This window comes from Lampetra planeri, chromosome 2 (assembly GCF_965212315.1).
Source record: "Lampetra planeri chromosome 2, kcLamPlan1.2.h2, whole genome shotgun sequence".
Classification (NCBI taxonomy): Eukaryota; Metazoa; Chordata; class Hyperoartia; order Petromyzontiformes; family Petromyzontidae; genus Lampetra; species Lampetra planeri.
Genome location: NC_136108.1, coordinates 5,336,171 through 5,407,174, shown reverse-complemented (window position 1 = coordinate 5,407,174; position 71,004 = coordinate 5,336,171). Strand labels below are relative to the sequence as shown.

The 71,004-nt window shown below is 46.4% G+C and overlaps 4 protein-coding genes across 11 annotated transcripts in view; 2 read left to right on the top strand and 2 right to left on the bottom strand.

Moving 5' to 3' along the window:
- LOC144725356 (chromobox protein homolog 1-like) overlaps positions 1 to 1,923 on the bottom strand; it is a 9,407-nt gene extending 7,484 nt beyond the window's left edge. The window contains exons 1-2 of one of the 3 annotated variants that reach the window (XM_078604630.1): positions 1,534 to 1,888; positions 706 to 917 (exon numbers count right to left, since the gene is read on the bottom strand). The gene's annotated coding sequence lies outside the window, so the exon portion shown is untranslated. Of the gene's footprint in view, positions 1 to 410; positions 526 to 705; positions 918 to 1,533 lie in introns of all 3 variants that reach the window. The other 2 variants (XM_078604629.1, XM_078604628.1) reach the window with 2 other exon arrangements.
- Positions 1,924 to 2,070: 147 nt separating this feature from the next.
- Positions 2,071 to 9,356, top strand: LOC144725300 (uncharacterized). Of its 5 annotated transcripts, none has more exons than XM_078604623.1 (12): positions 2,076 to 2,138; positions 3,969 to 4,091; positions 4,337 to 4,450; positions 4,572 to 4,718; positions 5,141 to 5,351; positions 5,455 to 5,538; positions 5,628 to 5,678; positions 5,838 to 5,885; positions 6,197 to 6,823; positions 6,987 to 7,202; positions 7,620 to 7,705; positions 8,948 to 9,356. In XM_078604623.1, exons 1-11 carry the CDS (start codon positions 2,133 to 2,135, stop codon positions 7,679 to 7,681), a joined length of 1,689 nt encoding a protein of 562 aa, XP_078460749.1. In that variant the 5' UTR covers positions 2,076 to 2,132; the 3' UTR covers positions 7,682 to 7,705; positions 8,948 to 9,356. The 5 variants fall into 5 exon arrangements, with proteins under 5 accessions (XP_078460752.1, XP_078460749.1, XP_078460751.1 ...); XM_078604625.1 differs by lacking the exon at positions 8,948 to 9,356 and adding an exon at positions 7,947 to 8,390 and having other exon boundaries at positions 3,969 to 4,076; XM_078604622.1 differs by lacking the exon at positions 8,948 to 9,356 and adding an exon at positions 7,947 to 8,390.
- A 9,555-nt stretch (positions 9,357 to 18,911) lies between these two features.
- On the bottom strand, positions 18,912 to 39,872 carry LOC144725284 (nuclear factor erythroid 2-related factor 2-like). The gene is made up of 5 exons (XM_078604621.1): positions 39,490 to 39,872; positions 25,317 to 25,589; positions 23,498 to 23,593; positions 22,382 to 22,543; positions 18,912 to 22,152 (listed from the first exon to the last, which is right to left on the bottom strand). The coding sequence occupies exons 1-5, from the start codon at positions 39,529 to 39,531 to the stop codon at positions 20,710 to 20,712; spliced, it is 2,016 nt and encodes a 671-aa protein (XP_078460747.1). The 5' UTR covers positions 39,532 to 39,872; the 3' UTR covers positions 18,912 to 20,709.
- Positions 39,873 to 45,938: 6,066 nt separating this feature from the next.
- On the top strand, positions 45,939 to 63,667 carry LOC144725258 (coatomer subunit zeta-1-like). 2 transcript variants are annotated; one of them, XM_078604619.1, is made up of 9 exons: positions 45,939 to 46,045; positions 53,046 to 53,114; positions 53,343 to 53,424; positions 54,998 to 55,089; positions 56,031 to 56,086; positions 56,950 to 57,024; positions 60,175 to 60,226; positions 61,146 to 61,184; positions 62,576 to 63,667. In XM_078604619.1, exons 1-9 carry the CDS (start codon positions 46,028 to 46,030, stop codon positions 62,621 to 62,623), a joined length of 531 nt encoding a protein of 176 aa, XP_078460745.1. In that variant the 5' UTR covers positions 45,939 to 46,027; the 3' UTR covers positions 62,624 to 63,667. The 2 variants fall into 2 exon arrangements, with proteins under 2 accessions (XP_078460745.1, XP_078460746.1); XM_078604620.1 differs by lacking the exons at positions 45,939 to 46,045; positions 53,046 to 53,114 and having other exon boundaries at positions 53,128 to 53,424.
- The last annotated feature ends 7,337 nt before the right edge of the window (positions 63,668 to 71,004 follow it).

Here is a 71,004-nt window from a genome sequence, read left to right as displayed (position 1 = left end):
GCTGGAGCTTGGACCAGCAATGTTTTACACGGCATTCTCCTCGGCCTCTGTTCTCATCCTGGCGTAGAGCAAATACTGTTCCCTTTCGGGAGCTAAGTGCCAATGTCCGAGGTCTGATATCCACAACGAGAAAGGCTACGTGAGATCATATCGTCTTGCCATTCCCTCCTCCGTTGAAGGAGCGCATAACTATTGCGGTTAAGTTGTACGGTACTCTGTATGGTCCCAGTTTCGGTTGCCCCGTTGATTGAGGAAGTCCATGGGTGGAAAAACCCCGATTTTTCCAGCGGCAGGCATCGGGTTTTTTCATTAATTCAATTAAACCCGATTTCGGGGAATTAAAACCTGGTTTAATGAATACGAAACTCTGATCCAAGGCTTAGGCTGCTTCCTCGTCGGTGTTATCGTACTCGGGGCCGTCGGGCACGGAGTAGTCGTAGAATGCGGGCAGGTTGGTCTTGATGAACACGAGCTTCTCCACAATCGTGGGCGCCAGTGAGTTCCTTAGCTTGGAATGGATGAAGCCTATACAGTTCACGTTCATTTATTAGGTAAAGCCATGTGAGCCATTCGGCTCTTGAATCGGGTGCAACCGCAACAAACAAAAGCATGAACAAGAAAACATCTTAAAAGTTACTATATGACTGTGCAAGCTGAAAATCTAGGGGGGAAAAACAGCAAAAATTCCAGAAAAAAGCACCGTACACCAACGCTGAGAAGTTCCGCTCGGATGCCGCAATTAGAACCAATTAAACCGAATTTCTCCCAATCTCAGATGATCGGGTTTAATATAAAAAAAGACAATTAAACCCGACTGTGCCACCCTTGGTCCAAGCAAGAGGCGCCTCAAGCGGATAAGCAGCAGACTCCAGGCAGAGGGCACCCGCGTGGTGGGGCTGCAATCCCGCTAGTCGGTTCTGTAAAACAAAAACCAGGTGCAATTTACCCTGAACTCGTGCAGTGTAGGGTTGTGCACTCATCTATTAAGAGTAGCAGACAACGTGGGTTGTTGAGACGAGATGTTTAAAGCAAATTGTCCACCTTTCGTTGAGCAGCGAAACCAAACGAGGCCTCAAATTCCCCTTCATCACCTACCCCCCAAATCGACACACGAGCCTGCCGAACTGGACGCCAACTCAAGGGTTAATTTGTGGTGTTTTTCCCCTCTGCAATCGTCCCATGTCCTCGTGTTGGATCTCGCCAGCAGCGCCGAGACTCGCCTGGATCCCCCCCAGGGCCCCGCCGGACCACGAAGTGGGGCCCCCCCTCTCTCTCTCCCTACCATCGAGACCCCGGGCACGGGCCGCCCCAATACGCCTCGATTCGTCGTCGTGAGCGGCAAAAGCTTCGAGCGGCCACGTCCCCTCACACCCCTCAACCTAACCACCCACACACCGCGCGTACACAACACAAAACGTGGCCACGGCAGCAACAATAACAACAACGACGACGCCGCGCCATTCCAGCAAACGAGGCCGCGCGGGGCTTCCCTCCCACGGGGACGAACGTAGCAAGGGGCGCGCTGTGGCTTACATTGGGGGCGGTCCAGCCGCTTTGCTGCTCGCTCCGGGAATGAATGAGACGGACGGGCGGGCGTGGGTGGGTGGGAGTCTGCCGCCTTCCCGCTACGCGCCAAAAAAAACCACGACGACGGCGACGGCGGCAAAGCCTCGAACGTCAAAAGCTCACGGGGAGGAGGACGGGAACACTATATTTTTTTTATTCGCTCGCGGCGGCGGACCTCCTCCCGGGCACTCGCTACCACCACCACCCGCGGCGATTGCAACTTGGCGAGCGACTCAGGAGTTTAAAAAAAAAAATGTAATTTAATTTGTTACGAAAAATGTTTTTATTCTCTCACGCGGGGCGACGGCGGAAGTGGTCGTCCGTTTCCGCTTCCGGTGCGCGGCGCCGCCAAATGGCGCCAAAAAAATGGAGGGGAGGGGGGTGAAATCCGCGCCCGCCATTGGTCGACGCGGGGGTCACGTGGCGGCTGTCCTTGCCCAATCGCGCACTCGCGGGGCGTGGCGTGCCGTGCTTATATAAGGCGGAGAGGCGGGAGTTCACGCCCCCCCAGAGCCCGTCCGTTACCACCACCACCATTGCCCACCACCTGGCCGACATTTTGTACCATGGAGGTGAGAGTGTGGCAGACGTCACGGTCAGAGCTGGGCACCGGAGCTTAGTCCACCCTCGCGGGGTTGAACCCACGAGGGTGGTGGACTAAGGGAAATGCGCATGGGGGGACGGGGATGTGTGCGCAGGCACTGGTCGTGGGATGGATGGATGGGGGAGGACCGCGTGCTGTTCTCGATTGAAACTCCCTCTGTGGCTTGGCGTGCTGTTCGCGGGCTTCGTGCGAGAGACAGAGATCGATATATAATCTGACCCGTGCTTCGAGGGGAGCTTTACTGAACGCGAGGCGTGCAGGGAGACGCGATGGTGGGACATCGAGGTTGGAGATGAGAGAGATGTGAGCGTGGCCCCGGGTTGTCGGCTGGAAGGAGGAGAGGGCCTCAGGCCGACATGGCGGTCCGTGGTGGTGGTGGTCAGCGGAGCGGATCTCGCAATGGATATCAATGGCCTTAGATGCCGAGGCGGGATGGAGCGGCGTTTTAATGAGCGCACGTGGATCTCGGACTCGGCGTTTGCCAGGAGCCGGCGTTGTTGGTTGTGGCACTTCCCGCCTGTAAAGTGCTCGGGTTGCGTGTTGTGCCGAGAGCGTCCATTTGCCGCGCTGCCCCCCCTGTTTAACGATGTGGTTGTCTATGCACCCCCGTCGGTCAGCCCATTCGTTATCTATAATACCCTCGTTGAGTGACTGCAATTACACGGCGCCTTGCCACTGTTTACCAACCACAACAACCCCTGGGTGCGTTCATTCATTCGATTTAGTCCGCGTTTTGTGGGCAAGTCTTTGGGTTCTGGCTCGCATTCATCACCAATTTGCCGTCTGGTGCCAGATAACGGATGCGATTATGTAAATTGTGTGTTATATGTTGTGTAATATCGGGTCGTAATTGCGCAATTGGCTTCTGTTTGTAAGGTTGAAGACTCCCAGTGGGTGGGGGGGGCATCACCATGGACCACACTTCGTGATGGACATTGGTTTTTCCCCGATTATCTTACAATCATCAATGTCGTCAATTCCTATTCTCAGGTTTTTTCGGTAAAGTCACGTAGGTAAAAACATTAAAATTAATGAAAGTAAAATAAAACAAAATAAAATTCACGACGTTTCGGAGGCAACACAAGTCTCCGTCATCAGGTGGGACCGTCACAGCCGAATTAGCTGCACCTTGATGCAGCTAATTCGGCTGTGACGGTCCCACCTGATGACGGAGACTTGTGTTGCCTCCGAAACGTCGTGAATTTTATTTTGTTTTGTTTTATTTTACTTTCATTAATTTTAATGTTTTTACCTACGTGACTTTACCGAAAAAACCTGAGAATATGAATCATTGCAGTCACGAAAGCTTCAAATCTAGAATTAGTCGTCAATTCCGTGTTAATTATTCACAACCGTGATTCACCGTGAACACCCAAGTATTGGATATTGGTGTTACCCTTACACGTGGAAATCCGTACATGTTGATAATCGGTCCAGCGCTGTGAGCCGCCTCTGACCAAATTACACCCCAATTGCCCGATCTCAAAGATAGTCTTTGGATGAACAAACACCGTGTATAAGATGTATAGGTTCCGTGCCGGTCAGCAAAGAAAAATCGATGTTAGTACCTTGTAGAAAGGCGCTTTGATGACAGAATGGACTGCACGTTTGCAAGCCAAAGGGGGGGGGGGGGTGGAGTGTTCGATTATCAAACTTGAAATGCATTTCACATCGTAACAATGGCGCATTAAAACGCATAGTTTTAAGCACATTAGGAACAAAGATCAACTAATTATGGTGAGGGATACACGTTGGACAGTTAACCTAAATGTACGTTTTGGTTTTTTTTGGCCACTAGTTTCATGAGGAGTCCTGGGATATCGATGAGGGTGCTGAAAGTTCAGAGCACACGTTCCGGGGCGAAATGCTTTCAAGACCTCCGTCCCACTTAAAAACGGAGAAAAAAGCTGAGCGTTTTTACGTACTTATAGCACTGATTACACTTCGCTTTTAACGTACGTCTTTATTTGACAATGCACTAAATGATCTCGAGATTAATCACGAAAGCGCACTGCCTTAAATGCATAAGGTCTTTAAATGGCATGTTCTGCTTTCATATTGCTTAAACGTCATGACTTTTCAACACTGGCATTGTCTTGCAGTTTCTGTATAAAGCATATGTCGAACGTGTCTTTCTAATGGTTCGAGTTTATTCTTTCCACCCAGGACCGTGAGCCAGAGCAGTTCCGCAAACTGTTCGTTGGAGGGCTTAGCTTTGAGACGACAGAAGAGGGCCTCCGGCAGTACTTTGAGCAATGGGGAATCCTAACCGACTGTGTGGTACGTACATTCGTTCTACTGCCCTTAGGGGCCGTGCATGCTATTCGTAAGCATTTGCCTGTTATTTGACGAAATAACGGTGCGCTTTTTAACCATTTAGTTTTGTTGGTGTTTGTTTCAGGTCATGAAGGACACACAATCCAAGCGGTCGAGGGGCTTTGGCTTCGTGACCTTTTCGAGCATGTCAGAGGTTGACGCAGCAATGTCTGGCCGGCCTCACAAGATCGATGGGCGAATGGTGGAGCCGAAGCGGGCAGTGTCACGAGAGGTAAGGAGTGGTGGTGAGGTTGGGTGGGTCCACTTGTTTGCTTCATCCAGAACGCTCTTCTGACATTAGGAAGCCACTGGAGCTAATGAACTTTTAAAAAATCTAGATTTAGAACTCATTTCTTTAGAACTGCCTTTTGTGTTTAGTGTTGGTATGCATGTTGAACTTCTTTCACACGACATAGCCCAACAATGCTACATGTAGTTCGAAAGAAGTTCTACATACAATCCCGGACTTGTTGGTGCTTGCCAAATTTGTTTTTCTCTGCAGCTTTCCATGAAAAAATGCAGATTGATACTCCATCACAAATACATCCTCAAATTATGCTTTAGTGTTTGTCCATCTTGATAATGCAATTCTAGAAATGTTTGCTTTTGAGATTTTTTTTTTTACAAGGACCTCAAAACTCATTTTTATTGCAGGACTCGATGCGACCTGGAGCTCACTTGTCTGTTAAGAAGATCTTTGTTGGTGGAATCAAAGATGATACCGATGAAGAACATTTGCGAGATTACTTTGAAAAGTATGGGAGGATTGAGATTGTTGAAGTTATGACGGAGAGGGAATCTGGAAAAAAGAGAGGCTTTGCCTTTGTTACCTTCAATGACCATGACCCCGTGGATAAAATTGTTGGTAAGTCTCTTTATGCGTTTTCCTCATTTAAATTCTTTATACTGGTTGCATGTGTAGAAATGCAATGTTCATCATTAATTGTGCTTTTTCATTTCATCTCCAGTTCAAAAATATCACACCATCAACGGACACAACTGTGAAATCAGAAAAGCCCTTCCCAAGCAAGAGTTGCAAAATTACGGCAGAGGTAAGTCTTATTTTTTGTGTGAAGATACATATGTTACATCGTGCTTAATATTCAATGCTTATTCGTTTTTGCGATTTTTTTTTTGTCAGGCCGAGGAGGATTTAACAGAGATTTTGGTCCTTCTGGTGGAAGGGGCGGTGGTAAGTCATTTGCAGAGTTTGTGCTCGTTTGTTCCTCGGTCAATATTTTATACAAGTGTTTGTCCTCTTGAATGATAGCGTTAGTGTCTTGTATCCCCGTTTTAATGTAAAACAGTTTTCCAAGTTGACACAAATAAATGGCTTTTGTCCATTGGGCAGGTTTTGGTCGGGGAAATTACGGAGGCGGAGATTTCAACGGTTGTGATAGTGAGTAAAGCATCTGAACAATCGCGTGCACACAGCGTTATTTTTTTGTCACTTCGAATTTCCTGCAGTCGAAGTAAATAGTGGATTTGTAAACGGAGCTAGGGCATTGCACTTGTTGCGAACAATTCAAGTGAGTGATATCTTGACTGGTCCTGGTATCTCTCCCCCTAACCAGCCTGCAATGACCAGCATGGTCAAACAACTCCCATAGCCGACTTGTAGTGAGAATACCCTGACAACAAGTCGTGTTATTATGTACATATTTACATATTATGTAATTTCTTGAATAGTATTTTTTTTCTTTGTCGCAGGTGGAAACTTTGGCGGCGGAGGAGGTGGTGGATATGGTGGGGGCGGTAGAGGCGGTTTTGGCGGCGGTGGCGGCTATGGCAACCAGGGAGGTGGTGGCTATGGAGGAGGGGGCTTTGGTGGTGGTGGCGGCGGCGGCTTTGGGAACCAAGGAGGAGGAGGTGGCTATGGGGGAAACATGGGTGGTGGAGGCTATGGCAACCATGGAGGAGGAGGAGGCGGAAGCTATGGTGGTGGTGGTGGTGGTGGAGGAAACTACCAAGGAGGTGGTGGTGGTTATGGTGGACATGGTGGACATGGGGGTGGTGGTGGTGGTTATGGAGGGAGTGGACATGGGGGTGGTGGTTATGGGGGTGGAGGACATGGAGGTGGGGGTGGTGGACATGGGGGTGGGGGAGGTGGGTACGGGGGTGGACATGGTGGTGGACATGGTGGGGGTGGACATGGTGGGGGTGGTGGTGGACAAGGCGGCGGGGGTGGGCATGGGGGTGGCAATTATGGTGGTGGCGGTGGAGGCAGCGGATATGGAGGCGGAGGCAGCGGATATGGAGGCGGCGGGAGCTACAGCGGTGGAGGAGGTGGCTATAACCAGCACGGCGGCGGCGGCGGCGGCAACTACGGTGGTGGTGGTAAGTGTGACGTCTTAAATAAGGGCTCCGTTATCATCAGGCAGATGTAACCCAGGGGATTTGCAAATTCGGTCTGGATAAAAAAAAAGAAAAAAACCTGGTGTCTGATAGTCCAATGTGTATTAGCCATAGCCTAAAACCACTGTTTCTTTTTGTCATTAAGGCGATGTAGCAAGTCAGACCAGTACAGGAACAGTCGCTCTTGCAGGTAACTTTGGAGGCGGCGGTGGCGGCGGCAGCAATTTCAACGACTTTGGCAACTACAGCAGCCAGGGACATTCGCATTACGGCCCTTTGAAGGGAGGCCACGGTGGTGATGGTGGTGGTGGGAGCAGTGGCAGTTACAGTGGCCCCAGGAGCGGTGGCGGTCCCTACGGAGGTGAGATATGTTTGTTCAGTAATGCATTAGTGTTAATCGGTCTCCAGTGCCATTTATAGGAAGATTTCATTTACATCAACATTGTCAAGTGCCATATTACAATGGTTTTCGAAATTGTTCAAATTGCGCCGACCGCCACACGCAGTTATTCCTCCTTTGTTAACCTATTATTTTGGCAAATTCAGTTTTATTGAGCATTGGCTTTTGCCATATAATCACTATCAGACTCAAACCATTGTATTGTCTTAGCAATATTCAGAGTGCCTTGACGTCTTTTGAAATTGAAGTATTATTACCATGTGTGAAGTGATTGAGTTCTCACACCATGTAGAAGCAGTTTTTCACGTCATTTTAATGCATTTCCCTCTGAGTTGGAGTTGGGTGTTGAAGTAAATTATTTGTTGCTCATTTTTTCAGGTGGCTATGGTTCCTCGGGGAGCGATGGCGGAGGATATAGAAGCGGACGCAACCGATATTAGAGCTGCTTCATTTCCCCCCGAAAGGTACGATTTGTTTTTTTCCAGACTGTATAATGTGAATGCACATCTATCAATTCACCCCTCTTCACAGGATACATTCTAAATTTTCCAAATTTTTCTTTTTTTACACAATCTTACGTGTGTTGTCTTTCATTGCCACTTAAGTGCGTTTACAACCTTGTCTGTTAATTTCCGTGTGTAGCCCATTTTTTCCCCCATCTTGCATGCATATTGATTTGTGTAACCATATTTCTCTATCCTGCAGGCATCCAATGTACCATAAATAAGGGAGGCTGAGCTGACTTGGAAGGACAGCGTCAGGGTTCTGACTCAGTCCAGGGAGTGGCAGACAGCGCATAGAGGCAGGAAATAATCCTGCAGTAAGCAAAGTGAGTCAAGACGCAGGACAGGTAGCAAGACTAAAATCATGTGTCATGGCTACATTTGTGTCTGAAATTCTCAGATTTTTCTTTTTTAAAGTCAGGGTTTTGCCACGATTTGTCTTTTTATCGAACAAGTTTATGATCATGTAATTCAGATGTTAGTGGTGCATGTTAATGTAGGCCATATACACATGCAATAGACAACAGGTTTGAGTGCAGTATCTGTTTTTTTTCCATGGATGTATTGCAAGATGAGTAAGTTGGCAATGCATTTGCTGTGAAGAATTATGTTTTGTACAAAAGTGAAATAAAGCTGTAGACAACAACTTCTGAAGTACGTTTAAGTTTTTGGTTTGATTGAGTAGTCGGTGAAGCTAAGAGAATTGAGAGAGGCGGCGCTCACAGTTCGTCCCCCTGGCTGCGAGAGTGGTTGGAATGTCGTCGTTCCCCCCCCCCCCCGTTTTCAACGTGGCGCGCGCCCGAAGGCAAATGAGGAATCTCTACAGCAAGGAAAACCGTGCTGAGGAAGCCGGCAGCCCCCACACAGTGCAGAAGCGGCAGACACGGGACCCGACCCCACAACGGCAGCACGAGGGAGGAAAGCAGCAGGCAGCTTGGCCCGGAAGGAAGAAATGCGCAAGCAGTCTCTTTGTTGAGGGAAGGAGTGCAATGAGAGGAAGAAGAACAATCCCAGGTGTTGGCCTCAGGCATTTTTGTTTAAGAGTGCAGGAAGCTATTGATATTTATATCCGCAAAAGCCAGTAACAGGCTTGAGTTGGTAAGTTTACAGGGATGCTTTCCTCTTTTGTTTTTTGTCCACCAGGACGTGCATGTCCTCTCATTTCTACTTTTAATACCTGAGTGGAAATGACATTTTTCTTAGGTTTGGAGTGAAGCTGTCGGCACTGGACTTGAGAAACTGGTCAACTCCATAACAGGGTAAGCCATTAGGTCTGATGTGGTTGTGTTTGTCGTGAATTGTGTTTTTTAAGTGTTACAAGTTGAGTAATGCATGGATTGGTAATGTAAAAAAAAGTTAAATTATTGTCTCAGCAACTGCAATACACAAGTAAAAAACGCAACTTTGGCATGTTAGAAGTGGCATGACTGCACAAAAAACAACAACCCCACTCCATGTGAAAATGTAAACGTAAGACAGCTGATTGAAGGGATCTTAGATTGTTTCATTTGTTAAAGTGGGGATTTCAATTCGTATGCTTTAAATGCAATTGAATACTTTTGTTTGCATATATTTTTAATAAATTTTTTATTTTTATAATGTGATTGCTTAATCCCAAGCGTGTGGTCTCAATTTGTCATTGTGTCGAGCATCAAAGCATTTCATCACAGGTCATTGTGTTGGCGAGGCATGTGATGTCTAGGAAGTTTGTCTTTTAAGGACATGACAATAATTTTGACCTGTAACACGTGCACAGGTTTTGCTCTCTCGAGGAGAGAACATGCTTATAAATATGTATTAAGATGCATGTTTTAAGCAAATATGTTTTCTTTCGAGAGATCAACGTGGGCGCAAGGAGACAGTCAAGCTGAAAAGCAGCCAGCCGTTGAACCAGTCTCAACAAGTACCCACGCTCAATATTTATATGAAGACATGTTTGGCCAATTTTAATCAGTTCCGAGACGTCTGCAAGCGTGGGTTCTGTTCCCCGCTGAATCTTGGAACGCGCAAGCGGGGTTGGTATTTTATTGTGGCATAGCGCCGTTTTTTAACGACCTTGTACTCTCCACAGTGAAACAAGCCAAACTGCTGCCCGCCATTCCACATGGCCTTGTGAGAGCCTCGGTACAGTACTGATAGTTGTTTTAGTTTTTAAATCCTTTATATTAAGTTTGCTTGCGCGCTTACGACCGTGCAAATCTTTCGGGCGTTTTTTAACCCACTTCCCGTGATCCAATCGAGCTGACATTTTGCACAGACTCGTGCGTGACAATTTCTTTTCGTGAAATTTTTTTTCAAAAATTTTACACTTTTTAGGTAAAAAATATATATATTTAATTACCAATTGCTTAATGGTGGCCGGCAATCATCTGACCCATAGGTGGCAGCCATCTCAAGCCAGAGGACGAGAGGACTCTAGCCGCCCGTTTCAAAGACCAATGTGGGCTGGGTTGTCACCCATTGAACACGCATATAAAGGATTTATAGTGAAAAACTTTGTTTTTACGGGTTAATTTTTTTCCCCTACGGTTCTGTTCCAATTACGTGTGCGTACGTAACCAGGAAGTGGGAAAGGGTTAATTAGTTTGTAATTCGGAGGCAATCCGAACGCCTGGCAGAAACCCCCACACGTGCAAGGTGGGAAGATGTCCCACCCAGTCCAGATGGAAACCCATAGAGATTCCCTTGCTATACTGCCAGGGTATGGTGACAACACAGGAAAGCTGTTTTGCAATATTGTGTTTCACCAGCCCCTCGCATCAGTGCTAGATTACAACGGCGTGTGCCATTGCCTGGCATGAAGTAAAATCATTTAAGATAAATTGCAAGCCAGGCAAGATGTCTTCTGAAACATTGAGTGGTGCACAAACTTGCTGACAAGGTGCAAAAATGTAATTTCCCCAGTGAAAGCTTTTCCAAAGTTCTTCGGTGAATTGCAAAAACAAATAGGTGATACATTTTTAAGTGAGACTTGTTGGAAGTACTTGGTGCATTTCGAAAATCGGATGTGATAACAGCACTCGGTACATCACTGAATCGGCCATATTCTATGAACCTGCTTTTAAGAAATACAGGACCCTTCTAAAAATCCACATCGCAATACAATTTGCTTTAAAATCCGCAAGATGGACAGATGAAGGGCCATTGTCTTTGTGCTTGCACACATCTGCCAACAGAGGGTCACAGAATATATCTTATTTTATTGCAATATAATTTAATGAACACGTGTTCCAATGAATTTCTCGTCGTGGATCGCTTCCGAGTTCGCTACCTGTGACATTGGTTGCGTTGGGAGCGGTAGTGTAGCCGGGTTAACGCTCTGCACTGCAAACACGGCGACCTGAGTTCGATTCCCGCTCACGGCCAACACCAATGATGATTATCTGAACCGGTCATGGGCCTCCCCGTGGTCGATTCGGCCTCAAATGAGTACCTGGTGCAGTGTGTGTGTTAACATCGCCACTGTTGGCCACTCAACTCTTCGTGTGCCATGCCAGCCTTCATAGGTGCTCGCTAACAGCACTTGTCCAAGTCTGTTCAGGCTATACGGGGTGACCTTTGTTACCGTGGTTGTGTTATCACCATGTACGTCCATGTGGTGGCAGCCGAACAGCCCTTTTCGATGGCCCTGGAGGACAAGCAATGCTCCACCCTCAAGGGGGGGGGGGGGTGTAAACAAGTCCCTTCCACGGTTAACAGGTTTTACGCACTCAACTCAAAAGGAAGACATTGAAAACAAAAGGAATCTCGTAATACTTCATTGGGACTGATACGCAAGCACAAATTACTGTACATCATTCACGCTGCCTTCGAAGTAAAATGTGTAATGGGCAATGGTTGGCATTTGCTAGGGGAAGGGCCCAGAACAACCCTTCATTGCACGTGTTATCAAGAATGGCCATTGAAATATTTTCGATTCCCCCCCTCTTTAAGGCAAAAACGATTTACCAATGTGTTATTGTAAAACTGAGCTCGCTTGCAATGGTGTGTTTGGTTTTTGTGCCACTACTGAAAAGGCTCACTTTAACGGCATTCTAAGTGACGTCGCAATCCGTCTCCCACGCATGAGGCTGTACAAACGTATGGGTTGTGGTTTATAGGTGCCAAAAATCTAAAATTCAGTGCTTTGTGATTCTTCTGGTTCAAACCACGGACGATTTGTGGAAATTGTCAACTTTCCAGCCCATCTAGGACCTAAGAACTCGCATCACTCTCATGATCACGTAGGCCAAAGATTCTTAACCTGGGCTGCTACGCACGCACCCCCTGGGGGCTTGAGTTGCCCTTTGTGGGAGTGTGAGACATGCCCAGATTTTTAAAAAAGGTAAAGCCTCGAAAACAAATTAAGTACGTAAGTACAACTGCTTTGTTTAAACAAACCCTACCTGTTGATTAACATTTTTTTTTCCTTTACCAGTGGCAAAATATAGTAATAGGTTTTTACCCTTTCAACTGGTACAAAAAACTGACACCTTTATACAAGGCATCATGTTTGCAATAACCACAACACAAGCAGTCAAAATGCAAAAAAAAGAAACAACTCTGATAATGATAATTATCATTATAATGATAATTATCAGAGTTGCCTTGTATAAAGGTGTCAGTTTTTGTACCAGTTGAAAGGGTAAAAACCTACTACTATATTTTGCCACTGGTAAAGGAGATGTCTCATCGTGTAAATGCTTACCCCGAGCTCTCAATACTCTGATAGTGCACTGTTTTTGAGTTGTACGCCTTTTGGCGTCATCTGGTCCAACACCAATGGAGACTAGGCTCTAAGAAAAGCTGTCTCGGGTGTGGACCAATCAACTTCAAGGACGGTGCATATCATTAGCAGAGTTTCTGTTTGGTTGCATTTTGACTGCTTGTGTTGTAGTTATTGCAAACACGATGCCTTGTATAAAGGTGTCCGTTTTTTGTACCAGTTGAAAGGGTAAAAACATATTACTACTATTTTTTTTTACCTAGACTACAGCAAAAGTTACGAACCACTGCATTGCACTAATACATAAGTAAAATTACCCAAATACTAACGGTGCCTCCATTCTGACGCTGGTTATTTTTCCCAAACCGATGGTGGACTCAGAATTTATTTTGTAAGGAGCAGGTTTTTTTTTTTACACACAGGATGAACGTTGCTGAATTCCCACGAGGTAGAAATCGTGAACTAGAAGAGCTTGAGTGAATCGATCCCTAATCGTTAGGTTTTTTGTAATCAAAAGGGTGCTTTGTCACAGCGCAACCCAACTTCATATTCTACTTTCATGGTGGATTATATCAATTTATATAGATTTTACTTAAAATACACTCCTTGAGTGCTTAAGCACAATAAACTACAAACAACCAGGTGATGGGCTGGCGTACCCCCCCACCCCCCCAGTTCTGCAGTCCCTCTATTAATGTGGCCACATTTGCTGTGCCCCCCTTTGGCGGCAGCTGTGTTTGCCCACGGGAGGGGAGTTTAACAACCTTCGTGGGATCCACCAAGCTTTGCCTCCACAGTGCGCGTATCCCTCCACCAGCCACGCCGGTGCTTTCGGATGATCGCGCACAACCAAATATGTTGTGCATTTAACGCGCGGCTTCAATAATCGTCCCATAAGTATGCTAAATTCCTCTTGATATGCATATTATTTTGTCAAGGCGCCCTTTTCACCCCTTCCAACCCAGCTTATATATATGCTCCAAGCACGTGTGCTGTTTCATTCAGACGCTGTCGCCTCGACAGACCTGGTTTTCACCTGAGGACGGCTGCTTGCGTTGTGGCCGAAACGTCGTGAGAATTGTTTTATTATGTTTTATTTTTATTATTTTATTACTTCCCTTCTACGTGACTTTACCGAAAGAACCAAGAAGATAAATCCCTGCAGTCACGAAAGCTTTAAATCGAAATTTAAAATCGTCGTCCCACTTCGTTAAATAAAGAACAAATTCAAACGGCAATGGCCTCTCGCATCTCATTACAGAATTGGAGCTCTCTGCTTGAAGGGGGGGGGGGGGAGTTGTGTTTCGGCTGCTGGGACTGTATTTGTGTTGCGAAGACCATGCGGTTCACTTTGTTCGCGATGCGTGTGGGGTCAGTGAGCTAGACTTTGTTGAGTGTCGCTTCAGTGAAGCTGAATGAGCATTCCATTCTCTCGTGGCGCTGCCGTGTTCAACAACGCAACTCGAGCACATCCGTGGCATGGGAAAATTACACCGGAATGGACTATATTGGGGATTTGGTGTCGACCACTGTTTAAGTGTATTGCCTCTTCCAACGTCTCCCACAAAAACACCGTACATACCAATTTAAATATCCATGGACTCCCTCCTGCCCACCTCTCCATTCTAGCCCCTTCCACACGCCCTGCTCCATAGACCAATATTTCTATCGAAGGCCCCCCGGTCAGCCTTCACTCTATTTGAACTATGGCCCACTGAGCCATATATCTCTTTCAGACGCGACCTAACCACAAATGATAGCTCTACAAAGTGGCGTATTGTTTCGAAATGCATAGCAGCCAAATGCTCTAAACGCATGCTTCTAAATGTGGAGGGAAGACCAGGAGAAAAATCCCCTCGACCACAGGGATCAAGACACGCAAAACTCAAAATAAACATGCGATCAGGGTCGGGATCGAATCCACAACTTCCTGCATACCAGGTGAGGTCGTGAACATCTCGCCACACCATGACGTCTCGGTAGGAGGTTGCTTCTTCTTCTTTGCTGCACTATAGTCTGGAAACCCCTTGTCCCACCTTTACAAGCTGTTGACGACCTGCCCCTGTTCAAGTCCAGGCTTAAGAGCTTCCTTTATTTTCCTTTGCCCATGATCGACACTTTATATAAATACATATATATCCACTGTTTCTGTGGTATATTTTATTATGAAATAATAAAGTAATTGCTGATGAGTTGGACTCTTGTCAATGGGAAAAACGAGTTTTAGGATTCGCAAATGATGTTATTGAACGTTATTTTTTATATTCGACTTGAGCAAGAGGTAGCATGTACATTTGAGTATGGTAGATCAAATAAAGGCATGTATCTTTCAGAAATCCAGTTCGTGTGTCTATGCGCGAGCATTGTGCATCGTCATTTTATCCTGTGCCAGTGAAAACTCCACATTTCTATGACAGGGTCCAGTCTTTCTGTAAAATAACCATTTGTGGAAACTACACATTGTATGGGGTGGTGGGGGGGGACCGGCACTACCCATAGGATAACCACTGGTGGCTTCGCATGTGGATAATCTCAAAGCAAGTGTTCAGCCTGTGCTTAATCGTGTATATTCAGCGGTAGTTAAGTCTCGCCTCAGTGGATGTTAGTTTGATGAGACACTGGCGCCCAAGCTCGTCTCGGCAAAGCCGCGCACAACCGGCTACCGTCGCCACGTGTGACGCCAAAGGTGGTGACTGCAGACCCGTCGTGCCACGTGGTGCCACGTGGTTACGCACGCAAACACGTGCAAAAACATTGGTTTGTGACTCTCGCACCCGGCTGGTTTTGGTTGTGCACGAGCAATTGCCGAGGTGAAGTCACGGGCCAAACGTCTAACCTTGAGTCGCATTATCTAACGGTCATCTGACCAGAAAAATCCGAGTTCAATATCTATTCGACATCGTCCAACATCCGGTCGGTGGTGCCAGGATGGGCGATGTGGCCTCATTGTGTGCACAGATCAAACGAGCGCTGGGAAAGAAAAGAAAAAGCGCGTGTCCGTTTCACGAAGTGTGTGTGTGTGTGTTGACACGGAATTGCGTGTACACACAGGTTTGTTGATGTGTTCAAATTGCCAATAATTTACATTTTGAACTGACATTTACTCAGCCAATTATTTATTTCTCGCTGAATATTATCCGAGCCGCTGGTTGACGGGAGCAGGCATGTGCCTCGTAGCCACAGCTAAAATCGATGTATTTTAATTCTCGGCAGCACAAAAAAAGCTAACTAATTGGCATATTTGCCCAAGTGACAACGTGATTCAGATGCCTGAGAGTATAATTGAACATTGGCACACCTACACGATCTAACCAAAATAAACTAAACACAGTATGCATCTTTTCGATTTAAAGCTTGGTTCTTTCGGTAAAGTCACGTAGAAGGGAAATAGTAAAATAATAAAAATAAAACATAATAAAATATGATTTCCCTTCTACGTGACTTTACCGAAAGAACCAAGAAGACAGTATGAATCCGCACAAATTAAATACAGAAAAAAATGTCGAATCATGTTGGGCTTGCACGCATTAAGGTAACACCCTACCTATCCATCCCATATATGTAACACCCATGACTAACGAGTGATGAAATACAGTAACTCAATATACCTGTCGAGGCAGCGCAAACATAACCTTTGTGGCACACCTCTGATTAGCAACGGTTGGCTACGTGAAGAAAGGAGTTCAACATACAAACACACGCATCAAATTTCAAGATTCGTACACTAAAATGGTTCCGATGGTGAAGCGTCCATTTCAGCAACGTCATAAATAAGACGACCTCCATCGTAAAGTTACCACGGCCATGATCAGACGGCAACTTGCTGTGGGAGTGCACATTGAAACCTCCGCTGTATTTATTTTCTAAAGTCTGATTTATTGCACGTGAAAATACATTGGCAACCACGCAGTTCACACTCGGGTGTTTGCATATTTACAATGCTGCAGCTAACACAAATAAGTGAGAACGTCAATGTTAGGGAGTATTTGATATTGGGCAGGCTACAAGTATGCATTATATCATTATTGTCATTATGCAGGAGGCCATGGGTTCGATCCCGACACCTGTATATGTTTAAGTTTGTATGTTCTCCCCGTGGTCGCGTGGATTTTTCTCCGGGTCCTCCGGTTTTTTCCTCTATATTTAGAATTGGCTGCTATACATTCCACACGATACGTCACTTCGTTGAACTATCCTTTGTGGCGAGGTAGCGTCTGAAAAAAAGAGCTATGAAGCTCAGTGGGCCTTACCTGGTAAGATATATAAAAAAATAGTTTTTATTCAAAGTTCACACGAGGTAACGTGTAAATCTGTTGCGTGTCCTCTGAGCCATCGGTCACGCCACGGCTCCTGCCTGGTATGCAGGGCTTTGTTAGCGAGGGCTCATGGGCACATATACAGCCTGTTCTTCCGTAACGCGGTAGTTGCGTTCTTAAAGAACACCACGTTATGGGAAAAAGTCGCGTTATAATTAAATTATATATATATGGGACAAGTATGTGTGGTTAATGCAAACTTTTGATGCATTTTCAAGAGGTGTATCCATTTGGTTATTTTTTGTTGCCAGAAAGGCTAAACGCCTTTTTTTCTGTTTGGTTTTGTCCTGGGCTCGTTGTTCCTGGGGTTCGTCCGTGCTGTTAGTGCCATGCCCCAGATGCCCAGTCCCAGGGTGTGTCGCTCCTCTCTCGCTCCCCCGTGAGTTCCTGCCCCTGACCACCACAAAACCCTCCTTCGACTCTCACGTCGTTCATTTTTCATATTCGTAAAGTGTCTTTGAGATGCGATCTCTTGTCACAATGCTCTGTACATTGAAATTGTTTCGATTTAAAGCTTTCGTGACTGCAGGGATTCATCTTCTTGGTTCTTTCAGTAAAGTCACGTAGAATGGAAATAATAAAATAATAAAAATAAAACATAATAAAATAATTCTCACGACGAGAACAGGTCTGTCGAGAAGGCCGAAACGTCGTGATAATTATTTTATTGGTTTATTTTTATTATTTTATTATTTCCATTCTACGTGACTTTACCGAAATAACCAAGAAAATTGAAATTGTTGTTGTTGTGGCGTATCTATGCGCTGCAGGGATTGTGTATTTTTCAGACTTTTTTTTGCAAGTATCACAACAATGAAAAATTATAATAGGCTTAACCATTGCTGGCAATAAAACATATGTGAAACTGTTCAAACACCAAATCGATAGCAATTGCAAGGCATCAATTCTGCATTTACCACACGTACTTGTGGCAAAACATGCACAGAAACACGCTTTAATATGTCGTCGTTGAAACTGATTGACCTACACCGGATAACAGCCTTCTTTATGGCCTTGCCTCGCCAGTGAAAGACCAGAGAACACCAACAGGCAAACACAGTATAAAGGCAATGCTGGTATAAAATAAAGCATTTTTAATAGCTCGGGTTGAGCAGTTAAATCTAGTGGGACCTTCTCTGGGCACATTAACACCATCTTAACGCCCGTTTTATTGCCAGAGAGGCTAAATAAAGCCCACCCTTATTGTTTTCATTGCACAAGTTACAGAGGCAATGTTAAGCAGCATCAGCAGCCCAGGGATCTGTGTGCTATTTCCCGAAGAACGCCGCATTCGCTCCAAGAACACGAGCGCGTGTGTGGTGCGTGTGTGGTGCGTGCGACGCGAATGGGGCTCGTGCTCGATTGAGTGGCATCTGCCCCGGTTCAAACCTGTACGTTTCTTTTGCAAACATTGACGTATTCAGCAGGTGCCTGTAAAAGGTACGTTCAAGTGTCGCCTTTTGTGATTCTCATTCCGGTTTGGCTGGTTTCTGTGCCGTTAAAACCAAGTCGAGAAATTCCGAACTCATAAAATGAAAATGGCCATTTTTTAGACGCGACCCACGATGCACACACACTGCAATCGTCGGTGCCCTGCTACTCAGAAAATATCAGCGGCGACCTTACTCCGTGCCTCTCGCAGGGCTGCAAGTGACGAGGTTAATGCTGCTTATCCACGATAAACTAGCGTATCGACTTGTCCAAGTATTTGTGCTGCTGTTCTACACTTTTGAGAACGCAACACGGAACACGCAAACCGCCTCGTGCAGTGGCTATTATTTGCATGCGGGCTCGCTTGCGCACCTGGTGCGGTGTGTAAACATCGCCACTGGGGAGACAAAGGCGGTCGGGCGTGGTGCTGGCCACCCACCCGTACCGTTCCGGCCTTCATAGGTGCTCGCAAACAGCACTTGCCCCTACAGTCTGTTAAGGCTATACGGGGGATCTTTGGGGTTGTTTTGCAGAGGTGCCCGGTTGTTTTTGCACAGCAAGTTGTTTGTCGCTAGGAAATACAATTATTATCTGTCTGCACCAGGTTAGTCCTGCCCAGACTGCCATGCTGCTGGCCCGTCCCTGCCGCTCGTTTCCAAAATATCGGCGTTATATTGTGCAGTGTGCAGCCCAAAACCAGACGCAAGACAATACGTCGAGAGATAGACAGATTTAATAAAGAAATACATACCACACCAGGGAATAATGTACTCCTTAAACCTGGGTAAATGCTTTGACTGTATGCAATTTTGTGTAAAAAATAAAGCAAATCAATCTGCCACTTTAGTACAAAATATATGAGCAACAATACCTGTTAAAAAAAAACTATCGAAATCGAATGTTGGTAACACACGTTTTATAACTGTAAGTGTGACTTTATTGTAATGCATGGAATGACCGTACAAGAAGAAGCCTTAACCAAACATTAACATGTCTACGGCAAACTTAACACCACCGCATAGAAAAAAAGATTAACAATGAGAATTAAACGCAACACAAAAACGAATTAAGAGCTTTCTACATGTAGGAGGGCACAGCCAGCCAGCAAAAACCCATGTGCATTTGACCACACTGTGTTCTGTGAGCCCTCTGGAGGTTGCTGCAAGGAGCATAAACCATCATCACGCGAACTCCGATCATCCTCACAGCAGCGGCTTTTGGCTAGCCATCGAACATCACGCGCTTTCAGACACCCTCCTGCGGCCGTCTGGAACGCTCTTCTTCCGATATAAGGAAGCCACCGGAGCTAACCACTTTTAAATCTAAATTGAAAACTCATTTAATGATAGAAGTGCATTTTTTGTGTTTAGTATGTGGTCCTTCCCCCGCAGCTCAGATTATCACGGTTGGCTACGTACGGTGAAAAAGAAGTTGAACAGACATTATGTGCACATCTTGGCATTTTGCACCAAAAGCCTCGAGTGTGTAGATTGACACTTCCCTTTCTTGCTCATCCTTGACAGACCCTCCTGGCCATGCCCCCAATAAAAGAAAAGCATGCTTTAGACTCCAGAGGAATACAACTACTGGCACTTAAGTAGAGTTAAAAATTCACAGACCCAGTTGGTCCACCACAGATGCTGATTTGTGATCAATACTAACATAAATAAAACAAAAAACGTTAAAACTTAATTGTGAACACAAATCTGTTAATCTTAGACCTTAAGTTCCAAAACATGATCCGATTGAAAGGATGAGCAAGCCAAACAAGTTTAATTTCGTTTACACTAAAGGCACAGACATTTCTTATAGAAGGCAGTTAAAAATTTTAAGGACGTATACTTTGATGCTATTTATATCCACAGTGCTCTTCAGCAAAAGTCCACACGTTGCCATTTTAGCAAATAAGCAGTGGACAAACGCTTGTGTTGACTCTCGTAACTGTGAGTGGGGCACGTTTAGCCAGAAGAACTTGATTACGAACCCTTTGCAGCCTCGACTACAAGTTGCGCAAGGATGGCAACCTGGGAGTCGCCAGCATGAACTCTTGCAACTATTGCCATCATAACACGATCATCTGTGCAACGTGGTGTTTGTATATTGGCTTCATCCTCCTTATGGAAGATCAGTACACGCTAACCCTGTTGACCCAATCTGTACAGTGACTCGTGCAGTTGCACAGAACACCACAGGACAGGGGGGTCAAACTTGTTTTTGGTGATGTCTGAACTTGGACCTTTTTTTCATGTTCACACGTGATGCGATGTGCTATTCTAAAGTTGACCTACACAATCTCTTCACCCGGACCGGGTTCTTATCGACACATCAGCTCGTACGAAACACACTTAACAATCACTTATCATTAAGCACTGCAGTAAAAGGAAAAACTGAACATTGTCGGTATATAGACGACGTCGGTTTGTGTGACGGACAAGCAGCTACGCTTTAAGCACTCTCTTCAGCAGTATAGTTTTTGTTTTATATATATAACGGCGAGCGAGCAACTAAGAACTCTACTTCTGCACTCGGAGCGCTTCCACAGGCCGGACGACGTGGCTTGGGTGCCTGGGCACGAGGAAGATGGTGCCGTTGCTGGCGTACTCAAGGAAGTACTTGGACGGCGAGTACGGCTGCCCGGCATCGTCGCGCAGCGACTCGAACACCTGCCGCTGCATCTGCTCCAGGCCCTGGCGCACCGAGGCGAGGCCCGAGCTCAGCTGGTCCCGCTCGCGCTTGAGCCGCTCGCGCTCGCCCAGCAGGCCGTCCAGCTCGCCCTCGAGCGACGAGAGGCCCTCCATCTTGCGCTTGCGGCAGTTCTGCGCCGCCACCTTGTTCTTGCCCCGCCGGCGGATGTCGCGCACCAGGGCCAGCTGCGAGTCGTTGAGCTGGTGCCGCGACAGCAGGCCGACGAAGTCGTCCACGGGGAGGTTGACTATGTCGGCCACCGAGAAGGGGATCTTCAGGGAATGGGCCTTGCGCTCGTCGCGCGACATGCGGCCGCCGCCCTTCGAGGTTGGGTAGCAGCCGCTTTTGTCCCGTGCCACCGGGCGCTTCACGGAGCCGTCCATGGCTGCGGGGTCGGAGCGGCTCAGCTTTGACCTCTTGCCGCTCGGATTACGCCGCTGCTTCTCGTCGTTCCCTGGCGACGAGGAGTTGTAATGTGCCTCGTCTAGAAAAGCCGACCCGTCTCCCTCCTGGCTGTACGTGTGCCGCTCTCCGTTGAGACTTTCCATTTCATCGAGATCATCTTCATCACTGAACTCGTCATCCTCGTCCCTGAATAGGGCTTGGTGGTAGTGTGAGTCGTGAGAGCCGTGAGGGCTCGAGCCCGTGGACATCCCAGAGTCTGAGTCGTGCTCATCGAGAGCGGCCGTCGACTCAAACGCTAGGAAGCTGCTGCTGGGTCTGAAAATCTCTATTTTACCCACGTCGCTACATCCAGGGATGCTTTCCCGTGGAGGGAGATTCAGCGGAAGTCTGCTGTTCCCTGCCGTTACCTTCACGATTCCATATTTACTTTCTGGCAGATCCATACCGCAATAATTAGCTTCTGAATCGATGGGGACTTCCACTGAACCAAGGCTGGTAAGGACTGTGGACCCTAGTAATTCATTTAACTCACTGTCTGCTAAATTGTTGCTGGCTTGGGCTGCGGCATTGCTGACGGGGGCATAAGTTGACGGAATGGATGGTAGGAGCATGCCAGAGTCAAACGGTGGGTAAATATGTGATGTGCTAACCTGCTCGATACTGTAAAATGCAGGGCAGGAATTTTCTGCGTTGGGCAAGTTACTGCCCATTGCGTCGTACGTGGAGTTAAAGTCCTGTGCAGGAACTGCAGTGGCAGTGCTATCACAGCAGAGTGCCGGGCAGCTCTCCAGAACATCCAAGGCTGGCTGGCTTTCTATGCCAGCGTAGAGCGAAGGTTCGAGATCAACCACGTGCATGTCCAGAACCTTAAATGAACAACACAAATACAGAAATTAAGACAGCCCTGCAAGTAATGCACTTTTCTGGGTTTCGGTATTTCTTTTAGCCACTTGCAAATGCTTTAGGTCAAACGCACGTTTGGAAAAGGGTGCAATGTGAGGGTGATCATTTCCCTATCCACAAAAATAGGCAAACGCACCTGTGAAAACGTCCTCGCTGTGGGCGGATAGAGTAAGCACGCATCACCAAACTCACCTGGAAGTCTGGGAGCGAGAGGATCTCCTGCCACCGCTGCTCCAGGTCGAGCGGTTGGCATTGGGCAGGCGGAACGGCCACTTTGTCCGGGGCCAGCACTGGCACGCATGGCACAGGTTCGCCCATCGCGATGGGGCCCGTGACATCAGGGAGGGCAGGAACCTGTGTGTGTGTGGACATGGGGGGGGGGGGGGAGGTCACCCAGGACCGGTCAGTTACAGCGTCAACTGTAGAGACCTGACTTTAAAATCGGCACGGTTGGCTACGTCCTAATGCTGAACTTCTTTCGCAACCATAGGTAGCTAACCGTGCCACTCGGAGATGCGGGGGAAGGACAACAAACTAAGCACAAAAATCAGTTCCAAAGAAGTGTGAGTTTACGTGTGTAAAATGAGTTTGTGTATATAAACACATACATGCAAAAGACAGTCCACTATCACCATCAGCTATGCTGGACCTCCCCAAACTATCATCGTCTCTCACGGTCTTGTAATCTAAGAATCCACCGAGCACTTTCCCACGAGGTGATTCCGCTGTTCCATCTCCGTAATGGATGGCCCGTCTCTGGGCGCTTGTCATTCTTGACAATTGTGACGTTTGGATGGTCAGCGTCTCATTAGTTGTTGGAATGCGTGAGCGCCTGCGTAAATTGCGCGCTGGGTGTTGTGGAGGAGGACTTACATCTGTACAGTGTGTGACCCATTCGTGGTTTCAGACATGTCCATGTCAAGTAATGGTGCACTGGAGGACACTGGCTTGATTACTCGTGAGAGGTTCTTTGTCCAAGTAAATTAGCATGACAGGAAGGAAATTACAGTCCTGATATTGCTGCCAAACCCCTATTTGTCTTTCTGCAGGACTCAGCTTCTGTGTAAATATTGGCACAAGAGATGTGCTTCTTGCTTCATATGGCAGGGTTATTAGCATTGTTCAGTGCCGATGGCGGCGAGGTCGGCGAGCCCGTTTGAGGGATGCGGGCAGAGGATGTTGTGAACGTGTGAGCTGATGCTACACTGGTGGAAGATGAACACCAGACTCCACAGGGCGACTGTGACTATCAAAAGCCAAACCATGGAACACACCACAATCCAACAATTGCCCACTCCGCTCCCTCACCTCAGGAGTGGTGTCAAAGTTGAAGTTTTCTTCCAGAATCTTCAAGCACTCGTCAAAGCTGAGTGGTGCCTGTTCTCCTCCTGGTATTGCAGACTCCTGCACAGAGGAACACGGGGCAGAACGTATTAACTTTGATAATGTTCACTGTTAAAACAACCATCCTCAACTATTTCCTAATCTCTTTATGCGCCCTATATGAAGAAGGGCCATTACCATGAACGTCGCCTATTTTATACGGTGGTCACATTTTAAAACATGCATTTAGAGTATTTGACTGTTGCTACACATGTACACATGACAACAGTTTAGTTTTTCTTTTTAAGACAGTCCCATTGAAACATGTGCGGGAGTCCTTTATAATCACGCAAAGAGTTTACAAAATTGGTATGCTGACAGCTGATTACTCATGGCTTTGTGCAAACATCTTCAATGTGGAAACTTTGGTCCCACCTCAGTGCATTTGAGTGCTTTGGTTTGCACTTCTGACTCACAATGTAAATCATTCTACACTGGGTTAGCATGATAACGTTGCTGCTGCTGCTGCTGGGAGATAATTAAGATGGACCAAAACTTTTTTTTTGGTGCAGAGATAGACACACAGCAGACACAGAGACGTAATTTGCAGGGAGTGTTGTTATTCAAAGGACGAAAATGCAAATGCACACGTTTGCATCTTCGTCGAAACATGTTTTTTCAAAGCACCTTGACAGGTTTATGTTTATATATCATTGTAAAACTGAAGCTAAGAAAATAAGGTATTTTCTAAAGAGTCAAACTCTTTTTTTATTATTATGCACCAACGTGTAAATCCTTAAAATAATTTTAGTTACACAATTTTCCTGCATGTGTGTATGCCCCTGACATGGTAGAATGCAAAGCCCATGGGATGTGGCATGAAGCACATGTGCTTACCTCCAATTAAGCATTAATTGAATCGTGCCATCATGCTCATAAATCACACACCACGCTTATCTTAAGTGAGCGGTGTGGGGGGTAACGTATGGCCTTGAGGACCAGATACAGCCCAGCAGCAACTTCACTTCACACAGTCTGTAGTAGTCACATGAGGCCTACCACTTTGAAACGGCCTGCAAACAATATTTATCCCTGACAGAAAACATTTGGTTTGTTTGGAACGGCTACTAGAACGGGAATATCTTTGACCTGGCAACAGTGTGTTTATAATGTTAGAGTGCTCACTCACTTCTGTCAATGCCAGGGTGTCTTGCAGTGATATGAAGTGGCCAAGGATAATGTTAATGTGTGGCGCCGCCAAAAGTATGTATTTGAAAGCCCTATTCCGCCCACGCTTGTTCCAAGTGGCAGAGTCGAAAACACACCCTGTCCCGCACCTCCCATTAGCACGGTTGGCTTTGTACGGTGGGAAAGAAGCTCAACATGCATTTATTTCTTATTTTACCAGGTAAGGCCCACTGAGCTATGTAGCTCGTTTTAAAAAGCGACCTGGCCACAAATGATAGCTCGACGAGGTGGCTTATTACGCGGAAATTTATAGCAGCCAAATACTCTAAACGTTTACGCATGATTCTCAACCTGGAGGGAAAAACTGGAGGACCCGGAGAAAAAATCCACATGACCATGGGGGAGAGTGAACACGCAGTCTCCCAAATATACAGCAGCAGGCGTCGGGGTCGGGATCGAACCCACGACCTCCTGCATACCAGGCGAGCTATTTAACATCTCGCCACCGTGGGCGCCCCATACATCAAACGTACGTCGGGACGAAGGGGGCCAACACATTGAGTGAGCGTCTGCAGCGTGCAGCACGCACGGACGCACGCACACACACGGGCCTCACCTTGACCCCTCGCGTCAAGGCAGACTCCTCTTCGAGCTTGGGCAGCGGATTCCCCCCGCGCTGCACGGGCACGTACTCGCCCGTCTCCCCGTCCACCTCGAAGCAGGCGAGCCGCGCCTTCTCCTCCTCGAAGGCCACCTGCTCGAGGCGCTCGTTCTCGCGCTTCTTGAACAGCTCGTGCTCCAGCTCCTTCCGGCGGAGCGCCACGTCAAAGACCTCCCGCCCAGCGCCCAGGTCCACATCCTGCTTCCACAGGATTTCTATTTGGTCCATCTAGAGTGGGGGTGGGCGGGCGGGGGGACGACGACAGGGAAAGCGAAAATGAACAAGGAGAGCAGTTGGTTTTAATTCAGTAAACTAAAAAATCTTAATATTTCAAGAGCCGCATGGCATGCTACATACGAGACGGTGGCCCTTGATAAATGACGTCACAAAGCAGTCCTTAAAGAGCCGCGCGCGGCTCCGGAGCCGCAGGTTGTTGACCTCCTGGTCTCGAACCGGGGACACGGGTAGGTTAGCTCAGCACAGCAGGGTCTATGCTCAGAATTTGTTTGTTTTTGTATTCCGACAAAACGCGAAACCGGTACAATCGGCCGATCGACATTGGAGGGGAACAGAAACTCCGTGAAAGTTCGAATTTCGAACGCTCTTCCTTACAATTGTAGGAAGCCACTAGACGATGCACTTTTCGTATCTAAATTGAAAACGCATTTCTTTATAAATGCTATGTTTAGTTATTATGTTTAGTTTGTCGTCCTTCCCCCACACCTCCACTTAGCAAAGTTGGATATGTGCTGTGCGAAAGAAGTAAAACATACATAGGTACTATTATATATGGCCATTACAGGATACAGAGCAGCAGTTACATCAGTTATGATGCTGGATGCAGAGCTATGAATATCCTTAACGCTTTCCAATGTTAGTTTAATGCTGACCAATTTGGTTGTCACTAACCGTTGAAATAGGCTTTGGCTCTGGGCAAAATTATGTAGATACTAATATTCCCAATAAAATTCTAAGCATGCACCTCTCCATGCTTATTTGTGCACCCTTTCAACGATTGAATTATGCACTTTGAACTTCTTTCGCACCGAACGTGGCCAACCGTGCTAATCGGAGGTGTGTGGAAGGACAGGAAATTAAACACGAAACAAAGTGCCATTGTCCATCGATTAGAGAACACACACCAAGCTAGAGACGTATTGACGGTTAAGAAAGGTAAATTTGGGCTTGGACATGGCACACCACTGGAAGAGATGGCCAAGATGAATGATGGGAGTGGCAGCCAAACGAAAAAGAACACGCCTTGAAGGGCTTCCTACGCAGAGAGAGCCATAGCGTGATGAAATCAGCGCACCTTCAAGGTGCGCGATGGAATGTCGCATTGCAAGCCTGTGAGAGTTAGCAATGGCTGAGGGAGACTACTCTTGCAGTCGAATGAACACGGCTGATGGTAGATTTATTATTTAAATGCAACATTTGCTGAACCACAGCACACAAACACAATCAACGTTCGGCTGTGTTGAAAGATTCCGATTTGAAAGCACGACCAAGCTATGGTATGATTTAGTACCATCTTAAAGAAATAACTTCTCATACAATTGATGTAGTAACAGGAATCGTCCTAAACCTATGTTTCTCGGGGTTTTTTTTATCCAAGTACGGCACGTGCAATGTAACGACCGTTATGCCGTTTGTATCACGATGTAGTTTTATCTCATGGACGACACGTTTCTGCTTAAAAACAGACACGTTTGTTATTATACACTTAGTTTTTTCGGTAAAGTCAAGTAGGTAAAAAATGAAATTAATGAAATGAAAATTAATTGTTATTCTTGACGTAGAGCTTTTGTGACTGCAGGAACTCATATTCTTTGGCTGAAAGAAAACAACAAAACACTACTTTTGTTATTTTCTTTCAACCTAACTACGTGACTTTACCGAAAGACCCAAAGAATACGTTCATTAGTCTGTTCAATGTACAAATAAAGACGACGCCCATAGAAGAAAAAAAAGAGTGCGTTGCGTGTCGATTGCCGGCGGGGGGAACTCACGTTGACACGAGGAGGCAAGGCGAGCTTCAATCGCAGGGAAGTCACGAAACGAGCGGCCGCAAAAAAGAAAAAATACCCCACGCAGCTCAAAAGGCACGGGCAGAGTTTAAAGCGCTCCCAGCCTCTTCTTGGTTCTTTCGGTAAAGTCATGTAGGAGGGAAATAATAAAATAATAAAAATAAAACATAATAAAATATATATTATATTATGACGGTTTATATTTTATTATTCAATAAATAAATCATATTATTTTATTACTTATTTTTATTATTTTATTATTTCCCTCCTACGTAACTTTACCGAAAGAACCAATAAGATGAATCCCTGCAGTCACGAAAGCTTTAAATCGAAATGTAATTACGTATAATTTTTATCATTTTATTATGTTATATTTTTATTATTTGATTATTTTTAATGAAAAACATAATATTATTTTATTATATTTTATTTGTATTATTGTATTACTTCCCTTCTACGTGACTTTACCGAAAGAACCAAGAAGATGAATCCCTGCAGTCACGAAAGATTTAAATCGAAATGTAATTACGTTTTATTTTTAGCATTTTATTATGTTATATTTGTATTATTTTATTATTTTAAATGAAAAACATAATATTATTTTATTATATTTTATTTTTATTATTTTATTATTTCCCTCCTACGTAACTTTACCGAAAGAACCAAGAAGATGAATCCCTGCAGTCACGAAAGCTTTAAATCGCTCCCAGCCTCTCGTTCACGAGAGCGGGCGGTCACACAATAACGCGTGGACGTTCACTGCGACCGGCAAACACCACCACCACCACCCACTCCACCTACCCTCACTATCCAGAACTCTGCCTCCTCTGTGCCGATTAGTGCAAATAGACGACGGGCGCTTTACAGCTTTGCCGCAGAGCCATTTCGTAAATGTTGACACAAACGGGGAGTGGTCGTTGCCCGCTTGTGTGTGTGTGTCCAAGCGAACGTAGCATGAACCCACACCCCCCATCCTGCTGCTGCTGCTGCCCGTGAACCCGCATGCAGACCGCCTGCGCTTTGCAGGGTGAAACCCGAGTCGGGCAAAAAAAACAGCGACGTTTGTAGACTTGGGGGGGTGGAGGGGGGTGGCGACAGACAGATTTTGTTTTAGGCTCATATTTTATCACCGATGACAAACACAAAATCGGTTACAATGAATGATTGATGCTTCCGTGTCCCGTGTAAGCAACAATCTGCTCAGTCCACCGGACCAATCGCTAAGTGCTGCTCCCTGCATGTGCACGTTGCACAACGAACACACGGCATCTCCTCGATCGCACGCTTTATTCTCGCCACACCTGCGTTATCAACATTGCCGCAAATTCAGACTTTCGCCCCGTCAATGTAACTCAGCTCTGTACCAACATATCCGTGATTAGCCCAAGCCATGTTTAGTGGATTTCTACCCACCACGAAGTTTGTCCTCGCAATGCCTGGAGGCGATTTCGTAAAGACATCGCTAACAACACGTGGGGCCTGTTTTTAACCAGTATCAAAGTATGACAAAATACGAATAGGTTTTACCCGTTCTGGCAATAAAACAGGCGTTAATATTGTAGGCGAATCAGTTTCAAAGAGAACGCAAAAACGACCTGAGCATTTTTGTTTGCATGTTCGCCACAAGTACCGTGTGGTTTAATGCGAACTTGATTCCTTGCAAAAGGTTTCTATTTTGGTGTTTGAACAGCTTAACACCTGCTGCTTTATTGCCCGAGAGGGTAAAACAAAAAGAAAAACTATTCTTATTTTTGTATTCGTACGCCGCTAACAATATTAATAAATGCACAATACATCGGTGGCTATTTGTGCGCCAGATGCTTCCTGGGTGTGTTGCGAGGCGCGAGGTGGGGGGGGGACAAATATTATCCTTTGGTTAAAATTGCAATGTCTGATTTGCGAAAAAGGGCTTCTTAACAACAAAGCCTAACTCGGCCTCAATGTCCTAACCCTGGCGATGGTTGCCATGAGATGAATTGGTACAAAATAGGGCATGGTGGGTGGGTGTCAGGAGAGAGTCAAATGATTTGGTACGAAATAGGGCATGGTGGGTGGGTGGGTGGCAGGGGAGAGTCAAATGATTCCAGCACCTGCCGGCTCGGCTCGTGACCACACAGGGAGGGAAACCACAACCCCAAGAAGGCGCTGCTCGTTCACGCAATCCATAAAAAAAATATCTTAACTATTGCCCCTTAAACACACCGAGGCACGATGGCAGTCCCTCCTGAATAGGTCTGAAAGCTGCTGTTAATAACTCTCCCGGAGAGATTCTATTTGTTAAATATTAGTTTTTTCCTAATTCTTCTCAACAATTCGACAATAGCATTATTCTACCCGGGTGCTGGAGCAGAGGACTCCATTTACAATGAGAAGATGACACGTTTGTTTTACAGTACCGTGTTTGTCAATCCACTACTTATGAAGGTCTCCCCCCCCCCCCCACCATGTCGGCAAAGGGGGTGGTTTGACCATACTTCACCACACGAGTAAGTTTAGGTTAAGGTTGGCACACCAATCAGAAGACTGTGTGAGTTCAATTCACGAGCGTGAGTTAACTCAGCCCATTATCTGTCGGAGAGCAATATAATTATTACTGTACTTATTCCAAATAGTGGGATGTCAATCGTGATTGTTCTGTGAAGAAACTGGCCCCCATCATAGGGATAATATAGTTTCCGGCACTGGCTCTGGCCTGTTAACAGATATGAGCTCGATAAAGCAGTGCAACATCTGGACACTGACTTACCATATGCATGCACCCGTACTACTCTTCATCGAATATAACCCGTATTGTACGTATGGATGTTGAACTTCTTTGGCACCGTAGGTAGCCAACCGTGCTAATCGGAGGTATTAACAAGAGACGAAAGGTCTGCCAGAGCACGGTAATTGTATGTAGGTGCACACGAGTGGAGATTAATATGCAGGTGTGTCGGTGTGCGATTGAACACTGCCGTTCATAACACCACCAAAACATTAACAAAGTTCAATCCCGACCAGAGCTTTCTGAACTTTAACAAAAATATTGAATAGTTAACCCAAAGCACTTAACCCGCCGCATGGCCTTTGTGAATTACAGTACCTTGCCACTGGGAGGCAAGGGCATCATGAAGATGCCTGTAGAAATGGCCTCCCAACCACACTGACCCATTTGTATTCCTGCGTGCACATTTTTACACATACCCTGATTTTTCATCGTTCATTTAGTGAAACACTGCGTGGAATATTTAACACAATTAATGTGAATTCACAATACGCAAAGTTTACCACAGACCTGCCATTATTTGTTAGAGGGCAGAATAATAAGACCATAATATTACTGAAATAATAATACTGTATTTCAGTATCATATATATATTTAACAAAAGCAGTTTTTGACAAAGAATGTTCAAAATGACAATCACTTTGAAAAAGCTAAACGCTGTGGAGAATATTTTTGCAATTGCGTACACTATGTTCCTGTTAAGTATGGAAAATATTCAGCGTTCCATAAATACCCCTCGCCATGAAATGGTCCCATTGCGGCTAATTAGTGTGGTTTAAGAGGTCACGTGAAGGGTTTGTGTGCATTCATCGTACTCTACAGCATATACGTTACACACTATACTGTACTGTATGCACACAGCTCGATCACCATCTCAAATAAATAACGTTGTCTCTCAACCTATGACCTGCTTTCTGTTCTACATTTTACGTGTAAAAAAGGATAACCACATCGGATTACATTTATCGAAAGAACCAAGTTGATTTGTTCACTTAGGAATTAAATTACCTACCTCCATCAACATTGCTGAACTCTGATAATTGGGAGATGATTACGGGGCAATCACATAAACTACAAGAGCCGAAAGAGTAACCCGCCCTGGAAAAGACATGAACATTGTCATACTGGGTGGTTCTACCTGTGAGATGAATCCATGCAAACCTGCCAGGTTCCTGAATGCAGGTTTTACATGAGCCAGCAGATAAGTTGATGGAGGAGTTCATTATCACTGGCAGTATGATTCACACCGTTCTAAACTGTGTAGTATCATATCTCATCATTTTATCGTTAATGCACACTTCATATTCTACAGCAATACAAAACGAAGTTAACGCATCTGAGTATTTCTCCTACGCCAGTGGCTCTCAGAGTGTGGTCCGCAGACGCTCCTCCAGGTGGGCCTGCGGGGCTGTGATGCAAATGACCTTGTTCAACTCATGATATAAAATTTATAAATTAAGTTAGGTAAACTACCCAGATTAAAATACCCTAACCCTAAGATCTAAATGCCCCCCCTCCTCCTAAAAAACATAGCTGCGTTACAATGTTTTATGTTCCCATAATAGTCATCGTTTTGTATTAGTGGTATTGAGAGAGAGAAGTAAATGCGTTTTGTCATTAGGGATGGGGGGCTGGGTGTTCTGCAGAAAATGTTTGCATCGGCTGAGCGGTCCACGCGGCCAAAAACGTTTTAGAAACACTGCCCTACGCATTCGGTTTTGGAGAAATGAGAAATACTGCTTGTTAGAATATCCCAATTCCACCCCTAGCGTGCTTTCGGCAGGATCTGGCAGGTATAAACATGATGGCAGATTTAGCGCAGAACAAATAACAGCTCACGATGGCCACCTTTTCCTGCTGGTATGTCGCCTATCTGATCTTGTTGTCTAGAGGTCTCCACTGCAGCTTGTGTGGTACGGTACTATAAACATGGCGACACATATCAACAGTGCGTGTGTGTGTGACCCAGTCAAAATAACAAATATTACATCTTGGCATTATCTTGCTGAGTAGTATTTGCATACAATGTCCTCTTGCAAGACAACGCATTGTTTTTTACTTGGTACGTTTGTTGTTTTATCACAGAAGCACAATCAACGTCATGAGCACCACTGTTTAGATTAATACAGTACTTTACATTATGTTTAAAAAGCCTTTGTCAAAGTCTCCTATAGTCATGGCTCATGTTTTCTATCAATTATATCTTTGAATAAAAATGTCGCAATTCAATTCCCTCCCCATCCCCTCAGAAATGTAATGACTTGTCATGATTCTGGGTCACCATTCGATTCAAGAGTCAATTGTTAGTTCCATTTTCATCATCTCATTCGCTTTTCTTTTTTCTCTCTCTCGCTTCTATGTCAAATCCGTGTTTCATTTGCGTATAATTTACACAAGTCATAAGGAACATATTCTCTCACGCACAATGCAAAGCACGCGAGGGTGAGAAACGATTACGGTTTGATGAGCACCAGCCGCAGAGGCCCAACAGGTCTGCCCTTGTTGTCGATGGTGGTCCAGAGGTATTGTGACCCCCCCCCCCCATTAATTTATCCCTGACATTTTTTTACTTTACATATTTATTTATATTTTAAATAAACCTTACTTTTAACAAATATTTGTACGTTTTAGAGAATTAAATGGGGGGGGGGGGTCACAAGACATCTGGGCCACCCTGGGTACAGGCTGTACAAGTCATTGGCATCGTTTAAAGTAACTCCAAAAATTCAAAGCCAAATTTGCAATCAAGTCAAACCAAAAATTGACCGATACAATACATGAGGGCCGGCGCATTGGTCGGCGCACTGTGCTACAAACCATCTGACTTCATTTCCCGGCTCCGGCTCACTTCCGTGACGAGGGATATCCACCAACATTTGTCCGGGCAAACACGGTGAGGTATGGTCAAATAACCACTGTTGCTGAAACGGTGCGACGAAGCCTTCACACCTAGCAGTGGATCGCCAAACGTTTGCAAGCACACTCATACATGTCTACGAACTTGAAGCAGCGCCAATAATGTACGAACCAAGTCGCAACTAAAGAAAGGAAATGTGACCCGTAGCGTGCGCTCTTCATTTAAGCGTACACACTTGCCGCTGCAGTTGTTTCTCACATTGACACATCTGTGATGAAATGAGAAAGGGGAGTAGGGGAAGGTGTTGGTAATATCAGGTAGCAGGCTAGCTGCATAAAACATGGCACCACCCACAACACACACAGCTGTAAATCAACAGATTTCCGTACGCTAAGAGTTTATAATATATATTTTTCCGAGGCAGTTTTAACAGCTAAAACTGTATCCCTTATCCTCCCCCTCTGCCCTCATTCGCTTGAGCATTCCGTGAAAAAACATTGACGAAAAGTTGAATCGTTTACCTCATGGGGAGGGGAAACTACTAGAAAATGGAGGCTTGGCAACAGGAAAAGTGTGTTTACGATCAAGGGCGGGCGCTCAATTACACACAGAGCTCCACAGCCGTGACCTGAAACAACCCGAGCACAAGTCACTCGCGTGAACTGCGTAGGGGAACTACAGGAGGGTTTTTTGTTGTTGTTTCTGCCTGTAAAACGGATATGAACTTCGTTCGCACCGTACGTAGCCAACCGTGCTAATTGGTGGTGCGGGAATTGCAAAAAAAAACATTTGCCAGCGTCAAATACTGCGTGGAATACACCACGTACAATAATATGGTTACGGTTTCTTCCATGTGTGCATATGTTTATATTTCTCCAATACAATTTTCGTAAATACTTTTCTCTAATTTAACTGTGAATAACGTGTGTCTGCTGGTCAGTCTCAACTTCTAATATGCATTAAATCTCTTAAGGTTACATGTACAATCTCGGTGTAGCTCTTTCATATTTGCAAATGGTTTTAGCGAACGCTTCAATCGTTTATGTATTCTCGCCTTGTTTTGTGACCGCTTGAATGACATCAAACGCCTTTCAATAATCTACAAAGGCTTGGCGTAATTGGAATTAAATTAATTTTTTTTATTCCGGAATCTCACCGATATTTTGTGTGGTATGTAGCACGTTAACCTCTCAATATTCAGTTTTGCTCCCAATGATCCATCTACTGATTTCCTGATGACGTGTAAATTAACTCCAAGAAATAAAATGATTGAAGAAATTAATCCAGTAAGCCAGCCGCCAAAGTTGCACTATAGACAAATAAAAAAAATAGGCAAGTGCATCATTCTCGCTAAGCAATTGCATATTACGCTGTACATTGAAGGGAGTGGAAAACGCACCATAGTATGTATCAGAGGTGGGACAAAGTCATTGTTATGCAAGTCCAAGTCGAGTCGCAAGTCATCAAATTCATGACTCGAGTCTGACTCGAGTCCAAGTCACATGACTCGAGTCCACACCTCTGGTATGTATCCCGAGGGCAGTTATTTCAAACGGACCGGGATCAAAGTGAGGCGGACGACAATAGGTTGAAGTTGTTTTGGAAAACTGAACTTGATCATGAAAAAGCAGCATACCAATGTGCCTAAAGAAAGCAACGTGGACCACTGACAGAGAACGTGAAACTCAAGCTGAAAAGCGCACAGAGATACGCATGCTTAAGTTACACTGGGCGACAGAAAGATGAACACAAGTCACAGACATAACGTTGACTCTTCAGACAAGTGGGTTTGGGCAGGAAATGTCGTGAGAGGTGATGACGGCCGGTGGTTGAAACTCATGACGGAGTGGCAGCCAAAGCGGGAAAAGGCGTACGAAAGGACTTGCACCGAGGAGACGGAGAGATGAGATCAGCTCACGTGCGGGAGCTACATGGATTATTGAATCAAGTCACCGTGAGGGATAACGATGACTTGGAGTGGGGGGGGGGAAGGCTTCATTTAGCAGTGGATATAGCATGGCTGATTTTATGTGTGAAGTAATCCTTATACATTTTGTACCTACGGAAGGCCAGTAAACCTGTCTGCGGATTTTTTTGTAGCGTTCTCCCCTCGTCTGTGTGGGTTGTACTGGGTACGGTGTCTTCCTCCCACAAGCAGAAAGCTCAACATTCAAAAACTGGACCATGCTAACAAAGCTTACGATTTAGTGGGGCATTCTTAAGTAAATTCTTTAACAGCGTGGCCAAGAGGATTAGGCAGAGTAATCAACAACAATGTTTGGCGAATTATCTGTAGAGTTGTTATCCGTCACTCAACTGTGTTGAATAAAAGAGTATGCATACAACGTACACGCAGAGACCTTCATTAATCCACTGCTGGATGAGGGCCTTACCACGCCACGTGGGTAGTGGGAGTTATTTGACCATACTTCACCTGGCTGGTCAATACGGATTGGTGAAGGTGGGAAACGTAGATGAGGGAGCGTTTTATTACTGTACAAAACATATATTTTGCAGCCAACCTCATAGCCCTGCTTACCTATAACACAACCTGTTATACATAGTGGTCAGTCACCCATTCAAGCATTACCCAGGCTCACACCTGCTTAGCTTCTGAGATTCCATGACATCGGGGTTCATTCCGGAGTATTCGATTCACCAGCTTGCACACTGTGCTGTCACATTAATACATAAAAGTCTACGATAATCCAACGTGAATGACCCACTCAATGCGAATTCACATTGTGCCTGTTGAACAGCAAATAACGAGAAAAAAAACCTAAGCACTCCTCTTATCTCGACACTGTACTCTATCTACATTTCATCATCCCACCCAGGGGTGCACAGCAGCAAGAGAGAATGCGAGGAGGCGTTTTACTATGCTGGTCTACACATGCAGGCCTTCATCTGGCAGTGGAGTGATCGTGGGCGATGACGATGATACACACATGCACAAAGACATTAGTGTTTTTTGGCATATATCTCCAGAATTGTGACCACATTTTTGAGTTATGTTCACAATAATGTTCCCCACTAAACATGTTCCCATTTAAAGGAGTGAACGTCTCTGGGCAAAACAAATTATAATAATTGTAGCAATGGAAATGCTTGGAAAAATAAACGGTCCCTAAAAAAAGTACATGGGTCGCGGTGTGTCACGTGGTTTCTCTCATACAACATGTGAACGTGTGCTGTGCACATTAACAGCAGTCGGAATGCACGCATGTGAGTTCCACAACGAGTCTGTCGCAAGATGCCTCTTCTCCTAAACGAACGCAATCTCGTGCTGCGATCACAAACTCGGCACATCCCGGCACGACCACAATCCAATAGCTCGAGGAGCTTTAACAGGCTTGAACGGCATTGCCTTAAAACAAATGGAACAGATTTGAAGTTTTCGTGACTGCAAGGGTCCATACTCTGGCAGTGAAGTGATCAAAGAGTATGGGCAAATGGAACAGTCAGGCACTAAGGGGCAATACAAGTGAAAGCTCTTAGGCAGACCTGCCACGGACTCGCGTGTGTGTACATCCCACCTAAAAAAAAGTCGAGCATGCTTGCGGTGAGTGTGCGTGTGTGTTATCTGGATGTGCCTGTCAGCTGCGCCCTCGTTGTGACGCAACACGTGACCTTCGCCTCTGCTCACAACTATGGTGAGAGAGAGAGTGGAGTGTAGTGTGTGCAAGAGGGAGGAGGGGTTCAACGGAGGAGTGTGTTACCAGCGATTTCACCCTCGGGTCATTCCGAGCATTAAAATGACCGCGACACTCCCAACTGTACTGCACTCATCATCATCATCCTCCTCCTCCGCGTTCCGTGAAGCTCCCATTGCTGTCTGACAAAATCCACACTCGTTTCGTGCTCACCTCGTTTTTATCCCCCCTCCCCCCCCCCATAACGAGAGGCCAATAAAGCACGGCTGTGTGCGCGTCTGTCCGAATACCCCCTGACGGCCCCCGCCGTGACTTGCATTTCCATTTGGACATCGTACACCGCTGGATAATACATCACGTATGATGGTGTTCACGAAAATGTAACCATGTGCAACAAACAACAGGGGCATTTGTTGTTTGTTGCAAATACAGTCGTGAGCGTGCATACGAGGATGGAGGAGGGGGGGGGAGAGACAGAGTGAGGAATAAACGCAAATGTGTGGACTGGGTGCATGGCATTATCCATCGCCTTGTTTATCCAAAAGCGAAGTTGGGTATTGTTGGTGGAAGTTGGCGAATTTCGATGCATAGATTTGACAACGATCAGTGGTGGCTGTCTCCACTCATGCACTGGGCAAAAATCAACAAGCCATGTCGGCGGCACAGACAGGTCCAAAAGCACAAAGACAAAGATCCCCCGTGTAGCCTTAACATGATGTTGGGGCAAGTGCTGTTAGCGAGCACCTATGCAGGACGAACGGCGCACGATGGGGATGAGTGGCCAGCACCACGCCCGGCCGCCTTTGTCCCCCTTGTAGCAATGTTTACACATCGCACCGGGTACTCATTTGAGGCTGGGTCGACCTAGGGGATATTTGTCACCGGTATTGGCCGTGAACGACAATCGAACTCTTGTCGGCGGGGTTCGTACCACTACGCACATTACTACTACTGCTGCCCCGTTACCACGCTTTTCGTACCCACACCCCCGGTACTAGTGGATTGTCAGAACCCTCAAAGCAATCGCACTCTGGCCCCGTGAATGGCTCCACAAAGGGCGACATCACGAGACACGCATGACGACATTTAGAGCGAAGGCCATCTGGGGGAGAGACCACATAACAAGTCGCTTGCAACAGCAGCTGTACTCATCACTATGGCCAGGAGTTTGCCACGCCAACAAGTTTGGTGACATTTCCACTTGACACTTTTCAGGAAATTAAGAAGAAGAAACGACAGTATGTTCAATTGCCTCGGGCTGAAGAGTGGCTGTCCTATGTATATACCATTTCGCTCCGACAAGTTCCAAAATTGAACCCCCATACACCAGAGGTGTGGACTCGAGTCATGTGACTTGGACTCGAGTCAGACTCGAGTCATGAATTTGATGACTTGCGACTCGACTTGGACTTGCATAACAATGACTTTGTCCCACCTATGAGATGTGGACTCGAGTCATGTGACTTGGACTCGAGTCAGACTCGAGTCATGAATTTGATGACTTGCGACTCGACTTGGACTTGCATAACAATGACTTTGTCCCACCTCTGCCATACACTATTCAGCAGTAGTGCTTGCCCTATCAATACACTAAGCACGTCATAGGAATGTGGATTTTCGACCACGAGCTTGGGTTTGTCAATGAGCACGATAGCTAAACGCTTGTTCGAGCAGAAATACTGATTTTTTAAAATCTATTTAAATGCGGAAATGTTGACCTCTGCCACAGTATTTCCGTAAGTACTTTGTACTGTAAATACTTTATCCCATCAATGAATACGTCTTCTAGTTAGTGCAGTACTGTGATTTCACAATTGCGATAATTTCGAGGAATGTTTTCCGAACTTCATTGGAAACCTGAGCAAATGACCTGATGTTGTTACATGCTTTGCTTGGCACAGGCGCTTACCATGAATACAGTTCAAGCACGGAGAGCTATCATCAGGTTTTTAAACACGATTTGTTTTCGGTGACGAAAATAAGACAAAGCAGAAAATGATGGTATACCATAGACTTATTTAACCACAGGGAAGCGTAATGCTTCGTTACGTAAACCGCACGCGAAGGACACACGACTTTACATCAGGCAGATGTATCACTGCTGGCTGAATCAGACACGTTTAACAGTACGTGTTCTGGGCCGTAACAGTTCAGTATAAAAGCGTTCTTCACGGTCATCATTTAAACGTCGCAAACGCGTAATGGTAAAACCGCACACGCATATGTTGAGCGTGGAATGGCAAAGTTCCAACTCTGTTCTGGAAAGAACAGTATGAGAAAGAAGTTTAATCGACCAAGGGTCAAGCGTTGACCTGCCCTATGACCTCTCACAACTCACTCCTACCACGGCCTGACCAAGCACAGACCTGCACGGACAACACTCACTGTGACTCAAGTGTAGAAGCGGACGTGCAACGTTATTGCACGCAGTCCGTGAGATTATGGAGCATTTGCTCCATGAGCTTCAACTGTGCACATCTATCTGGTAGGCTCACGTCTTCCAACATGTGTGGCATTACCTGAGCTGTGCCCCTGCCACCTATTGTTATCACCGCCATGCCCTATGACTGCCCTTTCCTGCCCGATTGTCCCTGCCTGACCCCAATCCATCCGAGATGCCCACGCCCCCTACCAGGTCCATGCCCCAGACCTGCCTCAATGCCCCTATCTGCGTACTGTAACATGTCCCAGACACCTACAAACACCTCTCCCAATGCCTTTGCCTCGATCAATAACTATAACCCACACGCCACACCATTGCCCCACACCTTCAATCCCTCCCTGCCCCGTGTCCTCGCCCCCTACCCCATGCTCCCTCTGTCAGTACCTGTTGCGAGTCGCCGTGTCCCAGCGTCTCCATCATCATCATCTTCTCCACGCTGCTGCCGGCTGGTGTCCAGACGAGGTGGATGTGAGCTGGACGTCCCCGGGTTGAGACACCACCACCACCCCCCCTGTCTCCGGCTGAGAAGCGAACTCCACGTCCCCTCTCTTGCGCTTCCGCTGGTCAATATCTCTCTCGCGTCGTCACCCCAAGTCAGCCGCTCTCTCCTCTGGGGGGGTCTTGTCTCTCTCACGTGTCTGTCTGTGTGTGTGTCTGTCTGTGTGTCACGCTGTCTGCTGCTGTGTCTCTCTCGACGTCGTCTCTCCGTGTCTCAACAACCCAAACCTCGCCCCCCCCACCTTCACCACCAAACTCTCTCGCCGCTGGTTCGACGCTCAGCCCCCACACCCCGCCCCTCATCCCCCGGTGTGGGGGTGGTGAGGGGCGGGGCTCGAGCGCGTGCCCACCCCCACACCCCGCCCCTCATCCTTTGGTGAAGGGTGGCAAGGGGCGGGGCTCGAGCGCGTGCCCACCCCCACACCCCGCCTCTCATCCTTTGGTGAAGGGTGGCAAGGGGCGGGGCTCGAGCGCGTGCCCACCCCCACACCCCGCCCCTCATCCTTTGGTGAGGGGTAGCAAGGGGCGGGGCTCGAGCGCGTGACCACCCCCACAACCCGCCCCTCATCCTCCGGTGAGGGGTGGCAAGGGGAGGGGCTCGAGCGCGTTCCCCCACACCCCGCCCCTCATCCCCCGGTGGGGGGTGAGGGGCGGGGCTCGAGCGCGTGCCCCACCCCTCCCTCCCCCGCGATCGCGTGCGAGAAGCGCGTGACGGGAAATCAGATTCACCACTGCGCATACGCGCGTGCGTTTTCCCCCCATCAATTGTATTTCCTACTGCGTTTAAGAGTGGCCGGGTTTTGTGCTGCCGTATTTGGGACAGCGCGCGGCGGTCGTGGATTTTGTTTTAATATTTCACACCGCGGCGGATAGGGATGTGATTGTTATTTCACCCTACGTGTAAGAAAGGGCGATTCTGGGTTTTTTTTTATCTCACGGAGCGGACGCAACAATAATTAATCTTTGAGCTGAGCAATTGTTGCGAGAGGCGAGGTTGGAAGTGATTATTGCCCCTATGGCTTCTTCTACGATTGTTTTATTAGGTGACACCATCACCGCATGGAGTTGCACGTCGGAAAGTCGTGTACATATCACGGTGGATGGTTTGTTCACCCCGCCGCCCGCAGCTGAGATTTTAGCGCGGTTGGCTACGTACGGTGCTAAAGAAGTTCAGCATACAGTGAGGCTACTCATCGGGGAAGTATTCTAATTATGACAAATGCTGGTGGTGGGTGGAGGGAAACGAGGGCCAGGGTTTCCGTGGGAAAAGCAGCTCGCAAGGGATGCCTCTGACGAGATTAATGAGCAGAGAGTTGAATAAGTTGAACAGGAGACTCGTGAAGACCCGAATAAAATGGAGTGTAACTATTAGGGATGGACAAAATTGGTCTTGCATGGGTTTGTACGCAGCAGAAGCTTGAACTCTTAGACAAGGAAGACAGGAGAAGGCTGCAAAGCCTTGAGATGCGTGACTTGTGGCGTCAAGTTGATCAAATAAATTGGGTGATGGGGAACGAGAAATCCTGAAGATCTTGAGCAAGTTCAGGAGGATACGAGTCTTGTTAAAGAAACATCTAGAGAATACAAATATATGGATTTGGCCACGTTTTGAGAGGTGGAAGCTTTATGGAATGGGCTCTGGAGCGAGTAGGGGATGTTTGGGAAAAGGACAAAGAGGCAGACACAAAAAATGCTGCCCGACAACTTGACGGAAGGGTTTTTTCGGTTGCCTTTTTTTTGTTTTGTGAAGAAAGTTCACGGTCGGAGAGGATCTAGGAGGGAGTTTGAGCGGGAGATTCTGCCATTTGGCAGAAGACACAAGACTGGATAGGCGTCCAGGTCGCTTCTGAAAAATAATCTAATAGCTCAGTGGTCTTTACCTGCTAAGATAAAAAAATGAGTTAGTTTTATTTGTGTCTATTTTTTTTAAGTGATTGGTTTGCATTTCCTATACTTTACACTCCAATCGTGTTTTTTTTAATTGTTCGTTGCAACGTTCTGGCCTGCCCCTTACTGGACATCTGTAAAAAAAAGTGCTGTACAGCTCATCGGATCCCCTCCTGTAACATAAATAAATATTCTGATTATGGATAGGCGGCCTCAGGTCGTTACGTTGGCTAGTGACCCATTGGGCAAATGTTGATGGCAGAGTGGTTCGCCAGGGCACAAAGGGCACGGGTCCCGCGTACCTTGGCCACTAGTCGGGCTCCAGGGGCCGTGCCCTCTGGCGGGTTAATGTTTATTAGAGGCGCTTGTTTTCCTACTGAAATATAATAAAAGCTGCGGCGCCCCGGTGTTGTTTACGCAGACATGTCCACATACATTATTATTTTTGTGCCGCAGTTTGCCGTTGGCATCTCGCACTTGCCAGTAGGGACAACTTTGACCCAGCAACTCCAGCACAAATGCGATAAAAACGCAGATAAAGTCTCCCCGTGTCGGAGAACCTTCCCGTAACAACAACAGCACCCGGACTTCACCTACACACTGCACAGATAACAACACTGTACAAAGTGTTCCCCTGGTCAAACGGCCCTTTTGTGTATGTGTGTGTTGCATTGTCGTATTTTGGGTAGGTTTTAATAGACGTCTGGAATGGTGTTTGACCATTTTTGTCTCCACGTGTGTGCGTATTCAAGCGTTCCACCGTTAGTTGTGGGTCCTGAAAAGAGGTTTAAACTCGAGGGTCAATCTGTGTCCCCGCAAACCACGTGAGGGTTAGGTGGCGTCTACACCTCTATCGGTGGTCCCAAACCAAGGGGGGCATTCAAACAGGGAGGTTATTTGACCATAATTCACCACGCTGATCAGTGTGAGTTGCTATAGGCGGAGAGCATAGACACGTGACCATAGTATACTCCAACACAATTTCACTACACTGCCCTCAGCTGACCACCACGTAACACGAAAGTGTGCATAGCATGTGAAATAATACAATTCGTGGATAGTTTGGTGTTTAAAGTATTACATCTGTTAAGGGACTGGGTCACCTAAAGTAGTTTCAATAGTTTTCTGTCTAAGATATGTATGCCAGTTCGTCTCTGCACTGCAATATACTTTCCCTCCCATATCAGCATTGTTCCATGGGCTTTCCGTGATCCATTTTGTCGTCTCTTTCTGTCAGCTTAATCCCCGTTTGCCACACCCAAAACAAAATGTGCAATACCTACCCGCTCAAAGCATCGCACCAATGTGTGTGCAGAAGTGGCTGCGTTTTTGTATCTATCCATTTTGAGTGATTGCATACGGTGTGCATGGGCAAGTCTTCCTTCCGATAGTAGGAAGCCATTGGGAGGTGTTCACTTTTCAAGTCTAGATTGAAAACTAATTTGTTGAGAACTGATTTTCGTGTTTAGTTTGTTGTTCTTCCCCGCCGCACCTCCGATTAGCACGGTTGGCTACGTACGGTGCGAAAGAAGTTCAACATACGTACAAACACACACACCAAATCTCAATCTAGTCGTGGCAGTGTGAGGCATGTAGAGGCTTTTACAAATAAAAATGATATAGCGTAAAAGTTTACAGGCTTGAGGAAATATTTTCTTCACTGCTAGCCACTAATGACATTTTAACACAAAATGCGAAGTTTGGCGAAGATGAGGTAACTAATTGACTCATGTGTTTAGATATATGCCTCTTAAACTATTTTTAACGAAAAACTATAAAATATATTTATTTTACCAGGTAAGGCCCACTGAGTTCTGTAGCTCTTTTTCAGAAGCGACCTGGCCACAAATGATGGCTCACCGAAGTGGCTTGTCATTATGGAAATGTATAGCAGCCGAATACTCTAAATGCTTTTTTTTATAAATGTGGAGGGAAAACCCAGAGGACCCGGAGAAAAATCCACACGACCACGGGGAGATCATGCACACTCCAAATATACAGGCGTCAGAGGTCGGATCAAACCCACGACCTCCTGTATATCAGGCGAGGTATTTTACATCTCGCCACCGTGAAATGGGTGGTTTTCAGAGCCTAAGGTTAGAAAAGCATCAGGAAGTCGGGGTGACGATGGGATCCATGAAGGCCGCGTGTGCATTGCGTCTGGTGTTGCTCATCCAGAAGTACAAAAAACCGGGACAAACAACAGCAATGATATCTCAATACTGGAAGATGGGAAACCTACATGCAATCTACAAAAAAACTAGACTTTTATAGTTTAATAATCCAGACGTGAAAACGTACATATTTCCCAGGACAGCTATCTCGAAAAAGAGGACGATCCTCAGAAAACTAGGACAGGTGGCACCCTCGTTGTGTCACATGCAGTGGTGGCATAGCATGGTTGGCATGAGCCCTGGTTCACGAAATGAAATGGGGGGGGGCCCTTTCGGCAATTTTCACGCTTTCCGTAGCCTGCGACCTTTCTCCCTCCTCCAGCCCGTGAGCCCTCAGTGCATTTGTAGGCGCCTGCACACTCGATAGCCGCCACACTACTGGTCCCAGTCCATAACCACAACCACCATTCTTCCTTTGTGCCTCCCAGAATGTTCTTAATTCTCAGAAACCTATCACGTTTTATGGTCGTAAACAAGCAATAAACCTCTGTAAAGTATATATCGTTAGAATGGTTTCATTGGCAGGTTTGTGAAGTCTGAAGTTCGATGTTTTTTATGGTTTCGGATTTTTGTTTGTTTGTTAAATCCCACTGTCCTCACATAGGGCTAGCGAACTTAAAGGCGGCAGCAGCAGCAGCAGCCTCTTCAACGGGAGAACGCAGCTCTCTTGACAGTGAGAGAGTGGGCAGCTGCTCACTGATGCATGTCTTGAGAATACAGTACAGTGCTCCTTTACCCTAGAAAGTTTTAAGGTGTTTCCACTGATACGGGGCGCGCAGATTTTCAGTATCGTTCGTATGTTACCCGGCCAAATAAAAAAGCTTAGTTATTGTTGAACTTCTTTCGCACCGTATGTAGCCAACCGTGCTAATCGGATGTGCCAGTAGCCTTTTATCTGTAATTGTACCATTGTTAACTACAGTAACCTAGTGCCAATCTGTCAATGTTTCAGCTCGGCGTGCCATCTAAAGTTAAATTCTGCACAATACGTGACCGCATTGTGCAATACCGGACAGTGAATGGTGTTTTGTTAGCCGATGAAGGGGCACGTTACAATACTCAGTGGGAGCAAACTCCAACACTCGAGTCGCTGTGCAGCTGGTGTGTCTCCCAATGTCTCTCCATCGTTGATTGGGCAATGCGTGACCAAACTACAAACAGGAAGTTTAGTGTGTGTGTGTATGTTGCAATTGTACAAAGTGCTACTGTGTGTAACCCAAACTATAGACCTAGTGCCTGCACAGCAACACAATGACTGATATGGCTGTCAGTCATGTGTGTTTTTTTTACCTGAAAATTTCGAAACACACCAAAGACAAAGATACCCCCGAATAGCCTGTAATAGACTGTTGGGTCAAGTGCTGTTAGCGAGCACCTATGAAGGCCGGCACGTCACACGAGGGGGATGGGTGGCCAGCACCACGCCCGGCCGCCTTTGTCTCAGAAAGTGGCGATGTTTACACACCGCACCAGGTACTCATTTGAGACTGAGTCGACCTAGGGGAGGCCCATGACCGGTTGAGATAATCGTCACCGGTGTTGTCCATGAGAGGGAGTCGAATTCTGTGGGTCGCCGGGTTCGTAGGGCAGCGTGCTAACCGCTGCCACTACCGCTCCCTACTCTAAGCGACATCATCGCCACCTTCACACACATGCTCTAAACTATGCATGCGCTAAACTATGATGACATTCAAAGTGACTTTCCAACGTATATAATTTAGCTGCTGACACAGTCAGGCCACACCATGGGATGTAATAATGAGGCTATGAGGGAGTTTATGAACATTTTTTTTTCGAGTGTGAATTTATTTTCAAGACCTACCAATGTGATGTAAAACTAAAACTAAACTATTTTTTTATTGTACCAGGTAAGGCTCACTGACCTATATATAACGACCTGGATACAAATTATAGCCCAATGAAGTGGCTTACCACGTCGAAATTTACAGCAGCCAAATATTCTAACCGCACGTTGATTCTAAATGTGGCGGGGAAAAAACGGAGGACTCGGAGAAAATAATTGCACACGACCACGGGGAGAGAGACATGCCAAACTCCAAATATACAGGCATCAGGGTCTGGATCGAACCCATGACCTCCTGTATACCAGGCGAAGTAGTTAACATCTCGCCACCTCCGCGAGATGGTGGTGGTGAGGTATTGGCCAGGGGGTGGGATTGGTACTTTCCGGTCGAATTAGGTGTCCCGAATAACCTTTGCATCTCCACCCCCTCTTAAAACGATGGGAAATTCCCACACCTGTGCAAAGCTCATTCCTCGAGCTTCCAGCCCTGAGGGTAACACGGCTCAGTGCTCACTGGCACAGGGACGAGGCCACCACCACCACCTTCTGCCACAGAGACATGGAGCAAGAGACGTTGGTAACAGATGGTGCTTTTTTATTTCCCCCATCTTTATACACTCATAATGTAGTTGTGCATCAAACTGCATGAAATTGAAACTCCCTTGGGGAAGTCGTGGATGTTTACTGCTTCCTACCAAGGATTTGATCAATTGCTTGTGCAGCAGATTTATACTCTTTGCTTAACTCACATCTGTCCACCCTGTATATCCAGAGAGACCACCACTGGACTGTCTCCATCCTAGACGTCCTGTTAAATAAATACGCCAGCTACCCAAAGGACCACTCAGTTTCTGTAACCCGCCCCCCCCCCCCCCGTAGCCTCGGCAGAACCTCCTCATTCCGACTAAAAATGCCTTCGTGCTAAAACTTAAGTTTGGTAAAAACAGTAATTTCGTGTGGCTGCTCCACTTTTCTGGAATACTCTTGCCGCTCATAAACAGCTTGGTTCCCTCCCTTCACCCTCCCTCTTTATTCCACTATTCTGCCGTCACCCAGAGCTTACTTACAACCTGGCGCCTCTTACTCTCATATTACATTTTGCACTTGCTTTTAAAAAAAAACAATTATCGCGTGAAATACTTAGTCTGTCACTTGTGCAATATTCCTTAAGGACACTGTGCCCATAATGCTTACAACCCGCCTGATGAAGCTGGTTGTAATCACCAGCGAAACATCGTAATCAATTTGTAAATGTTGTGGGATTATTCTCCAACAAACCGGTTGTGTTGAAGCAGTAATTACTTGCCACGCTTTGTTTTACGGGACAAAAGTTTACTAATTGGCTGTGTCGGCTGGTGGTGGGTTAACGACACACTTATATTTACGCGATCTAACCCAAAAAAAAACCTTTATTATGAAGATTGTTTGTTTTGTATTCCGCTTTTGTTGTTGCTGTGCTCATGCACCACAGATCTCACATTGTAAAATATCCAGGTAACTGGCTGAATAGGATCATGCGTGTAACAAATCAAAATCAACTGTAATTGTAAAATCTGACACCCGTTTAAGAATGTTTTCTACCCAGGAGATGGAGCGATGAAATCGTTCTCGTGTGCAGGCGCGAGTTGGATTGTTAGGTCACAGGACCGTGAGAGCGGTGGCCTTGATCCAGCAGTAGATCGATCATGGCTGATGGTGATTGATGATGATGATGATGATGGCAGCTAATGTGCGTCAATCTTTAGCGTAGCAAATAAAAGTATAAGCACAAACATGCCAACCTCTCCAAATTGAATAACAACGAGCCGAAGACGAAAACAAATCTAAAGTGTTAATGTTTCAAACCGGTTCAGTTAAATTGGATTATGGTAAACATACACCCAGCAGTATTTGGTTTCTATACATATCCACATACAGAGTGTATGACGTTTCGGTAGAAGAACCAAAGATTAGCTTACACCAAAAAATATATATATAGCTAACCAACAGAATGCCATATGGTAGGAAATGTGTATACATAACCCGGGTTAGACATTGATTAGCAATACAGCATGTAATCGTACAGTAGTTCAACGTGTTGTTGTTAATTCGTATTTGAAACATAATCATGTTTCACGTGACGCTATTGCTAGTTTTGAGAGTTTTATTTATTTATTTATGTCCTCCACGATAAATAATAGAGTACAGTGCTTATGAACACAACTCCCGGAATGTGCCCGATCTCGTCCGATCTCGGCAGCTGAGCAGGCTTGAGTCTGGCCAGGGCTTGGATGGGTGACCACCGCCACGCGCAAACAGGTTGTTGTACTGCACCTCGATGCTTCCGCGCCTATGCTCCTCGCCTTACCAGCGTGGTGAAGTATGGTTAAATTATCCCCCGCAACCCGTATGGTGTGGGCGATGGGGGGGGGGTACTCATCCAGCAGTCGTTGATTGACGTAAAGGGCTGTCAATGTGCATTTAGAAACATGCGTTTAGAGTATTTGGATTCTATAAATGTCCACATGATGATCAGCCACTGAATTGGACTATCATTTGTGGCCAGGTCGCTTCTGAACAAGAGCTATATACAGCTCAAGTGGGCCTCACCTGCTAAAATACAAAAACAAATAGGTCCATAGTTTTAAAAGTTGAATGTGTACAGCCATTGGTTAGCTGCTCGTGATTCCTCATTGTCCACTTGGCTCAGACCTGAAGGCGTCTCTCTCTGTCTCTCTGTGCGCGCCAGGAAGCGTGAGCTGTGGGTGTCGCGGGGATTAGGTGTTACGGAAGCTGCTTATTGACAGCTCGCAATCGGGGATCAAACGGCACGAACCGTGGGATGGGGATTGCGTCTCTGTTCCCGTGAGCCTTTGCCTGTCTGGTCATGGTTGCCGGTTATGCGACGGGCTGGCAACTTTTTGTTCCAAGCGTTGCATGAATACCACGGTGGGCGAGATGTTAACTACCTCGCCGGGTATACGGGAGATCGTGGGTTCAATCCCGACCACGACCCTGACGCCTGTATATTTGGAGTTTGCATGCTCTCTCTCTCTCCCCCCCGTGGTCGCGTGTATTGTTCCCCGGGGGGTCCTCCGCGGTTTCCCTCCACATTTATAAACCAACGTGCGTTTAGAGTGTTTGGCTCATGGAAATGTCCACGTGATAAGCCACTGTGTTGAGCTCATCATTTGTGACCAGGTCGCGTCTGAAAAAGAGCGATATAGCTCAGCGGGCCTTACCTGGTAAAATAAAAACTAGTTTCGTTCTTCATGAGGCCTCCTTTGCCAGTACCAAAATATAATAATAGGCATTTTCCCCTTTTTTCTGGCAACACAATTGATTATTTTTTTACAAGGAATCATTTTTATATTAACCACAAAACCTGCGGTCAGAATGCAAACAAAAAAACACTGTATGAGACGAGGCTTTAATGAAAGCTGTCTCTGGTGTGGACCAATACTTTTCAAGGACAATGCATACATTATCAGAGTGTGTTTTTTGTTTGCATTCTGACCGCAGGTATTGTGGTTAATGTAAACATGATTCCTGGTAAAAAGGTTTCAGTTTTGTTGCCAAAAACAAGGGGAAAAACTATTATGATAGTTTAGTTCAGTTTGAGTTTAAATAAACATCATGCTTCCCATGGCATCAGTAAGTAAATGGCAGCAACGCTTGTGTATTACCATGATTAAACTATCCTTATAGCCGCATATGCAGACATCATTGTTGTCGTCAGTCAAGAGCAATCCACTGCTGGATGAAGGCCTCCCGAAGCTGTCGCCGTTTTTCACTATCCCGCAATGTGACAATCCGCCCAGCAGCTGTACACGGGCTGACGATATTGCCCCATCTCCGCGGTCGAGTATTAACGCTGCTCATTTCGTCTGTCGTTCGTCGTATAAAGTAGTGGTATTGTAATATAGATTTGAAGTTTTCGTGACTGCAGGGATCCATACTCTTTGGTTCTTTCGGTAAAGTCATGTAGGTATAAAATAAAATAATTTATTTTATAAATAAAATAATTTATTTTACTTTATAAGTAAGTAAAATAAAAAAATATATATTTTAGTAGGTATAAAATAAAATAATTTATTTGATAAATAATATGCTTCATTTAATTTTATACCTACGTGACTTTACCGAAAGAGCCAAAGAGTAGAGTGGTATTGTTACAACAAATAACATGGAATTATTCGTTCCCCGAAGACATAAAAACCAAGCCGCTTGAATATTTAGAGCAGGGGTCCTCAAACTACGGCCCGCGGGCCACATGCGGCCCACCGAGGGCATTTATCCGGCCCATGGTCACTAATTGGGCTGCGCTTGTGAGCACTAATTGGGCTGCGCTGGTGAGCACTAATTGGGCTGCGCTGGTGAGCACTCATTGGGCTGCGGTGGTGAACACTAATTGGGCTGCGCTGGTGAGCACTAATTGGGCTGCGCTTGTGAGCACTAATTGGGCTGCGCTGGTGAGCACTAATTGGGCTGCGCTGGTGAGCACTCATTGGGCTGCGGTGGTGGGCACTGATTGGGCTGCCGTGGCGAGCACTGATTTGGCTGCGCTGGTGAGCACTCATTGGGCTGCGGCGGTGGGCACTCATTGGGCTGCGCTGGTGAATGGTTCAATGTGCCAATTGGCTGGACTTGCCCCCCAGGCCTAAGGCTGCCAGCCCTCCCCGCTCTGCGATCTGTGAACAAAACTGCAGGTGTAATTAACTTTTTTATGGCACCCGCACCAGTGTGAGCCTGGGGTAAAAGCGGAGTTTCCCCAATCAGACTGCATTGATGGGCAGTGCAGTCTGTATGTCTCTGTGTGGGCAAAGTTATTGCTGGTATATTGTTTTTGTAGCGCTGTATATATATTGGTATTTTACTAATAGCAATTTTGACTCCCTAGGAAACAATGATGTCAAGAAAGAGAAAAATTGACTCGGAGTGTAGGATATTCAAAAAACAGTGGACTTATGATTACTTTTTCATGCAGTACAAGGAAAGAGCTGTGTGTCTGATATGCCAGAATATAGTGTCTGTGTTCAAAGAATGCAATTTACGTCGACACTATATTCTTAGGTTTTTTCGGTAAAGTCACGTAGGTAAAACATCAAAATTAATGAAAATAAAATAAAACAAAAATCACGACTTTTCGAATTACGTCGACACTATGAAACTCAACATAAAGATAAATATGATTGTTTGGTCGGAGAAGTGAGAAAAGATAAAATATTAAAACTGAAAAATACATTAACAACTCAGCAAAATACTTTTGTGAAGCAGAAGCAGCTAAATATTTCATCACTGCGAGCAAGTTTTCAAGTTGCCAAGCTAATAGTGTGCACTGGCAGACCATTCGTTGAGGGAGAATTTGTTAAAGAATGCCTTCTTTCTGTTGCCAAAGAGATGTGTCCAGAGAAGGCCGATTTATTTAGTACAGTGAGTCTTTCAGGACCTACAATTACACGGAGGATTGAAGAAATGGGAGACAATTTCCATCAGCATTTGCAAAACTCCACAAAAAACTTTCTATTTTTCCTTGGCACTCGACGAAAGCAATGATGTTCGTGATTCTGCACAACTTCTAATTTTTATTCGTGGGACGAATGACTATTTCGAAGTCACAGAAGAGCTTGCTGCACTGCAAAGCATCAAAGGAACAACTGCAGGAGAGGATATCTATGAAAAGGTTTGCCAAACTGTGAATGGTTTGGAGCTGAACTGGGCTAAACTAGCCAGTGTGACAACTGATAGTGCTCCTAGCATGGTGGGGTCTAAGAAAGGAGTAATTGCTCGCATTAACCAAGAGATGGACAAACATAACCATTCTCATCCAATAGCCATACACTGCCTCATCCACCAACAAGCGCTGTGTAGTAAATCACTGAAGTGGGACTCTGTTAACTTCATTAGAGCTCATGCACTAAACCACAGACAATTTCAGGAATTTCTGTCTGAGCTAAATGTTGACTATGAAGATGTTCTGTACCACACAGAAGTCCGTTGGCTGAGTCGAGGGAGAGTTTTGAAACGTTTCTATGACTTACTTCCACAGATTACAGCTTTTCTGTTTTCAAAAAACAAAGAAGTACCAGAGCTCAATGATGCAGAATGGAAATGGCACCTTGCCTTTCTGACAGATGTAACAGAGCTACTCAACAGTTCCAATGTGCAACTTCAAGGAAAGGGGAAGCTCATCTGTGATATGCAATCACATGTCAAAGCATTTGAAGTAAAATTAGGCCTCCTCATCAAACAAGTGAAGGAGGAAAACTTCTGCCATCTCCCCACAACTCAAAATCTGTTAGCGGAAAAACCATTGGTTGCATTCCCAAACAAAACATGTGTGGATTCACTGGAAAAATTGCAAAAGGAGTTCCAATTTAGATTTAAAGAGCTTCATCTCCATGAACAGGACATACAGCTTTTCCGTAACCCATTTTCTATTGACATTGAAAATGTGGATATAATTTACCAAATGGAACTGGCTGAACTGCAGAATTGTGACTCTCTGAAAGACGCATTCAAGTCAAGCAGCCTTCATAATTTCTATGCATTTCTCCCCTCTGAGACATATCCTCATCTCAGGAACCATGCACTCAAAATGGCAACCATCTTTGGCAGCGCTTATGTCTGTGAACAAACTTTTTCCAGAATGAAACATTTGAAATCTCCAACCAGATCTAGACTAACGGATGCACACTTGCATCACTTGTTACGACTAGCAGTGACAAATATCGAACTGGACATTGACCATCTCATTAGCCAAAAGCAGGCCCATAGTTCCCATTGAAATACTGGCAAGTTTGTTGATTTAACTTTACTGTTCTTCATTTTAAATATTGTATTTGTTCCCGTTTTGTTTCTTCACTTCAAAATAAGATATATGCAGTGTGCATAGGAATTTGTTCATAGTTTTTTAAAACTATAGTCCGGCCCTCCAACGGTCTGAGGGACAGTGAACTGGCCCCCTGTTTAAAAAGTTTGAGGACCACTGATTTAGAGCCTTATTTTATTTCTGTTCATAGGAGGGATGGGAGAAAAAAAACGTGTGGAAATAAAACCTCTTCCACGTATTTTCTTACGGTTGGATGTTCAAATAATCACATTTATTCTGAATGTCTTATATTACAGCAGTAGTTCTTAGAGTGAAGTCCCCGATACCACCAGTGGGTATGCGACGGTCCTCCAAGTGGTCCCTTCAGGGGCTGTGATGCAGATGCAGACTGGCCCGGACAATAATGACAACGTTTATAGACATTTTGTTTCGGACATTAATTCATATTTGACTTATGATATTTAATTTTAAAATGAAGTTTGCTCAACTACCCCTTGAGTAAACTACCCTAACGCTACAAATCTAAATTCCCCTCCGCTTTAAAAAAAACAACAACAACAACAACACAACTTTATAGCTGCCTAAAAAAAATGTTTTTAGGTTCCGGTTATTTGAATTAGTGGTATTTAGAGAGATAAGCGAATGCGTTTTGTCACCAGGGGTCGGTCAGCGGAAAGGTTTGCATCGGCTGAGCGGTCCGCGGCTCACAAAATAGTTTGAGAAACACTGGGTGACGCCAACGAAGATGCGACATTTCTATTTGCAGGAGCCCTTTTTCAAAGTGGTGAAAGCCCTCCTGGTGCTGGACAGCGATGGCTGCCGTCTCTATGGCAAGGTGAATCGCTAGCACATACTTCACAGCGTGTCTGGCTCCTTTAAATTGTGGAAGTTTTTTTTGCTTTGCGTCCACTTTTATGTCTCGGTAAACTGGCTTGCATTAAACACAAACAAACAAACTGCAAGTATGTTTGACTTTTTGAAGATTCTCTGTTGTAAACATGTTGAAATATTCCCACGACGGGAAAACGTGTCCCACGTGTTTCGTTCGTTTTGTTCTTCCCAGTACTTTGATGACACCTTCTGCGGCCCAGAAAAACAGAGCGCGTTCGAAACTAAACTTTTTTCCAAAACCAAACACACAGACAGTAAGTCCTTAAGCATACAATTTGTACTCGCTTTATTTAAACAAAAAATGAATTTTAAAGATACTTGTATGTTCGTCAAATGAATGTGAATGCTTTGCGTGCAACACTCGATGGCGTGATTCAAGAGCCGAATGGCTCACAGGGCTATACAAATAAATGAAACTGAAAACTGAAACACAAGGCACAAGCGATGCTTGAACACCGTCGTTCTTGCGCAGACACATTCGCATTGTTTAAACGCAGCTGACATTCGATTAAATGGGAAAAAAATTGCTTGCCACGTATGAACCACAATACCCTTGCTGGTCTGGTCAAGGAGAGTAAACCACCATCACGCGAACTCCGGTGGACATCCTTGCAGCAGCAGCAGCAGCAGTTTTTGGCTTAAACCATCGAACAAAGACGGCGGCCACCGCATCGCGCGCTTTCGGATGCGCTTCTGCGGCCATCTGGAACGCTATTCCTGCCGATATTAGGAAGACACTGGAGCTGTGCACTTTTAAATCATCTAGATTGAAAACTCATTTCTGTAGGCTTCGTTTGTTGTCCTTCCCCCACACCTTCGATGAGCACGGCTGCCTATGTACGGTGCAAAGGAAATTAAATGTAACGTAACTACATGTCAATCTGGAATTGTGTTGCGGTACTATCATCGTACGCACGTGTTGCTGTTTCATCAGCAGTGTGAAGGGGGGAGGGGGGGGCAAGGCCTGGAGTCCACCGTCGAGTTTGGGCGAGGGGGCCCACTCGTTGACAGTGTGTGCCACACGGCCAATTGCCGAGCACATCCAAAGAGTGGGTTGGTGGCCACGTTGGGCCCCCGTGTCTCGAGGTCGGTGCGCACATGGGGCCCCGTGCCGGTGCGGGACCTGTTGATGAGCAGGCGCCCGTGGCCGGCGCGGCCGATCGAGGCCACGAAGAGGCACACGGTGGGGGTTGAGGAAGTGGTTGTTATTGTCTCGGTTGAACCATTCCTCAACGCCACCTTGATGCCGTAAACAATGCATCCCATCTCATCAGATAATCAGAAGCTAAGCAGGCTGGAGCCAGGTGCTGGGATGGGCGGCCACCGTGCCTAAAACATTAGTTGTCGGCTGCTTGCGGTTCTAGATTGTCCGAAGAGGGTGGCGTCGGAAAAAAACATCCATTGTTGTACTGTACTATGCTCTCCAACTGGAACTGTCCAGCATGGAGGTCAAATCACATCTATGACCCAAACAGCTGTTGAGGCCATCATCCAGCAGTGGATCGGCATTAAGGGCTTCACGCCGATGGCCTGTATGTGTGTGTGTGTGGAATTCGATTCCCGCTCACGGCCAACGCCAGTGATGATCATCTGAACCGGTTCTGGGCCTCCCCTAGGTCGACTCAGCCTCAAATGAGTACCTGGTGCGCGATGTGTAAACATCGCCACTGGGGAGACAAAGGCGATCGGGCCTGGTGCTGGCCACCCACCCCCTCGCGTGCCATGCCGGCCTTTATAGGTGCTCGCTAACAGCACTTGCCCCAACAGTCTGTTAAGGCTATATGGGGGGGCGGGGGACTGTGTCTTTGTGTTTTTGTGTGTCTGAAGACGAGGTGATGATGCTGGAGGGCTGCACAGTGCTGTATCGCCCCAGCATGGACGTGTGTGTCTATGTGGTGGGAGAATCGTGCGGGAACGAGGTACGATCGTGCAGCAGCAGCGGCGCACGCAACGCGCGATAGCCATGTCACACGTGAGAACATTACGGTCACATCACGTACATCTCTTTACAACAACAAAACAATAGCACACACACACATATATGAAATGTGCATCCATAAATAATTGAAGTGTCGAAGGCAGATGAGAAAACATGTGTTTGGAAACAGAATTCATGTGTGCTGAATGTGCAATTGTCCACGTGAAATAATCTGGCCCTGCGTGTGGTCCGTGTGTCGGCCCGTTAAAGTTCAAGTTCATTTATTAGGTATAGCCCTGTGAGCCATTCGGCTCTTGAATCAGGTGCAACCGCTACAAACAAAAACTAAAACATGAACAAGAAAACATCTTAAAGTGAATATGTGACTAAGTGCAAACAGAAAATCCAAGAAAAGACAGCAAAATATTGCAGAAAAAGCACCGTACACCAACGCTGTGTGCAAAAATCCCAGTGGAATGCAAGTCAAACAACAACAACCACAAGACAACTTAGATTAAGGCCATCAGTCTTACTCCGTACTACAAAAAACAAACATGGCCAAACCAGTAAACTTTTCGAAATCACCAAAATAAAGCAATGAAACAGCCCGTGTGCGGGGAGCGGTAGTGCGGCGGTCAGCGCACTGCGCTACGAACCTGACCACCCAGAGTTCGAATCCCGCTCACAATAAAAAAAAACAGTGGCGCATATTGGAACCTGCCCGGGGCCTCCCTTAGATCGACTCAGCCTTACATCGAGTGCCTGGTGCACTGTGAACACAGCGGCACTGGGGAGACAAAGGCAGCCGGGAGTGGTGTCGCTCACCCACCTCCTCGTGTACCGTGTCGACCTTCATGGGTGCTCGTTTGCACCACTTGCCCCAACAGTTTGTTAACGGGCTTTACGGGGGGTGTTTGTCTTTGTGTGTGTGCCCTCTCCAAGCTCATGCTGCTGTCGGTGCTGGAATGCTTGCTCAAGTTGCTCAATCTCATGCTGGGGTACGGTCACCCTTCCCTCGCATCTCTCTCTTTCCACAGCGCTTTGTCAATACACTGCTGGATGAAGGCCTCCCCGTGCCGTGTCGATCATGGGGGGTTGTTTACTCGACCTGTGGAGAGCGGTGGCGCAGCGGTTAGCGCTACGCTGCGCTACAAACCCGGTGACCCGAGTTCGATTCCCGCTCACGGCCAACACCAGTGACGGTCATAATGCACTGGTCCTGGGTCTCCCCTAGGTCGACTCAGCCTCAATCGAGTAGCTGGTGTGGTGTATAAGCATCACCACTGGGGAGACAAAGACGGCCGGGCGTGGTGTTGCCCCTCGTGTGCCGTACCGGCCTTCATAGATGATCGCCAACAGCACTTGTCACAACAGTCTCTTAAGGCTATACGGGGGCTCTTTGTATGTACTATACCTCACTATGCTGGTCAGCGCGGATTCATAAAGGTCAGGGGAAGGGGAGAAGGGCGGATATCACTCGCCACTGCTGTTAGCCATTACCAGGAATCAAACTCAGGTGTCCGGGTTGAGAGCGCAGTGCGCTAACTGCAGCACTACAATTCGCCCCGAAAACCATCATCATACAGGACCGTATCGCCCGAAACACGCTGCAGCACTTTCTTAGATTGTATTTATTTAACATTGCCGCCTTGTTTACTTGCAGCTCTTAAGATCTATCGTGTGTGAAATGATGCAGGGTGTTCATCTCGGGGCTCCCGTGGAGAACGCAGTAACAACACCACCCACCCCATCTCCAAGCGCGATTGTTTGCCTGGACAAGCCCCACAAGCTGTGTGGGGTGGTGGTGGTGGCGCGTGCTCGTGGAATGACCCAGTGGTGAACCGTGCGATGTTTGCGACAGGAGCGTGGAGAGGAGCGCTGTGCTGGAAAACATCGACGCCCTCCTCCTCGCTGTGGATGAGATCGTGGATAGAGGGTGAGGCAGTGCCGGATTAAGCTGGTGCGGGGCCTGTAGCATATGTTATAAAGGGGCCCTAAATAAAAAAAAAACACGTAAATATTAAAACACAGATTTTGAACTTGCATTCATTTGCAATACAGCCAGATAATACGACAATTCGCTAACCTTAAACACGCAGTCGTTCATAAACGTTGAAAGCAGTCTAGTACGATAGTAATAGAGCAAGTGCAGAATCACTGAACCGGAATTGCTAGCATGAAAGCATTTAGCGCGGGGTCCCTTGAAAGTGCGGGGCCCGTAGCCACTACAAATAGTAGCTACGTTTGCTACTGGGATAATCCGGCACTGGGGTGAGGCCAATGCCGGTGGGATCTTTGCAGCCCGTGTCCCGCCGATGTGCGTGATGTACACTCTGCGTTAAATTCAATTTCATTTGTCTCACCCGAGGACATTCAATCCGTCGCGCGAGCTCCACTCATCCTCGCGGTGGCGGCTTTTCGTCTGGCCATTGAACAAAGAAGGCCACCGCATCGTTGGCTTCCAGGCGCACTTCTGCAGCTGTCTGGAACGATGTTCCTACCGATATTAGGAAGCCACTGGAGCTATGCACGTTTAAATCTCGATTGAAAACTCATTTTTGTTCGAACCACTTTTTGTGTTTAGTTTTCTGTACTTCCTCTGCACCTTCGATTAGCGCGGTTGGCTACATACGGTTGCGAAATAATTTCAACATACATACTTACTCGGTCTTCTGATATTTGCACGGGAAAGAAAATCTTTAGCATCAGCTACACAGGCCGTAGTCTCTGAAATGTCAAAGACACACCCGCACACTGAGTCATGGAACTGGGCTCATCTCAACTGCCATTCCCCCCTTACCCAGCTGAGTTATCGAATGTTTTCCTATACCTCTTCTTGGTTCTTTCGGTAAAGTCACGTAGAAGGGAAATAAAAAAATAATAAAAATAAAACATTATAAAATAATTCTCACGACGTTTCGGCCACAACGCAAGCAGCCGTCCTCAGGTGAAGAACAGGTCTGTCGGAAAGACAGCGTCATTTATTATTTTATATTTCCCTTTTACGTGACTTTACCGAAAGAACCAAGAAGATGAATCCCTGCAGTCACGAAAGCTTTAAATCGAAAAATTATCCTAAACCGCTGTAGTTGCGTTTCTGAATAACATTGCTTTATGGAAAATCGCGTTATGATATATAACCTGGTGGGTAAAGCACAGTCCGTGATCACGCGTGAGATGCGTACGCGGGCTGAACAAATACCGAGACGCGTGCACAGCATCTGGAAGCATCCAGCAGCATTCTAGATTTGAAGCTTTGACCGAGAGTTAACAACCCCAGCGTTTAACAGTACTCTCCTTTTTCGTATTTGATTGTCAGCCAACACTGGTAAAAACAACATCCGCATTTTCGTTCTCTTCTATCATGTGCACCAACAGGTGCTTGTGCACAAACATGTCCACGTACACGTACACCTCGTGTTCTCTTTTAGCCCCCCCCCCCCTTCCAATACGTTATCATGTGCACCAACAGGGGCTTGCGCACAAACACGTACACGTACACCTCGTGCTCTCTTTAGCCCCCCCCCTCTCCCAATACGTTCCATTCATTGGCTACCACATTCTGATAAGCTCCCCCCCCCTCCTCCCCCTTAACTTGTATTTAAGAACTTGCATCTTGGAATCACTGCCTCATTTGATACAGCAAATCTAGCAGTGACGGTCCCACCTGATGACGGAGACTTGTGTTGCCTCCGAAACGTCGTGATTTTTATTATTTTCTTTTATTAATTTTTATTAAATTTTTTACCTACGTGACTTTACCGAAAAAACTAAGGGTATGAATCCAGCAGCATCCCGCCTTGTGCGATGCTACGCCGGAGGCAGCCGTGCAACCGCGTATTCCTCCTCGCGCGACGTAGTTCAGTTTCACTCGATCGCGTTGTGTCCAAATCGCATTCGCGTTATAAAAATGCGTCGCCGAGTACATTCGTCGCGGTAAATCCCATTCGCGTTGTGAAAACGCGCGGCGTTCTAGGAGAACGGACTGTGCCGTGAATTCATCCGATTTGTAAAACCATCGCTCGGGGAAGTGTTCATACATCCCGACGCAGGCCACTCTGCAGAGAAAGACCGAGAGACTAATAACACTGGTCAACACACTTTTTATGGCATAAGGTATTCCAACGGTTTTAAGGTAATTTTGGGGTGCTGATTCCAAATATGGCATCAGTATTTGTCTATCACATCAGGTTTTCGAGATATCAAATATTGCATTTTCAAAGAAAAACTGCAGAAGAAAAATATTAAATAAATGTGGATATCTATATAAAATGATATTATAAACACACTATCCTAAAAATACAGCACCATGTTTAACACTAAAGCAGTCACTGACTCGCAACAACTTGCAATCATAAGTGACAGAGTTAATTTCGGGTAAAATCAATGGAAATGGGGTATGCCGAGAGCATAAAATGAGATGTGATAGAGCAAATCTGAGATCAGATTTGGAATCAGCACCCTGAAATTAATCTAAAACAGCTGCAAAAGTCCAGGCCAGAATTTTTGGTTGTTGTTGACCAGTGCAATCCCGGAGGCTTCGCCGAGATAAACACTTTAATAAAATGCAGTACTCTGTACTTTGTATGTGAAGTCCTTGTGTCGATCGACTGCCGGATACGGGCTTTCTCGCACTGGTGCGGATCGTGTGGGGGGGGGGGGATTGTTTGACAATACTTCTTCACGTTCGTCAGTGATGATTGGTTGAATGTCAGCCGCACGGATGCTTCGCACACTGCAGCGATGCAATAGACTTTGATTCACTGCCCTCTGCTGACAATGTACTTTTTGCTGTACTCTGCATCTTGCAAAAAATGTACATTGTGATGTCCGTTCGGTTTCATGCAAATGTTCATGGGCCCGATGTAACCTTCAGGCCCACAAGCACAAGTTCGACAATGTAAAGATTGATTTGTTGTTGGAGTTATCACCCACATTCTGGCTAAAGCAGAGGGTGCCACAGTCACGTCGCAGGCTTTATTAATATTTAACAATTGTACTACTGTGAGTATACTTGTGAACTATTAACCTCATTGGTACTGGACATGCCCCCCCCCCCCCACCGTGTGTGTGTCACGTGGCGCAGGGTGGTGCTGGAGGTGGACGCTGAGGTTGTCCTGAGCAGGCTGCAGCCCAAGGTAGTTGCTGGATCTCACCCCCCCCCCCCACATTCAACCCCCCCCCCCCCACATCAGTGTTCTTCATTGCAAAGGTCCACGGGCAAATGGTGGGCTGCCTCCCCCACCCATCACCGTGCTGCTGTCAAAACCCCAAAGGTTGTCTCAAATGCGTGGTGGCCCTCCCACACTGATGATGTCTCATCAGCGAAAGTGCTCCTCCACCCCCCCCCCCCCCCCCAATTTAAAGAAAAATCTTCTTGGTTCTTTCGGTAAAGTCACGTAGAAGGGAAATAATAAAATAATAAAAATAAAACATAATAAAATAATTCTCACGACGTTTCGGCCACAACGCAAGCAGCCGTCCTCAGGTGAAGAACAGGTCTGTCGGAAAGACAGCGACAGACCTGTTCATGCGTTGTGGCCGAAACGTCGTGAGAATTATTTTATTATGTTTTATTTTTATTATTTTATCATTTCCCTTCTACGTGACTTTACCAAAAGAACCAATAAGATGAATCCCTGCAGTCACGAAAGCTTTAAATCGAAATTTAAAGAACAATGTTAAACTTTTTTTTTGCAACACGTTTTATTACAATCGCTTAAGACCGGAAGCGGTGGTGCACTGGTTCGCGGTCTGCGCTACGAACCTCGTGTCCTGAGTTCAATTCCTGCCCACGGCTAACATTAGTGGGTGGCGAGCGATATCTGAAACGGCCTTTCCTTCACCAAGCTCCGCTGCGAGGAGTGCGGTGGTGAAGTATGGCCCCATGGACAAACACGGCTTGGCGGAGCACTCCATGCAATGGGGAGGTCGGTGCAGTTGAACCGCCTGCACACTCAACGGCTACGTCACTGTTATTACCAGCAATGTTTATATGCTTTGCTTTTGCCTAACCTCAATATTATGTGTCTGTGCCCACTATTTATCGTATGACAGGTTAACTACATACCTGTGACGGAACAGACGATGTCCCAGGTATGCATTCCACTGCTGCGTAATGCCAACGGCTGCGAAATCAATGGCTGCTCAGAGGGGTGGTGCAATGATGTTGTGTTCACAGAGAGGGCAGCGAGGGTTAAAATGTTTCCAGAGAATAAACGGCCTTGTTAAAAATAAACATTGAGTAATGTTTAAACGGTACACTCACGTTCACGGAGTTGCACCGATAGGGAGGAGAGTTAAACAGTTGAGACGAAATGCAGAGCCCCGGTCAAAGGGGATGGGTTGGTTTTTGTTGGTGTGCAGGGAGACATTTATTTGTCTCTCTATACCCAGATGTTCAATTAATACGCCCGTTTTGCACCACCTGGACGTTCAGTTAAGGCTTAGCTCGACACGTGAGCTGGCCACACTTGTACCCGATACCCGTGCTAGTATCAGCACCGTGAGTTGTGAATGTCTGTTGCTACTCTTTGTTTTTTTCGGTAAAGTCACGTAGGTTAAAAGAAAACAAATACATTAAATCACGACGTTTCGGAGGCAACACAAGCTTCCGTCTTCAGGTGAAACTGTCACAGCAAAATTGCTGTAAACAAAATTGCTGGATGCCAGTCGAAACGTCGTGATTTCATTTATTTGTTTTCTTTTAACCTACGTGACTTTACCGAAAAAAACAAAGAGTATGAATCCTTGCAGTCACGAAAGCTTCTAATCTAGAATGTCTGTTGCTGTCGTTGCAAACTTAGATAAAGCCACCGCCAGTCCATCAACAGATTACCCCAGTAACAACAGTGAATCCCGTGTCCTATCTGCATTGCGTTGGTTGCATGCATCACAAAGTCGTAGATTTTAGATTTTAGAGAGTGCAACTCTTGATTTTGTAGCGACACTTTTTGGTAGGGCCTCATCATCGCAGCAACTGTGAGGATGCCAACAAGTCAGAATTTGTCTTTTGGGAATGAGATATTGATTAGTTAATGAAACTTTCCCATCAGGACAATTCTGAAGAATAACGCTGTCTCTAGATCTAAATAAAGCTCGTGTTTATCTACCCTTGAAACACAAAGCAAATACAAATATCTGCAATTGGTCATTTTTTCGACAGAAAAAGGCAAGTTCGTCGTAACTGAATCGGTGTTTGCATCATGCCTGACATGTCACATTACCTCACCATACTGCATGTGTAATTAACGCAGCACAGCTTTAGGCCACTAAGAGACAAAACTGTGGCCACATTTGTTTACTTGCTGTTTGAAATCACCTTGTGCATGCATTGTTACTCGAATTTGTCTCCATCCTGCACTCCCCATCACATTAGTTTCTCATCATCGACAGAAAGTGTTTCGAGTTGATTTGAAGAACATTACATTTTTTTATGTAACGTGTGCTTGTTTTTATTTCTCCTTTGTGTTTCTCATTCTCTGCAGCTCATGCAGACTGCCAAACATCACATCAAGTGGCCCCTCCTGCAGTGAGCGTGGTGTCAGAGTGATGTGCGGCAAATGGGATAGCGCGCTGGGCATTACGTTACTGTGCCTGGTATACAGGGGGATCGTGGGTTCGATCCCGACTCTGACACCTGCTGTATTTTAGGAAGTTGCATGTTTTCTCTCCCCGTGTCCGCGTGGATTTTTTTCTCCAGGTCCTCAGGTTTTTCCGCCCTCCATATTTAAAATCAAAATGCCTTACGAGTAATTTGGCTGCTAGACATTTCCAGATGATAAGTCACTTCGTTGAGCTTTCATTTGTGGCCAAGTCGCTTATTAAAACGATCTATATAGCTCAGCGGACCTTACGTGGTAAAATTAAAATAAATGAAATAGTGGGAGTAATAATTATTTTTTGAACATGTAACGCGCATAGTATTCCCTTGTTCCCAAAGAGAGAGAGAGAAAGGCTTGGAAGGCGTGAGGAACCAAAGGCAGCCAGGTGACGAGCCAGTTCCAAACTCCTTCTCCAAGCTCTGGAGCCCTCGATATAATTTAAATTATGATTTAATTACTATTCAATTTAAATTAGAATAATTATAATTATTATAGGTTGTGATGCACAAGGAAAATATAACCAGAACAACAACTCAACACAGTCGTCAATAAAACTGCCTTGAAAAAAAATATATAATAGACGACGTTTCGGGCAATGGCCCCTTGGTGCAATGAAGCTCAAACCATCGCCTATTTTTTATTTTATTTTAAGGCCGCAGTGTTATTGACGGAATGTGTTGAGTTGTATTCCCCTCCATATATCCAGGGGTTATTGGCCAGTTACCGTGTTGGGTCTTCACTGTAGCGGGACGCGTCTTGACACATCGATTTTGACCCCCATATTTTTGTGAGCCAGTGGCCTGAAATGAGCTTCGTGTTGCACTCGGCGCGGTGGTGGTGGTTGTTGTGTTGTGTGTGTGGTGTTCACGTGACGTGCACGAGGCACGCGGTCGCCACAATTGCGCCTTTCACCGTCGGTTCGAATTCACATGTCGCGTGTCATTACCCTTGCCATTAAATATCGCACGCACAGGAGTGACGACGTCTTGACTCAGAGAGGAGGAGGAGTGGGCCAGGGTGTGGGGGGGAGGGAATGGCTTTGTCAGGACGGTCCTGGGGCGCCTCCTACAGATCGATGCGTAACATTGCACGTCCCCCGTTGTGAGCGGGACCTCAATGTGACCCAAAAGTATAATCAATTTTCATATACCGTACGTAACACCCCCGATTGTTCAGGTGTGGTCTACAGAATTCGGACTAAAGAAAGACGCACGTTTACTATGTGACAAACCATAAATCGTACCAAGAAGAATTTTCACGAAATAAAATCTACGGTTAGGCTTTGAATACAAACCTTCAGCAACAAATTGGGCACTTTTTAACGAACCGATATAAATTTTCATTTAAAGCTTTCGTGACTGCAGAGATTCATATTCTTGGTTCTTTCGGTAAAATCACGTAGAAGGGAAAGAATATTTATATTATTTTATTATTTCCCTTCTACGTGACTTTACCGAAAGAACCAAGAATATGAACCCATATAACTTTCGTTTTTTTTGCTCACGTATAATATAAAGGGAATGCACAGCCCTTGTCAATCCACTGCTTGGATGAAGGCCTCGCCGTGCCGTGCCACTGTTTGACCGCGCATACTTCACGGTGGTCACTGCGGACTGGTGAACGGGAGCTCGGGGCAGGCTCCGGAGCCACTCGCCACTGGCGTTAGCCGCGTCGAGGAATCGAACTCGGGACGTCGGGTTCACAGTGCAGTGCCGCATCTACTACGCCACCGCTACGTATACGGTACAGTATTAGAATACATTTATTGAAAATCTCTTAACTTGAAATGCAAGACTTTTTTTGTTGCAATGATAAAAAAAAAATAGCTTTTATTTTCCTGTAAAAAAAATATATAGTGAGGTGGGTGGCCGGTGCAGGGGGGGGGGTGATGGTGAAGAGGCGAGGGGGGGGGGGTGCGCATTCTCGGAGCAAAATGCCTCCTCGTCTCCCCGTGTTTCGCCCGAGTAATTCCCTTGGCATCCCACGGCGCTGGCCCGGCGCGACCTCGGCCAAGGGTGCAGGGTCGTCCCCTGCCCCCTGGCCCGGGGGCCTCGCGAGGGGGGCCCAGTGACGTTCGTAGCCGTGGCCGCGCGGGGTGCAGCCTTCCTGTCTGCACGGCTTTCCTTCCTCCAGCCGGTGGCACAAAGTGACGGCGTCTCTCGACTCGCGCCGCCGGCGAATCGGTCCCCGAGCGGCAGGTTAGGAAGGCTGGGCGCTTCCCATGCCTCTCCGAGCTCACGCGGCCGCGCGGCCCCTCTGATGAAGGAACAAGCCCCCCCCCTTTGCGCTCTTGGCACACAATAATGGGACACGTGTTGCGAATGTTGAGTTGCCTTTTGGGTGGCTAAAAACGCACGTCGTGTCGGAGGTGGCGCGGTGCCGCTGCTAAGAGTTATTTTTAAGGCGGTCAAAAAGCTCACGGCATTGAACTTTTTCCAGCCTTTTGTGAGCTGCATGCTTTCCATCAATTGTTAGTTGATGTTTTGTTTTGGGTTTTTTCTCATTAAAGGCAATGCCAAAATCCACATCGCAAAGCAGCAAGGGATCTGGGTTTTGTTCATGCAGTGTAGCAATGTCAGCTTTTGTCCAAGGGAAAAAAATAGTCCTAAATGAGCCTCGTGTACGTTTCAACAACTAGACGTGAAGTGGTAATGGGACCTTACTTTAAAACTTAGTGATTATGTAACAATTCAAATAGGATCAATTGACAGCCCTTCGAGGTGAGTTTTCATTGGACACTTGGCCACTAAAAGAAGTGTCTTCAAATCATGCGGTCTTTATCTATTCACCGCTAACTGAATGCCTCTTCCAAACTTTTGCCACCCCTCACGTTCAACGAGCCATCTCGCTCCCGCACACGGGGTCATCTCATCGCTCCATGTGGACGTTCTCCTGTGCGCTCACATCTTTGGCTGCCATTCCGTCGTTAGTCTCGACCACTGGCCATCGTCCCTTCTGGGCGCCACGGTGGCTACGAGATGTTCACTCCTTCGCCGGGTATACAGGAGGTCGTGGGTTCGATCCAGACCCTAACGCCTGTATACTTGGAGTTTGCATGTTCACTCTCTCTCTCCCCGTGGTCGCGAGGATTTTTCTCCCGAGTCCTCCGGTTTTTCCCTCCACATTTAGAATCAACATCACGCGTGTAGAGTATTTGCTTGCTATACATTTCCACACGACGAGCCACTTCGTGGAGTTATCATTTGTGGCCAGGTCGCTTCAGTAAAAGAGCTGCATAGCTCAGTGGGCCTTACCTGGTAAGATTAAACATAGTTGAGTAAAAATAGTTCGTGGGACGTGCCTTGCTTGAGCTCACTTTCATCAACATGTAACACGATGTCTGGTCTGCTTCGCGCATCTTCTCTGATCCACGTGTTCCTCATTCTGTCTCTGATTAGTGTGCTTCCAAGCGCGCCCCCACTGCACGCAGCTTTGCGCAAGTTTCAGCCTTTGTTCCGCTTTCTCTATCATTGTCAATGTCGACGAATACAAACACAGTTAAATTTTGATTTAAAGCTTTCGTGACTGCAGGGATTAATCTTCTTGGTTCTTTCGGTAAAGTCACGTAGAAGGGAAATAATAAAATAATACAAATCAAACAAGATAAAATAATTCTCACGACGTTCCGACAGACCTGTTCTTCACCTGAGGACGGCTGCTTGCGTTGTGGCCGAAACGTCGTGAGAATTATTTTATTATGTTTTCTTTTTATTATTTTATTATTTCCCTTCTACGTGACTTTACCGAAAGAACCAAGAAGACAAACACAGTTGGTATAAAGCACATCGTTGGCATGTTTTCTTCTTTCTACAAAGCACTTCAACCGACATGCGTGTTTTCTTTAGGTGGCTATTGAATCACACCAGGACAGTATCCATCTGTCTCTAATAAGACAGCCGTCACGTTACAGCATCCCCTATCTCCTTCACAAAAGTTGGCCAGAAAGCAGATTCATGTTTGTGGATCAAATACGGCAGTCCTTTTATTTAAGACGCGGTCTCTACTGCCACCACGTGGAGCGTTAGGATATCTGCACATTGGCTCTGCCCCGTGGATTTGCGGGGACAATCTAGCCACCATTGTCGTTGGAGAAACGCAAAAAAACGATGCCCGTTCATGCTTTAACGTGGCAATATCTAACACGTGCCGGACAAGCAGATATCCCCAGCAAGACGCTGCTGGCTCTGCTCACGCGTGCAGCTGTGCATGCCAAACGCCAGGCGTGACAATGTCTGTCCAGAAGCAGCAGATGGTACGATACAAAGATGCTACCCCCCACCGTCAAAGACGACGACGACGCCGCTCCGTACCTGAGCAAGTTTTTCTCATCATCTTTGATTGCGCCTTAGCGGTTGACCCCGCGTGCTGTACGGGGAATGTGGCCGCTGTTGCTGACACATGAACGGTGGCTGGAAATATCCAGTGGCATATAGCGTGGTTGGCATCACCTCTGCTTGGTGTAATGAATGAATGGACGAAATTGGGCATCACGTTTAATTTCATCCGCGCCACCCCCCACCCCCTCTGATCCCGCTTCGCCCCTCGTCGTAGTCCGGCGCCTGGGTCCCTCCGACCTCGTGGTTCCCCCGGTGCAGTTGCACCGCCTGCACCCGTCACTCTGCAGACCTCAGCATTGCTTCACCTTCATTCACAATGGCTTGAATATTCTGAATCTCATTGGACAACCCCGAGAATGTGCGTGGCCGTGCACCGCCCAGCATAAGTCATCGCCACGATCCCAGCTCCGTCCACGCAGCACAGGTGATTCTTAACCTTCACTGGGTTCTCAGAGGGTATCTCGCACCCCCAGGAGGTCGGTGCACCCCAGGTTAAGAACCACTGCCCTGGCGTGTGGCTCTGTGTCTTTGAGACCAGCCATTGCGGAATGGAGTTCCCTCTGTGGCGAGCGCAGCAATGCGGTTTCACTCGCCGCCGAGTGAGCCAACGCACAGATTGCACACGTGTAGGTAGTGGCCTTGTTCGTGCATTCGCTCGTTACGCGTCACTCCACGCAAGATAATTTCTCCGTTAGCCGCTGACGGGTGCCGCCCCTTCGTCGGAGTTACTCTGCAAGTGTAACTGGATAATTATAATGTTGCTAAGGCCACGCGTTCACCTGGGGGTTTCTCAGCGCAGCTGCAACACGCCAGACTGAAGGTGAATTACGTGGGCACGTGCTGGTGAACTTCTTTGGCACCGTACGTAGCCGACCGTGCCGATCGGAGGTGCGGGGGAAGGACGGCAAAACTGAACACAAACCAAAAACAGTTGCAAATTCGTGCGTTCGATGATGCTGCGTCGGCAGCGGTGAACGAATGACACGCACAGAGCAACGCACTCGTCAATAAGACCGTGGCCTTAAAATGGGTGACGTTTTGGGCAACCGTGCTTCTTCACAGCACACACTGTCAGACAAAGGCCTCCTGGCGCCTTCTTAGACATTGGAGTCCGTTTAACCATAATTCACCACGCTGGTCAATGCGGGTTGGGTGAAATAGGAACCAATGTTAAGGACGTATGTTGAACTTATTTCGCACCGTACGGAGCCAACCGTGCTGATCGGAGGTGCACTGCCCTCTGGCAGAAACATCTCTGACTCCGTTATGTTCGAGATAAACTCGAAAGGTTCATTTTTTTGGGAAGACTGCCATGAAATATAAATGCTCAGCTAAAACCCGCAACTAATGTTAGCCGGGAATCAATGTCTCGTGGCCAGGTTCATAGCACAACGCGCTAGACCGCTGCCCCATCGTTCCACTTTCACTACATGATGTAAATTTGGCATAAACGCCTAAAACCCGTCCACAACTGTGATACATGAGACTGACATTTGCGTTTCACAATGAGGATTTGTGAGCATCAGGCACACAACCACCACTCAGGATGGCGTGTGTGTGTCATCCCTAACCCTTGGAGCAGAGCAAACTCAACCTGTTCTGTCAGTGCATTCTTACGGGACCTGAAATATTGCTTTCAGGTGAATTCAGGACACACGTCGCGAGTGAACCGTAATTAGAGGCTCCGACATAGGAAGTGCATTTTGGGGGGGGAGGGCAATTCTTTTGTTGTTTTAACCTTCATGATTTGGCAGACAGTCTTCGTGACCGCCGTGGATGTTAGTGGTTCGTGTCCTGCAGCCACTCGTTAGAGAAACCGCAGGGATTCGCAGGAGTGTATTTATTTTACTAAACAGTCCACGGTTGTTGTGCATGCGGGGTCATTGTTAATGGTGTGCGCAGAGCTTTGAGACATTGCTTTGTTAATTAGCAAGCACGTACTGAATTTCCATTGGGATACAGGAGAAATTACTCAGTGGGGGTGTTTTTTTAACCTCGTGTGCTGCGGTTTTTCGCGTTGTTATTACAGTCGTGTGTTGATTATAATCGCCGGTGATTTGGATGTAATTCTTCACGTGTAGATTATCTTGACTTCAAGAGAATTCGCGACGACCTGAAGGTAGGCTGTTCCACAAAGTTTCGAGGATACGTACGATTGGGCCTGTTCGCGAGGAAGCATTTTTTCTCGTAACAGCGTCTGCGTCCAACCGATTTTCCCAAACAATTCTTATATCAAACTAAAACACGCTATGTGCCGTACGAAATAGTTGGAAGGGAACTCCAGCAAAAGCCATTGGAATTATCGCGGTCACAAGCAACACGAGTTGCCAGCTGCGTCTCTCGTGCAATCGGCAGAGGGCAGCAGAGCCTTTGCGTTCCAGAGAGCTGTAATTGGCAACACAAAGTGTGCTTTGCAATTAACCTCAAATGTTCAAGATCGATGCCAACACAAATTCAGAGGAACTCCCGCAGTTTGCATTTAACGGAAGCGAATTCAAAGTGTGCTACCCAGTTTAATGACAGATGCAGTAACTACACTACAGCCTGTGTTTATATATATGGGGCCGTCCATAAATGACGTCACGCGATTTTGGACGATTTTGACCCCCCTCCCCCCTCGTCACACGCCGTCACAAAAAGTCAGACCCCCCCTCAAATATGACGTCACAAAGCTCTGCCCCCTCCCCAAATAAAACATGCTTCAAATCGCTTTAAACTACCGTATTGTTATTGTAGTGCGTATTTAATGTGGCGCTGCATTCTCATGTTGTAGGAGAAAATATGTATTAACATGTCTATTTAATTAAGTAGAACGTGTTGTTTGTATTTATTTAAAGTTGTGCATTTTGATGTGACGTCACATTTCTGAACCCCCCCCCCCCTCGTCACACATCGTCATAAATGTCTGACCCCCCCCCCCCCCCCAGGTGCGTGACGTCATTTGTCATTTATGAACGGCCCCTATGGTACCTTACTCCAATAGTGCTTATAATCCATAATAAAGGTTTTTTTGGGGGTTAAATCGCGTAAATATAAATGTGTCGTTAAACCCGCCACCACCCGACACAGCCAATTAGTAAGGTTTGTCACGGAAACAAAACGTGCTAATTAGTTACTAGTTCAACACAAAACCGGCGTGCTGTCGAGTAAACCCAAAATATTTACAATTCGAGTACGACGTTTCGCTGGCGATTACAACCAGCTTCATCGGACGATTCGCCAGGATTGTGTGGATACTATCGGTCGCGAAAGCCCACGCGTTATACACCAACAGCGTTTCCCTGCAGATCCGATCCCCGATTTGGAGTGAATTTATTTCATCGACGTAACATCCCCAAGTGGGGTGCCCTTCCGTACGCGCGGGGTCGGTAGGAACTGGACAGGATGAAAAACTTCCTCTCATGCAGCTAATTCATCCGCGTATTCTACTTTCTCGCCCACGTCAACAAAGGTGCGTCACGCGTCGGCGGAAAGGGGTCCGTCCATAAATGACGTCACGCACCTAGGTTGGGTCAGACATTTGTGACGATGTGTGACAAGGGGGGGGGTTGTGAAATGTGACGTCACATCAAAATGCGTAACTTTAAATAAATATAGACAAGTTCTACTTAATTAAATATACTTTTTAATACATATTTTCTCCTACAACATCAGAGTGCAGCGCCACATTAAATACGCACTACAATGACAATAGTTTAAAGCGATTTGAAGTATGTTTTATTTTGGGGGGGAGGGGGGGCAGAGCTTTGTGACGTCATATTTTAGGGGGGGGGGTCTGACTTTTGGTGACGCCGTGTGACAAGAGGGGGGGGGGGTGAAAAATCTTCAAAATCGCGTGACGTCATTTATGGACGGCCCCAAAGTGTATGTGCGCAGCCCTCGTCACTCCACCGCTGGACGAGGGCCTCGACACGCCGCGCTGGTCGTGGGGTCAGTGGCCAGTGCGGCTTGGTAAAAGGTGGGGAACATAGACGT

Bases quoted from the DNA above. Each gene is read 5' to 3' on its own strand.
- LOC144725300 (XM_078604623.1), top strand. The intron at 5,539-5,627 runs GTAAGTCTTATT...TTTTTTTGTCAG, and splicing joins GTTGCAAAATTACGGCAGAG to GCCGAGGAGGATTTAACAGA. The intron at 5,679-5,837 runs GTAAGTCATTTG...TCCATTGGGCAG, and splicing joins TTCTGGTGGAAGGGGCGGTG to GTTTTGGTCGGGGAAATTAC.
- LOC144725284 (XM_078604621.1), bottom strand. From the start codon at position 39,531: ATGATGATGATGGAGACGCTGGGACACGGCGACTCGCAACAG. The intron at 25,590-39,489 runs GTACTGACAGAG...CCCCCACTCTAG, and splicing joins GACACGGCGACTCGCAACAG to ATGGACCAAATAGAAATCCT. The intron at 22,153-22,381 runs GTGAGTTTGGTG...TGTTCATTTAAG, and splicing joins TCTCGCTCCCAGACTTCCAG to GTTCTGGACATGCACGTGGT.
- LOC144725258 (XM_078604620.1), top strand. From the start codon at position 53,244: ATGTTTGACTTTTTGAAGATTCTCTGTTGTAAACATGTTGAAATATTC. The intron at 53,425-54,997 runs GTAAGTCCTTAA...GTGTGTCTGAAG, and splicing joins CAAAACCAAACACACAGACA to ACGAGGTGATGATGCTGGAG. The intron at 57,025-60,174 runs GTGAGGCAGTGC...CACGTGGCGCAG, and splicing joins GATGAGATCGTGGATAGAGG to GGTGGTGCTGGAGGTGGACG.